This window comes from Pan troglodytes, chromosome 1 (genome assembly GCF_028858775.2).
Source record: "Pan troglodytes isolate AG18354 chromosome 1, NHGRI_mPanTro3-v2.0_pri, whole genome shotgun sequence".
Classification (NCBI taxonomy): domain Eukaryota; kingdom Metazoa; phylum Chordata; class Mammalia; order Primates; family Hominidae; genus Pan; species Pan troglodytes.
In genome coordinates, this window is record NC_072398.2 from 218,185,872 (window position 1) to 218,240,390 (window position 54,519).

The following is a 54,519-nucleotide window of genomic DNA, read 5'->3' on the forward strand; positions in this document are numbered from 1 at the left end:
ATCAGAAATAACCTCAATGAAAACTTTCTGGTGTCCTCTGTATTTGATTGACTTGTTTTAGCGATTTATACATCAGAAATCTCTAGTAATTGAGTTACTGATGGAAAAGTATCAAAGTACTCTGTTGTCTGTGATTGAGATTCAGCTGCAAAACATCTAATTCCCACCCATTCTTTTTCTTTGCTTTTTTAAAAAAAAAAAAATAAATAAAAGACAACATCTTGCTTTGTCACCCAGGCTGCAGTGCAGTGGTCCCATCTGGGCTCACTGCAATCCTATCCTTCGGGGCTCCAGTGATTCTCATGCCTCAGCCACTCTAGTAGCTGGAATTGCATGCAAGTGCCACCAAGCATGCTACTTTTTGTATTTTTAGTAGAGACGTGGTTTTTCCATGTTGACCAGGCTGGTCTTGAGCTCCTGGCTTCAGTGATCTGCTGACCTTGGCCTCCCAATGTGCTGGGATTACGGGTGTGCCAATGATCTCCACCCATTCTTTACTTCTCTTCAGTCATCTGTATTTTCCTTACATTTTCACCTGCAAGGAGCAGCTCAGTCAGGCACAAAGGGACGGGCAGAGAGGGGCCCCGAGGAGAAGATGGGCTTGAGGTGGTAGGCAGAGCTGGGATCAAGCTACAGGGGCCTTTGTTGGGAAGCAGAAATGGCACCTAGTTCAATGACCTGGCCAGCTATGGGCCACTGTGCCCACCCTGCTAACAGTGCCAAGTTCCTGGGTGTCGAAGGGAGGTTCTGTGCTAATCCTCCTGGGGCTGCATTTCCAAGATCTGCCCCCCACAGGGGTGACCACAGAGACTGACGTTCCTAATTGCTGGGTCTGGGGACCACGGTCCACTCCTGGAGGCACCCCACCTTAGCAGGGTTGTGAGCCAGGCCTGTGCCCCGTGTTCCTGAGGCAGACAGCTGTGCCACCCACACCCTCTCATGGCTTAATAAGACCCGCTCCCAGGTCTGGAGCCTCTACAAAGCCTCAAACTCACTCCTCACTGCCTGCTGTTAGCCTGCAATATTCTTAACTAGAGTGCAGTTGGGGCTCATTAAACCAGACCCAGAAGCATTGGGTTTGTTTTTGCAGGGTTGGCCAGAGCTGCTGTGAACCTGCATCTCACCTGTCACCTCTTTGGAGAAACACAGAGAGAGGGCATAACTGAGGCTACATATACTTTGAACCTGATGGGATCCTGGGACAAGAGGGAGTCCTGGCTCTCCCGAGTTGGCAGGACAGTAGCTCCAAAGGCACAACTGAAGCTGCCCAGGTCGCAGTTCCAACCAAGGTCCCCCAGTGCTCTTGAGGACTCAGGAGGTCTCCCCTTCTCCTGCAGCATGGGGGTGTCTGCTCCCACTGTGTGGTCCCTCCTGGCACCTGCTGTAATTTTGGAGTGGGGTTGGGGTCAAGCATGTATGCTGTGGCAGCCCAGATGAGTGTGTGCATGCTCAGGTTAGTGCTGATGCACCGTCCGCCTGCTGTCTTGAACACTCTGGGCTTTGGGCCCTGATGAGCATGGGAGGGAGGCTGAGAGGGGGCTGAGGACAGATCAGTGCTGGCCTTTGGATGCTCCTTGATGCAAGTGACCTGGGCGCCATGGGTGGTGGTGGGAGGCAGACAGACACCTGGATGGGAAGACGAGGGTACCTGGTGAGGCTCTACCTTGTGACCAAGGAGGGCCTGAAGCCCGTGGGCTGGTCCACCAGTGCTATGGACCAGAGTGGGAATATGTGGTGCATTTTCTGTGCCTGCCAATGGCTACCTATGACCCAAGCAGCACATACTTCCCTCCCCATGGTGCCCCAAAAGCCCCAGACTCAGGGAGAACATCAGGATGAACAGTGGCAGAGTGAAACTACCCATTCTTGGGATGATTTTCCTGCAGAGACAAGCAATCCACTCTGGGGCCTTTTCTCTACTGAGAGCTGTGGAGATGATGAGATGACTTTCCTGGAAAGAGCAGCAGACACCACTGTGTACTCCAGGGACAAACATGGAAGCTGCTTTTGCTGTGCCTGGTTCATTTGCAGCCTTGCAAAAATCTGGCACCTGTGCTGGCACCTGGAGCTGCCTTCCCCACTGCTGCGGGAGCCAGTGACTGTCCAAAGTGGCCAGACCCCCTGCTCACTCACACAACCCTCACTGCTCCAGTCCTGACCCTCCCTTAATAGGCATGTGATCCAGGCCTGAAGCATGAGCCAAGCGTAGTCTACCAGTCTGAGTGGGCGGAACAAACCCAGTGAACCCCATCAAAACTCCGGCAAAGGTGCCCCCAGCATAGAGGCTTCTGGCCAGAAAAGTCACATCCCAAGGATTTCATAAGAGAAAATTACTTAAACACAAAGAAAGACAATAAGAAAGGAAGGATGGAAGAGAGAAGTCTCTAACCAACCAGAAAACAAGAAATTAAATGGGAGTACTAAGCCTTTATCAATAACAACAATGAAGACAATATATCTCAGTTCTGCAAGTGAAAGGCTTAGGGTCCTTGAATGAGTAAAAGAATAAGACCATACTATATGCTGTTTTCCAGAAACTCACTTCACCTATAAGGACACATGTAGTCTGAAAGTGAAGGGGTAGAAAAAGATATTCCATGCAACACACCTGTATTTCCAGCTAACTGGAAGACTGACATGGGAGGATCATTTCAGCCTGAGAGGCCGAGGCTGCACTGAGCCGAGATTGCACCACTGCACGCCAGCCTTAGAAACAAGAGTAAGGCTCTGTCTTTCAAAAGAAGAAGAAAGAAAAGAAAAACAAAGAAGATGTCTCTTCACATTTTATGCTGCACAGGCATTTTTTTTCTGATCTGCACTGCACTGCCAAGCCAGGTGTATTCTGTTGAGCTCACTTTGCAGCTGTCTTGCTTCTTGTTTATCCTAAGTAGCACCCAGAATAGTAGGTGGCACATTGCAGGCACTCAGTCAAAGGTTTTTTTGTGTGTTTCACATTTTTTTGTCTGTTTGTTTTGTTTGTTTGTTTGTTTTTGAGACAGAGTTTCACTCTTGTTGCCCACCCAGGCTGGAGTGCAATGGCGTGATCTCAGCTCACTGCAACCTCTGCTTCCCAGGTTCAAGCAATTCTCCTGCCACCACACCCGACCAATAGGAAGGGGAGGCACTGGATGTTAATAGTGTCAAATGTGCCAAAATCTTCTCTGTGGTTTTTCCCCAGAGTCTCCCCCTCCAGGGCCACCTGAAAATCCTCAGCCCTGGACAATGCAAGATTTTTTTTGACTGAGGATCACTGTGCTCCTTCTAGATCCACCAGAAAGTGCCAGGCAGTCTGATAGGTCCTGGTTTGACTTACATCTAGCAAGACCTTCACCTGGTTGTCAGGAGTAGATATGGGGTCACTTGGATGACAGGGACTCCAGTCCAGACCCCATTCTACCCCATTCCCTCCTGCAAAGATCAATCCTCACAGTCCTATGAGGCTGTGGCAAGTGCAGAGACACAACTGCACCATATCCAACGTGCCTCCCTTCCCCTGGCCTCACACCAAGTCTCCCTCCCTCTGACATGTCCCTTGTCTTTGCATCCAGGGTGGATGTTTGCCATTGACTCTCTCTCCCCATGTCTCCCTGCTAGACTGACTCTTTGCCCCTGGGGTGAGATGGGGCAGCCACTGGAACCTCATGTAGACCAGGGTGAAATCAAAGGGCCTTAGAAACTCACAGCTCCACATCCAGGCACAGGTCCTTTGAGGATCTCAGACACAAGTCCACAGCTTATCAGGGACGCGGCTCTGTGAAAGCCAAATAACCCGGCCCCCTACCCTGCTGCCATCTCTCTCCTCTGTACTTACTCTGGCCCACATCAGCTCCTCTGGGCCACTCCCTTTCTGGGCCCTGTTCTTTTCCTTAGTCCCCCTGGCTCCATCCAGCCTGCAGCGAGTTCCCAGACCTCCCCCACCCCAGGCTGCCACAAGCACCTTCTTAGGCATCCACTCTGCTCTCAGAGTGAGCTTCTCCTCAGATCTTTATTGGGGAAAAAAGGAGGGCAGCCCCTGATCTTGGAAAAGACGGTCACAAATGAGACCTGGAATGAGATCCTGTTAAGGACTAAAGAAGTCCAGCAGGGCCTGAACAGTGATTTCTACTGTTAGAAACATGGAGAGGGCAAACACCACAGGCAAAGAAAGCCCTGACTCAGAAACAGACTTACTGCATTCCAGGTGCAGCCTCGTCAGCTCTAAGGCTGGGCAAGGGGATCCTAGAAGGGATGGGCCCCTGCACTGGGACCTGTCCCAGGCTCTGCCAACAGCCTGGCACTTCTAGGAAAACCAGAGGAGTCAGCTCTTCCTGTGGAAGGCAGACAGACTTCCCCTCCATTGGTCCTGGGTGCCTCTTTAGGTCCAGAAGAGCAGCTGAGGAGCTCCCTGTTTTGTGCCTTGCTATGTGCACCCAAAAAGCTCAGTAGAATTTGGGGAGAATGTATGAGTCACTGCTGATTCCAGGGAGAGTGTCTCTCAGCACTGTTTGTGGCCATAGTCCTCGGTGCAGGAGAGATCGGCTGACATTTCCAGGAAGCAGAGGATTCAGCTTCTCTCACAGCTCAGGCTGGGGGAGGAAAACAGAAGTTCAGAAATATTTCAGAGACCCCCATCAAAAGCCTGGAGAAGCTTTGGAATCCCAGTAGAAATTCTGTGAGTGGAATTGAAGTCAGGCCGTCCCTTCAGATGGGCTCTGAAAGCTACTCTGACCTGGACAGCAGAGGAGCACCTTCAGAAGCACATGCAACCAGAACATGGTAGAAAGACCCCCCAAACTGCAGGATTCTCACTGGGGTCCTGAGGATGGTGCAGGATTCCCCCAAGGGGTTCATTTTTCTCCCAAATTCTTCAGATACACAGCTTGCACCATTCATGCTTCCAGATTGAAAAGTCTCCCTCCTTATGTCTGACCACACTGCTCCTCTTTGGGCTCTGCCCCAGCTGGCACACTCAGATTCACTCTTCCCAAGCTGGTATTCTGAGGGAAGCCCATCACGTTTGTGAGTAATGATGCTTTACCTTCCAGTAGGAACCAAGACTGTATCTGCCCTCTCTGCCCTCAAAGACACTGTGATGTTTTACGAGTCTGCATTATGTCTTTTGTAATTAGGTTTTTTAAATTTTTAAACTCAATCTAGAAGGAAGTCTTTCAATCCTTTTGTCTAGATGCCCACAAAATACCTGCCGTGTTTTATGTTGTCTTGGTTCCCTCCTAGGGTCCCATTAGAACAGTCAGTACTGTCCAGCCCAACCTCCACCTCACTTTGTAATTTAGGCCTGATTTCTTTCAGTGATGCCTTGACCTTAACCTTGAGATAAATTACACCCTCAGTAGTTCCTGTCTTCCACCTGAATGGGCATATGATCTACCATGTTAGGTAGCACAAAACCCAGGTGACCAGTGGATACACTGAGATTTTATTGTGTTTTTAGGGATGACATCACTGTCTTCTTAAAGCTGTTTTAACTCTGAAAAGTTTTGATACTTTTGATGTGACCAAAGGTTCTCCAATAAAGATACTATATATATATATATATATATATATATATATATATGTATTTCTAATGTCTGAAACAGATTAAACCCTTCCCTGTATCACTATGAAGGTCACATATTAGTAAAACTTTACCAATATTTATGGAATAAGTGAATAAATGAGTTTTAGTCCTTCACCCTATTATTAATTCTTTCACTTTCATAAATCCATATCTAATTTAATCACTTAATAAGAAGAAAGTTGAAAACTCAATCACCGTTAACTGGGTGGAAGTTCAGGATCCAGTTGGATGTCATTTTTGGATTGGAAGTTGGTAATTGAGAAGGGGGTCGTGGTGAGAAAAGTCAATAAAACTCCTGAAGATGCACAGAAGAGACCCAAAACCCTGGCTCCTGGAGCTACTGCTTGATTCTCAGAGAGGTCCCAGCACCCTGCAAAGTGAGTCCAGATCTGGCAAGTCACCACTTATTAGGGATGTGCCCGTTTGATCTGATGTTCTGTATAGCATGTCACACAAAAGTCTGGAAGACACTAGCACATACACTGTGAAGAGAAGTCTCAAAAAAAGGGAAGGTTATAGAAGACACTTGCTCTGTGTTTTTGGAATGTTTTGCATTGAGAATTCTGTCCAGAGAAGGCAAAAAGAATGAAAAACAAAGGAAGCTCACCCACATGTACCTCTATGTACCTTTTACCATGCTGGACTTTCTTTTGTTTTGTTTTCTTTTCTCTCTCTCTCTTTTTTTTTTTTTTTTTTTGATATGGCATCTCACTCTGTTGCCCAGGCTGGAGTGCAGTGGCACGATCTTTGATCACTATAACCTCCACCTCCTGGGTTCAAGCAATTCTCCTCCCTCGGCCTCCCCAGTAGTTGGGATGATACGTGCCACCACGCCCAGTTAATTTTTGTATTTGTTTTTATTATACTTTAAGTTTTAGGGTACATGTGCACAACGTGCAGGTTAGTTACACATGTATACATGTGCCATGTTGGTGTGCTGCACCCAGTAACTTGTCATTTAACATTAGGTATCTCTCCAAATGCTATCCCTCCCCACTCCCCACACAACAGGCCCCAGGTGTGTCCATGTGTTCTCATTGTTCAATTCCCACCCTATCACAAGGACAAAAAACAAACACCGCATGTTCTCACTCATAGGTGGGAATTTTTGTGTGTTTAATAGATACAGAGTTTCACCATGTTGCCCAGACTGGTCTCGAACTCCTGACCTGAAGTGATCCATGCACCTCAGTCTCTCCCAAGGTGCTGGGATTACAGACGTGAGCCACCACACCGGGCCAATTGCTGGACTCTCATGACACACATGGATATGGTATCACAAAGGCAATTTTTTCCATAATCCAATTTATTTATATTATTGGTAGTGAGCTAATGTTGACGTCCCCAAGTTAGCAATTCAGTGGCTATACCCATGACAAACGTTTCCATGCATCACGTGGTCAACAGCATTTGCTCCTGGGTTCAAGAGATTCTCTTGCCTCAGCCTCCTGACTATCTGGGATTACAGGGGCCCGTCACCACCCCAGGCTAATTTTTTGTATTTTTAGTAGAGACGGGTTTTTACCACATTGGCCAGGCTGGTCTCAAATTCCTGACCCTGTGATCTGCCTGCCTCGGCCTGCCAAAGTGCTGGGATTACAGGCATGAGCCACCACGCCTGGCCATTAACCATTCTTAAAATATCACATTGCATTCTTTAAAAGTTTTATATCTTTCATATACGTAAATTACAACACAAATATTTATACTCAACTAGTATTTACATTATAGTAAATTTTCTTTTCTTGCTCTGTCCCCCAGGCTGGAGTGCACTGGTGCGATCACAGCTCACTGCAATCTTCGCCTCCCGGGTTCAAGCGATTGTCCTGCCTCAGTCTCCTGAATACCTGGGATTACAGGCGAATGCCACCACGCCCAGCAATTTTTTTGTATTTTGAGTAGAGACGGGGTTTCACCAAGTTGGCCAGCCTGGTCTCAAAATCCTGACCTGAAGCGATCTGCCCACCTCAGCCTCCCAAAATGCTGGGATTACAGGTGTGAGACACCAAGCCTGGCCATGACAATAGCCTCAGCCTCCCAAAGTGCTGGGATTACAGACATGAGCCACCGCTCCTGGCTCATAATAGTAAATTTTTAAAAATACCATATAATATAATCCTTGCAACATTAAATTACACCATCTGGTCTGATCTACCAGCAGATGGCACCCGAGACCTATGGATTGGACATTTTACTCTTCTTAGGAATGAATCCAGTCCAGAAATGCCCACCCTGCCCCCTGCTGGCTCCTGGGGCTCTGCTGTTTGGGGGAGTCATGATGAAGTTGTGGCAGAGAGTAGAAGATGAGCCCCATTGCATGCCCTGGGTTCTTGTTGCCTCCCTGTTATCAGGAAAAGGAGGTGAGATTGAAAGATGAAAATTGCTGGGACTTCTGCTGAGAAGAGAAAAAAGAACAAGATGTATTCATCTAACTGTGTGCCAGTCCCCATGCCAAGCCCTAAACATGAACCATCTCATTGGATCCTTCCAGGGTCCTATAAGCTGTTGGACATCATCATCCTCATTTTACAGGGACCTGAGGCTCTTGGCTAAGATCCCTGACAGCAATACCAGCCCCTGAATCCTCAGCAGGATCCTTCACTTGGGTGCCCATTATGCAGGCTTCCTCAGCACAGGGAAGGTCACTCATCACCCACAGGCCCTTGATCGTTATCCACCCTTTGATGATGTGAGATTCCAGAACACCCTGCACTAGTCTCTTCCTTGATAGGGAGAGAGGGGAGTTGTTATGAGAAAATCTCTCATCGATCTGACATAGCTCCCTAATAAGAAGTAACTTTTTTAAATGACAGATGGAAATATTTAAAAAGTGTTACATACCTGTATAGTTTTAGTATTTTACTTAAAGGGAATGTGGCTGTCTTTACTGGCTACAACCAGTTTAATTCAAGAAGGGCTGCTAGTCATCAGGGGAAAAAGCAAGGGTTGGTGCTGCCCAGAGGCTCCAGCTAATACACAATATGGACATCCCCTTCCAGGGCAGCGGGAAGAGAGTGGCTCCTTGTGCAGTGAAGCTGACGTCCACCAACTAAGGCTTCTGGAAGCATGTGGAGACTCACAGGGAGTGGGCAGGGTCTCAGCATCTGGCTAGCGGTGAAAGACCCTGAGAAGAAGGTGCTTTCCGTGTGGATTGGCTCACTGTTCTTGCCCAGTAACGTTCCAGGCCCTTGGTGTCCACCTAGTGTGTATTAACCCACTGAACAGCCACAGAAACTAACAAGGAATTAACAGACATCTAAAGAAGTGAAGAACTGGAGGAGGCCAAGCCAAGTGTGGTGGTCCACGCCTATACTCCCTGCATTTTGGGAGGCCAAGGCAGGAGAATCACAAGCTCAGGAGTTCCAGATCAGCCTGGGCAAGACAGCGAGACCTTGTCACCACATAAAAAAACAAGCATACAGGCGAGGTGGCTCACACGCCTGTAGTCCTAGCTCCTCAGGAGGCTGAGGTGGGAGGATCACTTGAACCCAGGAAATTGAGGCTGCAGTGAGCTATGATTGTGCCACCGCACTCTAGCCTGAGTGACAGGAGACCTCTAAAAAACAAAACAAAACAAAAAAGCCTGACACAGTGGCTCACACCTGTAATCCCAGCACTTTGGTAGGCCTACTTGCGTGAATCACCCAAAGTCAGGAGTTTGAGACCAGCCTGACCAACATAGTGAGGAAACCCTGTCGCTACTAAACATACACAAATTAGCTGGGCATGGTGGTGCATGCCTGTAATCCCAGCTACTTGGGAGGCTGAGGCAGGAGAATCATTTAAACCCCAGGTGGAGGTTGCAGTCAGCTGAGATGGCACCATTGCACTCTAAACTCCATGCTGGGCAACAAGAGTGAAACTCTGTCTCAAATAAAAGAATGGGAGGAAACTGATTACAATAACCAAATTTCATTTCAATGCCTTGATTTTCTTGGGCTGCATCTTATTGATTGGACAACTCAGTCAGTGCCTTTTGTTTTTTCCATCAATAACTGAAGATTCCTGAGGCTTAAACTGGAAAACAGGTTACTTAATAATACAGGGCACCAGACAGATTCTGCTCAGTTTTCCTTTATTTCTGATTGTTTCTTTACAACCATGCATGCAAGAGTAACTCCCTCAAGTATTCTCAAGCCTCCACTCTACACATTCAGATTCCCATTTTCGACTCTACAGGACACAGGTCCCCAAAGTCCCATCGAATCCATGGCAACATTTCCCGCAAGTCCGGCCTCTGCTTGATCAGCTTTCCTTTCCCACTTTCAGAGCCCATGTGTGAAACGATGGGTTCTGTGCTCCCTATAGGATGTACCTAAGACCTAGGTTTTAGTTTCCAAGTGTCCAGAAGAAAGCGTTTGACATATCCACCAAAATAGGCAGGCGTTCAACAGCAGCATTGATCTGCCTCCAGGTCATAAAATGACCTGTTGCCACAGTCAGGGCAGTAGTCAGTACAGAACAAGATCCTCTTGGGGTGCCTTAAGTCCCTCACTCTCTTCATCAGCTCAGCCCTAAGTTGGGCAAATCTGCTCCAGCAGAGAGTACCATCAGCACCATAACTCTCCCGCGGGGCAGGATACAGCTCCAGGCATAACTTTCTGAGTATGATTGTGTGGCTCAGCAGGTTCTCCAGGGTTGCCATGCAGATGGGATTTCCACAGAAGCTGAAGGTGTTGAGCTCAAAGCAGTGGCTCAAGGCAGGCAGGATGGTGTTGACTTGGGAGTCTACGATGCCACAGTCATCTAAATCCAGGTACTCAAGGGTGGCTGCAACTTTTTCTAGGAGAATTTGGAGAGGCACAAGACTGTAATTGGTCAGTCTGATGCCATTCAGGTCCAGGGTCTTTAGTTGACTGATGCTCGGGCACTGGGATAGATGCTTCAAGTCTGATTCCAAAAGCGCACAGTTAGTTATTGCGAGGATCTTTAACGAGGTCTTCAGACAGCTGCGGAGAGAGAGCAAGAAGTTAATTCTGGGGAATCATAGGGGTGAGTGGAGGGTGGTGGGGAATGACTTCAAGGTAATGGACGGAGACCATTTTACCCAAGCCCAGGGTCATTCTGATTGTCTGATGGTCAACACTTAGGATGCAGCGTGATGAAGACCTTTGCCACTGAGGTCAATTCCACTTTAGGCCTGGCGCAGTAACTCACACCTGTAATCCCAGAACTTTGGGAGGCTGAGACAGGTGGATTCCTTGAGATCAGGAGTTTGAGACCAGCCTGCTGATCATGGCAAAACCTCCTCTCCGCCAAAAATCCAAAAATTAGCCAGGTGTTGTGGCAGGCGCCTGCAATTCCAGCTACTTGTGAAGCTGAGGCAGGATAATTGCTTGAACCCAGGAGGTAGAGGTTGCAGTGAGCAGAGATCATGTCACTACACTCCAGCCTGGGTGACAGAGCGAGACTCTGTATTTAAAAAAAAAAAAAGAGAAAAATAATTCCATTTGAGGCTGAGTCATTTCACCATCATTTATAGGAATGGATCAAGTTCTCAGAATCCCTGAAGCTCCCTTTCCTCATCTGTCAGGCAGAAAACCACATCCCTGGGCTACAGGAGCCCAGTGGAGATTCAGGCATAAAGGACAAACCCAGACAGGATCCTGCAACATCAGCTGGGGTGGGCAGGCTGCAGGCGTCCCTGACACGCCTGTATCATCAGCAAACCATCTATCACTTTCACCATTCTTTGTGCCTGCTCCCTGACCCTCTGTTTCAGAATCATGCATTTCCTAGGTAATTAATTTACCTGGAGCTCAAAAGAAACTTTTACAACAGGGAATTAGAGATGGGATCATTCATGTTCACCAAACTGTGGGGCACAAAGCTGATTTTCTGACATGTGCAGGTTTGCTGAGCATTCCCCTCTTCAGTGCCCACTTCACTTCCCTACTTCACATCATCTTCTTAAAAATTATCTTGTTGGCTGGGCGTGGTACCTCTCGCCTATAATCCCAGCACTTTGGGAGTCCAAGGTGGGTGAATCACCTGAAGTCAGGAGTTGGAGAATAACCTGGCCAACATGGTGAAACCCTGTCTCTACTTAAAATATAAAAATTAGCCAGGTGTGGTGGCCCACGCCTGTAATCCCAGGTACTCAGGAAGCTGAGGCAGGAGAATCGCCTGAACCTGGGAGGCAGAAGTTGCTGCGAGCTGAGATGTCACAACTGCACTCTAGCCTGGACAATCAAAGTGAAAATCCATCTCAGAAAAAAAAAGTTATCTTGTTTGTTTTTACTTTTATTTATTCATTTCTGACAGGGGTCTTGGTATGTTACCCAGACTGGTCTTAAACTCCTAGGCTCAAGCTATCCTCTTGCCTCAGACTCCCAAAGTGATAGGATTACAGGCATGAGCCACCGCCCCTGGCCTATTTTTCATCATCTTCACTTAGACACACGTCCTCAGGAAGAATTCAGAAAGGCACCCTCACTAGATCTGAACCCCCCAGTAGCTAGCTTCCTAGCATGGCAGCCTCTCTATAGCATCTCCCCTAGCTGATCCCTCTGCCTCTATTGGGAGGGTTGCGTGATACCCATTTCAGGACAGGGCCGCCAACAGGACAATGCATGGACATTCTAGTGTCCCCTTCACTGTTACATCCTCATAGGCTGGCTCACAGTAGAGGCCCACTAGTGTTTAGTGTAACAGGCTCTGCTGTGGTCTGCAGACAAAGCTCATCACCCTCCCTCACCTGAGCAGCTGGTCCAGGTGGCCTTCGAGGAAAGAAACAGAGTTCATATAAAGCTTTTGGAGGCAGCGCAGCTTGAGGAACTGAGTGGTGAACTGGGTAACAATCTCCTTCTTCTGCTCTGGGGAAACATAGCGAGAGACATCCATGTGGGAGAGAACGAGCTTCTGAAGATTCCTCATGTGGCCCAGGTATGGGGTAAACTGTGTCAGGATGGGCAGTATCCACTTGCAATTCACTTCCACCTCCTGGATACAGTCTAGTTTCACCATTTTCAGGATGCTTCTGATATTGTGGAAGGGCATTCCCAAAATTTTCAGCTTCTTACAGCACAGGTGTAGTAAATCTTTCCTCTGCTTGACCCATAGAAGGAGGTAGGTGAGGTATTCATCCAGAGTCCTGTTCTTGAGCCAAAGTTCTATGAATACAGTCAAGGGCTGCTGTCCTCTCATCCATGGACAGTCCTGCACTGTTTTTTTGTTCCTCTTGGCATTGAGGAAGCACCCGTGGGCCATAGCTTCAGACCAAACCATCCAGAAGTTCTCACAGACATCCTGTAAATCCAGCACTTGAAGTTTCCATCTCCTGTGGGAAAATAGAGGTGAGACTGAGAATTTCAGAACTCATTTCTGAACTTTAACTCCACATCCTGGATAGCAGCTCCTCCCCTCCCTGCTTCTTGTCCCTCTCTCTGACTTTTCTTCACCCTGTTTTCCCCTTGGATCCTGCCCACTTCCACATTTTTTTTTTTTTTTTTGAGACCAAGTCTCCCTCTGTCACCCAGGCTGGAGTGCAGTGGTGTGAGGTCACCTCACTGCAACCTCTGCTTCCCGGGTTCAAATGATTCTCCTGCCTCAACCTCACAAGTAGCTGGGATTACAGGAACCCACCACCATGCCCAGCTAATTTTAGTATTTTTAGTAGAGTTGGGGTTTGCCATGTTGGACAGGCTGGCCTCCAACTCTTGACCTCAGCCTCCCAATGTGCTGGGATTACATTGTGAGCCACCGTGCCTGGCCCAGTTCTCAATTTTCATGGTGCCTTTCAGTGCCATTAGAGGAGAGGTTCCTGTTACCTCCATGGACCTTGCATGGTGAGCAGTGCTTTCCCTGAGGAGTTGGTGAATGACCAAGTCCTCTCAGCTTCCTCACCACCACCATCCCCTCTTGGGCCTCCTCACTTCTCATGACCCAGCTGTTCCTTCTGTTGGACACCTGGGCCCTCCCCACCAGCCCACCTGGGCCACCTCACCTGGGATGAACCCCTTGGTTAAGCAGTGCATCAAGCCCATCCAGCACAGCTTGGAATGCCTCCAGACAAGGCATCTTTATCAGAGGCCTCAGAGGGAGGCGGCGGAAGGGCCAGGCCTGCACCATCAGCTTCAGGGCCTCACAGCGTCTCCTGCTGAAGGCCTCCATGAACAGTGGGGGGAAAAGTTCCATGGGCAGCTCCTGCAGGGTGGAGATGGCCAAGGCTTGGTCCTTCAGCAGGCTCCGCCCCGCAAGCTCCAGGAGTCTGGGTGGAGTCCGGATGCTCATCTTCATGAATCTGCAGGGAAAACTTCCAGAGGACAAACCCAGAGAAAAGGCATCACTCTCAGGACAAGCCCATGCAATCTCATCTTCTCCTATGGCAAAAGTCACTGCTCTGGCAATGGTGAAAGAGCCCTCAGTTTACTCCAATTCTACTCTGTACTCAGTGGCCATTAAGCCAGCATTCTGCCTCTGCTGCATCAGCATGAGCGTCTCCCAAGCAGTGAGGAAGCAGGGCCACCACTAGCCCTTCCTTTCTATACAGTGTTCCATCCAGTGACTAGTGAGTGTGGAGGAACCTGAAAGCGAACCCCTCCTACCATTGGGGGAAATTACTAATTACTCAAGGTTCTAAAACAATGGGAATGGGAGTGTCACAAGCCTACATGCCCACATTTTCAGTTCCTACAAATAAGCTTGTTGGGAACATTCATGGAGCATCCCTAGAATAGGTTCTATTTGTTTTCTTTTCATTATTTAAGCTTGCTTTCTCTTTCTCTCTCTTTCTTCTTTCCTTCTTTCCCTCTCTCCCTCCCTTCTTTCTTTCTTGTCTTCTTTCCCTGCCTCCCTTCTCTCATTCTCTCTCTCTTTCTCTCTCTCCCTCTCTCACTCTCTTTCTGACAGGGTCTTGCTCTGTCACCCAGCCTGGAGTGTAGTGGTGGGATCTCAGCTCAGTGCAGCCTTGACTTCCCAGCTCAAAGGATTCTTCCTCCTCAGCCTCTCAAGTAGCTGGGACCACAGTTATGCATCACCACACCCAGCTCATCTTTTATTTTTTGACTTTTTGTAAAGACAGTGGATTTCGCTATGTTGTCCAAGCTGGTCTTGAACTCCTAGTCTCAAGCAATCCACCCCCCTTGGCCTCCCAACATACTGGGATTATAGGTGTGAGCCTCCGCCCCAGCCTTATTATTGAAAATTTCAGTGAGAAGCTTTGAAAGCTATGTGACACTGTTATGCATCACTCCCAAGATAGACGTTTCCAATGCACACCTCTTACACATATTCAAACTGAACCACTTTGGCAGGGTGCAGTGACTCACACCTGTAATCTGAGCATTTTGTGAGGCCAAGGCAGGTGGATCATCTGAGATCAGGAGTTCAAGATGAGCCTGGCCAACATGGTAAAACCCTGCCTCTACTAAGACAGCAAAAATTAGCCAGGTGCAGTGGTTTGCACCTGTAGTCCAAGCTACTAGGGAGGCTGAGGTTGGAGGATCGCTTGAACCCAAGAGGCAGAAGTTGCAGTGAGCTGACATTATACCACTCCACTCCAGCCTGGGAAATAGGCTAGATTGAACAGAGAGACAGAGAGAGCTACATTTGACTAGACTTCTTAATCTCTACCCAGTTAATCCTGATTGGATTTTTGGCTTTCTTAAAGATCACTGATTGAATTAATATTCATCCATCAAAATGAAACATTTAGGGATAGGGTGAAAGTCCAAGAATCATTCACTGATTCCCTTCACAAACGTGGAGTTTTACTAATATGTGTCCTTCAAAGTCCTGAGTGTGAGATAGGGAAGGGTTGAATCTCTTCCTGATATTGGACACAAAGAAAGCAAACTTGAAAGTATCTTTGTTGAGGGATCCTTGGCCACATCAAATTTATCAAAATATTTCAGAGTTAAAACAGTTTTCAAAGACAGAGATGACAGTCCCTAAGAAAACACAATAGAAATCTTCATATATCCAATAATCACCTGGGTGGCATAAATTTTTTGGTGTTGAAGGAGCTGAATCTCACTTCAACGGCCAGGCTAGAGTGGAGTGGTGTCATCTCGGCTCACGGTTACCTCGGCCTCCAAGATTCAAGCAATTCTCATGCTTCAGCCTTCCACGTAGCTGGGACTACAGGCATGCACCCCCCACAGCCACGTCTCCATTCAGGGGGAAGAATTACAGTGAGGACGTGATTGGTTTAAAATTAAGGTCATAGATCCTTTTTGGTTAAGATATTGTTTCTGTTTTATGGACAGGGTGTCTCTCTTTTGCCCAGGCTGGAGTACAGCAGTGGTGTGAGCATGGCTCACTGCAGCCTCAATCTTCTGGGCTCCAGTGATTCTCCCACACCAGCCACCCAAATAGCTGGGACTACAGATGCATGTCACCATGCTCGGCTAATTAAAAAAAAAAAAAAGTAGAGGCCAAGCTCCAGTGACTCACAGCTGTAATCCCAGCACTTTGGGAGGCCAAGGCAGGTGGATAACTTCAGGTCAGGTGTTCGAGACCAACCTGGCCAGCGTGGTGAAACCCCACCTCTACTAAAAATACAAAACTTAGCCAGGCATGATTTCAGATGTCTGTGACACCAGCTTCTGTGGATGGAGACTGAGGCATGAGAATTGCTTGAACCCGGGAGGTAAAGGTTGCAGTGAGTTGAGATCGTGCCACTGCGCTCCAGTCTGGGCAACACAGTGAGACTCCATCCCCACCCTCAAAAAAAAAAAAAACACTGTGTAGAGGAGGGTTTTTGTCATGTTGCCCAGGTTGGTCTCAAACCCCTGGGCTGAAATGATCCTCCCACTTTGGCCTCCAAAATTGTTGGGGTTAAAGGCGTGAGTCACTACTCCCTTCAAGAATTTTGAAATGACCTAAACCAAAGCACAATCAACTTTTTTGAAATAAAGACAGAACTGCATTTAGAGGAAAACATTCAAAGCCTCAAATTGTTCATATGAAAAAAAAAAAAGGACAGGATATAGCTCTGTGCCATCGTTGGCTGCACTGTCACCATGCCAGACCGACTGACTCTAGGTCAGATGGGAGTGTCCTTACAGAAATTAGTGACTTACCAGATCTGGATGTAGTCTAGAAGGTGCTCAGACCTCAGGAAGAACCAGGCAGGAACTCCAGGCTTGAAGACTTTGGGTCTCTCCTGTGGGTCGTTAGAAGCTTTTATTGACCTTTCTAATCACAACTCCCACCCACGCCCCTCCACGTATCCGCTGCTAGCTTCCAATCAGAAAATGATATCTGATTGCATTTGTCAAGCTCCACCCAGTTAATCCTGATTGGGTTTTTGGCTCTCCCCAGATTACCGGATTGAATCAGATGTCCATTCATATGACATATCTATATTCGCTTCATGAAGCAAGAAATTGACAGTGTTAGGGATAGGGTAGAAGTCAAGAATACATTCATTCAAGGCCAGACGAAGTGGCTCACACCTGTAATCCCAGCACTCTGGGAGGCAGAGGCAGGTGGATTATCTGAGGTCAGGAGTTTGAGACCAGCCTGGCCAACATGGTAAAACCTTACCTCTACTAAAATTACAAAAATTAGCCAGGTGTGGTGGTCTGCGCCTATAGTCCAAGCTACTAGGGAGGCTGAGGCAGGAGGATCGCTTGAACCCAGGAGGCAGAGGTTGCAGTGAGCTGACAATACACCACTGAACTCCAGCCGGGAAAATACGCTAGATTCAAAAAAAAAAAAAAAAAAAAAGAAAAGAAAAAAAGAAAAAGAAAAAGAAAAAAGAGAGAAAGAGAACTACATTTGATTCGTCTTCTTCCCAGTTAATCCTGATTGGATTTTTGGGTTTCTTCCAGATTTACTGATGGAATTAGATATTCATCCATCAAAGTGAAAGATTTAGGGTTAGGGTGAAAGTCCAGGACTCCTTCACTGATTCCCTCCACAAACATGGAGTTTTACTAATATGTGTCCTTCACAGTCCTGAGTGTGAGATAGGGAAGGGTTGAATCTCTTCCTGATATTAGACAGAAAGAAAAAACTTGAAAGTATCTTTGTTGTGGGATCCTTGGCCACGTCAAATTTATCAAAATATTTCAGAGTTAAAACAGTTTTCAAAGACAGAGATGACAGTCCCTAAGAAAACACAGTAGAAATCTTCCTGTATCTAATGATCACCTGGGTGGTATCATCTAATATTTTTTGGTGTGGGTGAAGCTAAGTCTCACTTTGTCGCCCAGGCTGGAGTACTGCGGTGCCATCTCAGCTCACTGTAACCTCCACCTCTGAGATTCAAGCAGTTCTCATGCTTCAGCCTTCCACGTAGCTGGGATTACAGGCATGCACCCCCACACCCATGTCTCCATTTGGGTGAAAGAGGATGTGATTGGTTTAAAATTAAGGTCAAAGATCTTTTTGATTGATTTTGTTTTTGTTTTTTGGACAGGGTCTCTCTCTTTTGCCCAGGATGGAGTACAGCAGTGGTGTGAGCATGGCTCACTGCAGCCTCAATCTTCTGGGCTCAAGTGATTCTCCCACACCAGCCACCCAAATAGCTGGGACTACAGATGCATGTCACCATGCTCGGCTAATTAAAAAAAAAAGTAGAGGCCAAGCACCTGTGACTCACAGCTGTAATCCCAGCACTTTGGGAGGCCAAGGCAGGTGGATCACTTGAGGTCAGGTGTTTGAGACCAACCTGGTCAGCGTGGTGAAACCCCACCTCTACTAAAAATACAAAACTTAGCCAGGCATGGTTTCAGATGTCTGTGACACCAGCTTCTGAGAATGGAGACTGAGGCATGAGAATTGCTTGAACCCGGGAAGTAAAGGTTGCAGTGAGTTGAGATCGTGCCACTGCACTCCAGTCTGGGCAACACAGTGAGACTCCATCCCCACCCTCAAAAAAAAAAAAAAAAAGTTGTGTAGAGGAGGGTTTTTGTCATGTTGCCCAGGTTGGTCTCAAACCCCTGGGCTGAAATGATCCTCCCATTTTGGCCTCCAAAAGTGTTGGGCTTAAAGGCGTGAGTCACTGCTTCCTTCAAGAATTTTGAAATGACCTAAACCAAAGCACAATCAACTTTTTTGAAATAAAGACAGAACTGCATTTAGAGGAAAGAATTCAAAGCTTCAAATTGTTCATATATATATAAAAAAAGGACAGGATATAGCTCTGTGCCATCGTTGGCTGCACTGTCACCATCCCAGACCGACTGACTGTAGGTCAGATGGGAGTGTCCTTACAGAAATTAGTGACTTTCCAGATCTGGATGTAGTTTAGAAGGTGCTCAGACCTCAGGAAGAACCAGGCAGGAACTCCAGGCTTGAAGACTTTGGGTCTCTCCTGTGGGTCTTTAGAAGCTTTTATTGACCTTTCTAATCACAACTCCCACCCACGCCCCTCCACGTATCCGCTGCTAGCTTCCAATCAAAAAGTGATATCTGATTGCATTTGTGAAGCTCCACCCAGTTAATCCTGATTGGGTTTTTGGCTCTCCCCAGATTAATGGATTGAGTCAGATATCCATTCACATCACATATCTATATTCAGTTCGTGAAGCAAGAAATTGACAGTGTTAGGGATAGGGTAGAAGTCAAGAATACATTCATTCAAGGGTGGGCGAGGTGGCTCATACCGGTAATTCCAGCACTTTGGAAGGACAAGGTGAGTAAATCACCTGATGTCAGGGGTTCAAGAGGAGCCAGGTCAAAAAGGTGAAACCCCGTCTCTACAAAAATACAAAAATACAAAAATTAGCTGGGCATGATGGCAGGCGCCTGAAACCCAGCTACTTGGGAGGCTGAGGCAGGAGAATTGCTTGAACAAAGGAGGCAATGGTTGCAGTGAGCCAGAATTGTGCCACTGCACTCAAGTCTGGGTGACAGAGGGACATTCTGTCAAAAAATAAAAAAATCTTTCATTCATGAACTCCACAAACACTGATGGTATTTTACTAATATGTGAACTTCATAGTCTTGAGTGTGAGGCAGGGAAGGATTTGATCTGTTTACGACATTAGACAGAAAAATAAAATCTGAAAGTAGTGTTGTTAGGAGATCCTTGGCCACATCAAAATATAAAAATGCTTTATACTTTAAAAAGCTTTATAAAAACAGAGGAGTCATCCCTACGAAATCAGAATGAAAATCTCAATGTATTGAATGGTCTTCGGGATTTTGTATAACCTAAGGTAGCAGATTACATGCTTGTTCTGGTGGAGGAGAGGTGCCACTGAGGGCGTGAGTGGTCTCAGGGCTTAGGTTAAGGCTTCTTTGGAAGAAATTGAAACCACATCGGTAAACTTTATAAATTTAATCAGTGAAGAAGGGAGGGAGAGAAACAAAAATAACCAAGCTTGCAACACATTCAGCATTCATCAGGACGTCTTCTTGCTCTCTGACCTGGTTCCTCATGGTTGCTGGCAGCCTACTGTTCCAAAATCATATAGACCTTAGATTACGGTTCCCCTTAACTTCCCTGCAGACAATGATTCAAGCATTGCAAAACATTAACTTTTTCATTTGAGATATTCTTTCAGGTTCTGCATGTCAGTGAAACTACTGATGCCAGCTGATCTGAAGGGCCCTGCGATGCACCAACTCACCAAAGAATGCAGTTTCTACATCCTGTTGACTTCTTCCCTCTTACCGCTACCCCAACTTTCCGGCCCCTTGCTATCCAGCATCCACTGGAAACCCTCAGTACTCCTTGGGGAGATGAATTTGAGGATCTCCTCCTAGCTTCTCATTCAGCCACCTTGTGATCATTAAACTCTCTGCTGCAAACCCTGCAGTCTCAGAATATTGCTAAGCTACTGTGCAGCAGGCATAGGAACCTGATGGTTCTGTAATAAAGTCATGTGAAAATTACAAATGGGAAGTGAGGGTGGAGCTGGTCAGGGTTGAGCTGTTTTTTTAATGGGAACCTGGGAGTGAACCAAGACTTGCTGAACATGTTGGGGGTTATTGAGTGGGTGTAAGAGGAATCTATCTAACATTGCACTGATGCCCTTTTGGTTTTAATCCTTATGACCAAGTATGAGTCTTTCAAAACAATTTGTATAATCCTCCTTATTTTTCCTTTCAAAACCTTCAACTTCCTTTATCTCCCGAAATAATCTCACATCTATTCCCATTTCTTTGCTTACTTAATAATAAACATTTTTTTTTTACAGAGTCTTCTTCTCTGTTAAGTAGACCATATATGTTGTTGCCACACAAGATTCGCAACCTGGTTCTATGGACAGAAAGGGTCAAAAGGATCCCATTCCTCAACAGCTGGGGGTGATGTAAAGGTCATGGTTATTCTTTGTCATATCTGCACCTGCATATTGCCAGTGAAAACTTGCAGGTCACATTGGGCAGGTTTCCCAGTTCACCACCTGTGGAAGGTCTTTTGCTTGGCTTACATCCTGTCCCTGAGTAAAGAGTCTGATCGTGACTTCATGAGTGCTTCAAACTCTACAAGTATTGATGAAGGCTTCCACCCACTGACAGTGAGAAGGCACTGATTTGATGCTGATCATGAAGTTTTGCTGGTTGTCTTGCAAGGAATATGTTTTATTCTTTTATCTTGTCATCTAAAGCCAATGATTGTAACCTCTGTATTGTCCCTTCCAATGGAAAAAACAAAAACAAAAACTCAACTCTATTTGAGCCTTGTCAGGTCAATAAAACAAAAGAAAATTTAAAAAAATAATTGATAGGAGGAGTCCCATTCCCAGCCCGGGCAATAGAGTGAGACTCCATCTCAAAAGGAAAAAACAAAGGCCGGGCACGGTGGTGGCTCACACCTGTAATCCCAGCACTTCAGGAGGCCAAGGCAGGTAGATCACGATGCCAAAAAATTGAGACCATCCTAGCCAACATGGTGAAACCCTGTCTCTGCTAAAAATACAAAAATTAGCTGAGCATGTTGGCACCCACCCATAATCCTAGCTACTCAAGAGACTGAGGCAGGAGAGTCGCTTGAACTCAGGAGGAGGAGGTTGCAGTCAGCCCAGATTTCACCACTGCTCTCCAACTTGGTGACAGAGTGAGACTCCGTCTGAAAACGAACAAACACAAACGAACAAACAAACAAAGAAAAAAGCTGGAAAAATAAATTCTGAAAGAATTTCTATCTCTATGGATTCATCTTCAGAACTGATAGCATTTCCTGCTTGGCATTTTTTGCCTACATTTTTGGCATAAGATCTATCAACAAGAAGTATGAACCCAGGTTTGTGTAATGGAATATCTTAAACATCAATAGGAGGAGTCAATAGTTCTGATGCCACACACACAGGTATGGTCTTCTCCATCATCAGGAAATGGTAACCAAGTGGTAGAGTTTTCCAGAGTGTAGCATTTGAAATGGAGATTTGAAGGTGACAAGGAAAGGATTTTGTAGGACATTAGTGTACAAGTTGAGCAATGTTGGTTCCTGTCACAATATTTTTATTGATTTATTTATTTTATTCATTTATTTTTTGAGATGGAGTCTCGCTCCGTCACCAGGCTGGAATGCAGTGGCACGATCTCAGCTCACTTTGACCTCTGCCTCCCCGGTTCAAGCAATTTTCCTGCCTCAGCCTCCTAAATAGCCGGGACTACAGGTGCATGCCACTACACCTGGCTAATTTTTTGTATTTTTAGTAAAGATGGGGTTTCACCATGTTAACTAGGATGGACTCAATCTCCTGACTTCGTGGTCTGCCCGCCTCGGCCTCCCAAAGTGCTGGGATTACCGGCCTCAGCCACCATGCCTGGTCTTTTCACATCAAAATTTAAGAGGTATTCAATTGCATATGAAACTTGTAGGCAAAGTTTATTTCTTTTTTCTTTAAAGCATTAATTAATTTATTTATTTATAATGTATTTATTTATTAATTTTTTTTTGAGATGGAGTTTCACTCTTGTTTTCCAGGCTGGAGTGCAATGGTGCGATCTCGGCTCACTGCAACCTCTGCCTCCCGGTTCAAGTGATTCTCCTGCCTCAGTCTCCCAGTTAGCTGGAATTACAGGCACAGGCCACCACACACAGCTAGTTTTTGTATTTTTAGTAGAGACAGAGTTTCACCATGTTGCCCAGGCTGGTCTGGAACTCCTGACTACAGGTGATGCACCCACCTCGGCCTCTGAAAGTGCTGAGATTACAGGCATGAACCACCGTGCCCGGCCTAGACTCATCACTTTTAATACTTTCTACATCACATGAAGAAGAAGAGCAGAAACACTTGAGTACTTCATGAAGATCAAGGTTGGTATGAGTTTGGATTCCAATATGATCAATTTCTGCTTTTAGGGAAACAAGCAGTTCAGGTTAAGGAAGGTCAGGAAACTCTAGGGTTTTCTCTCCCTCCAAAGAAAGCTTTACGCATCACCTTAACAGAGAAAGCAAATCTCATCCCCATGTTGTCACTTAATAAAAAGCCACACTTTCCTAAAAATGGTCCAAATGTCATTTGGACTGCTTCAAACACAGGAATTTTCTGAACTTCATGTGAAACCCCTCCTCAGAAATATTTTCCTTTCTCCAAGGGATTTGCTGATATATTGGCTGTAAACTGGATATGGCAGCCCTGGTTTCCACCAATACTGTACCTAAGTCTGCAATGATCTTAATCTCAGCTTCTCCATTTTTATTTAAAGCTATTATAGAAAACAATTTACCAGAGAGTTATTTTAAATTCCATCAATATGGAGGCATCAGAAATGTCCTCTAGCCAGATGTGGTGGCTCATGCCTGTAATCCCAGCACTTTGGGAGGCTGAGGTGGGGGAATAACCTGAGGTTGGGAGTTGGAGACCAGCCTAACCAACGTGGAGAAACCCTGTCTCTACTAAAAATACAAAATTAGCCAGCTGTGGTGGTGCATGAATGTAATCCCAGCTACTTGGGAGGCTGAGGTAGGAGAATCACTTGAACTCGGGAGGTGGAGGCTGCAGTGAGCTGAGATCCCACCATTGCACTCCAGCCTGGGCAACAATAGTGAAACTCTACCTCAAAAAAAAAAAAAAAAAGGCAGAAAAGTAAAGAAAAACAAAAAAGAAATGTCCTCTAATGTGAACAACCTCTGGGACAAAAGCCTTCTGTCCAATAGACACCTGGTGCATAGGTGGACAATTTTCATTCCAATGGCCTGTTTCAAAGGTGGCAGGCAACTCTAGCAGGGTTTCTGTGTTTACACCAAACTGGATTTGAGTTTTAATAGTAAGGGGAGCTCCCCCATAAAAAACCAACAGAAAATAATGGATGCTATGAAGAATATGGAGAAATGAGAACCCTGGTACAACATTGGTAGTTATGTAAATTAGTACAGCTACTATGGAAAGCAGTATGGAGTTTCCTCCAAAAAATAAAAATAGGATTACCATATAAACCATAAATCCCACTGCTGGATATATATCCAGAAAAAAAAAAGAAATATATCCAGGAGATATCTACACTACCATGTTGGTCAGGCTGGTCTCGAACTCCTGACCTCAAGTAATCCACCTGCCTCAGCCTCCCAAAATTCTGGGATTACAGGCATGAGCCACTGCACTCAGCCTGCACTCTCCTATTTATTGCAGCACTATCTACGATAGCCAAAATTTGGAATCAACATAAGCGTCCCTCAACAGATGAATGGATCAAGAAAATGTGGTAAACATACATAACAGAATATCATTGAGCCGTAAACATGAAGGAAATCCTGTCCTCTGCGACAACATGGATGGAACTGGAGGGCGTTATGTTGGGTGAAGTAAGCCAGATACAGAAAGACAAACATGGCATCTTCGCACTCACATTTGGGAATTAAAAACCACGAAACTTAAAAATAGTAAAATGACGGTTATCAGAAGCTAGGAAGGGTACTGGGAAATAGAGAATAAGAAGGGGATGGTTAATGGGAACAAAAACAGAGACAGGAATAAGATCTGGGGTTCAGTAGCACAATAGGGCAACTCATGTTGACAATAGTTCGTAGTAAATTTCTACATAATTAAAACAATGGAATTGGAATGTTGCTAGCAGAAAGAAATGATAAATTCTTGAGATGGTGGATATCCCAGTTACCATGATTTGAATATTACGCATTTTATGCTTGTATCAGAATATCAGGCCAGGTGCAGTGGCTCATGTCTACAATCCAAGCACTTTGGGAGGCTGAGGCAAGTGCTTTTCCTGAGGTCAGGGGTTGGAGACCAGACTGGCCAACATGGTGAAACCACCTTTCTACTGAAAATACAAAAATTAGCCAGGTGTGGTGGTGGTTCCTTGTAGTCCCAGCTACTCGGGAGGCTGAGGCAGGAGAGTTGCTTGAACCCAGGAGGCTGATTTCTAGAGACTTCTGATACATAAATGTCTAAAACAGGTTGATCAATCGTGGAAGACACCAGAAAGTTTCCATTCAGGTTCCATTTATTTTTGACATTTTTAAATAACCATCCTTGCGGTGGTAACTCCTGCATCAGTCTACAACTTCAGGCTCCATTTCTGAGTCTAGAACACAGGTCCCTGAAGGCCTCATTGATTCCAAGTCAGCATTTTTAACCCAGTCCTGCCCCCGGCTGAGTCACCTTTGTTTTTCCACTCACGGTGAGCAGGTGCCTGAAACACACAGCTGTGTGCTTCCTTTAAGAAACAGCTGACCGGCCCCGGCTGCACACACTTGTAAACCTGGAACTGTGGAAGGCCAAGGCGGTCAGATCACTTGAGGTCAGGAGTTAGAGGCCAGCCTCCGCCAACATTGTGAAACCCTGTCTCTACTAAAAATAGAAAAATTAGCCGAGCTTGGGGCCCACACCCATGACACCAGTTACTTGGGAGGCTGAAGCAGGAGAATGACTTGAACCCAGGAGGTAAAGCTTGCCATGAGCTGAGATTGTGCCACTACACTTCATCCTGAGGGACAGAGTGAGACTCTGTCTCAAAAATAAAATAAAATAAAATAAAAATATAAACAATTAAATTAAATTCAAATAAAAAATGCACCCATGTACAAGATTTTAGTTCCCAAGTGTCTGGAAGAAAGCTTATCCATCCCACTAACCAGGCCTTCCCTAGGAGCAAAGATGGAACTCCAGTTTCTCAGATGGCCATGAGCCACAGGAAGGGCAGGGGGTGGGACCAAAGAAGATCCTCCTGTTCGGCCTGACTTCCCTGAGTGTACGCATCAGCTCAGCCCGAATTGGGGTGAGGATCTCCCAATTGGCATGACCCCTGTTGTCAAGATACTCCAGAGGCGCAGGATACATGTCCAGGCCTAACTTGCTCAGCCTGCCTGTGTGACGCAGCAGATCTTTCAGAGCATTCGTGGATGTCTGATTTCCATGAAAGTAGAAGGTGGTGAGCTGGGAACAGTGGCTCAGGGCAGGCAGGGGGACCCTGAGTTGGGGGGCCTGGATCCGACAGTTCTCTGAGACGAGGGTCTTCAGAGTAGCAGCAACTTTCTCCAGCAGAACTCCAAGGGGCTCAAGATTGGTGGTCCCCGTCAGGATATGAATCAGACACAGCTCCTTTAGCTGACTGAGGCTTGGGCACTGAGACAGACACTCCATGTCCCGATCAATTAGGTAAGCATCACTGAATATAAAGGCCCCCAAGGGGTTCTTGAGGTACCTGGGGAGAGCAAGAAGTTAGTTATGGGCGATGGTGCCAGTTAGAGGAGGGGGGTGGGAAATAATCTCAATGGTAAACTTGAAGTGGGCATTGATTAATTCTGCACCTTACTACCACACAGGTGTTATAGTAACTGCAACGGGGAAGCCTGTTTCACCCAAACACAAGTTTGTTCCCATCACCAGATGATGGTCTGCATGCAAGGTGCTGCCTGATGAAGACTCAGATCATTCAGGGGCAGCTCTATTTTAGGCTCCGTCCTTTCAGCCTCGCTTGTGTGATTGGTACCACTCTCACACCTACTCCCTCACCCTCCATCCCAGAAGCATGCACTTCCCATATCAATTACCTTTCCTGGAGTTCAAAACAACCTTTCACAGACAGGGAATTACAGACAGGATCATTGGTGTTTATTAAGCTGCTGAGGACGGAGCTTCCACTGTGAAATGCACAGGTTTCATGCACTTTCCCTTCTTCTTTTTCTTTTCTTTTCTTTTCTTTTTTTTTTTGACACAGAGTCTCACACTGTAACTTAGGCTGGAGTGCAGTGGCACAATCTCAGCTCACTGCAGCCTTCACTTCCCTTGCCTCAGCCTCCCAAGTAGCTGGGATTACAGGTGCCTGTCACCATGCTCAGCTAAGTTTTGTATTTTTAATAGAGATAGGGATTCACTGTGTTGGCCAGGGTGGTCTGAAACTCCTGACCTCGTGATCTGCCTGCCTCAGCCTTCCAAAGTCCTGAGATTACAGGCGTGAGTCATCGCACCAGACTGCACTTTCCCTTCTTTCATACCCTCCTCTTTATGAAGAATACGTTTTCATCATATTAACTTTATACACACTTCCTAAGGAGGAATTGACAAATGCACCTTCACTAGATCTGAACCCCCAACTAACTAGCTCCCTATACATCTCTCTCTGTAGCATCTACCCCAGGCCATCCCTCTGCCCTTATTTGAGTGGTCTTGTGATACCAACTTCAGGATATAGAACACTGAACAGCTTAATGAGTTGACATTCTAGCATCCCATTCCCTGTGACATCCCCAGTGGATGGCACACAGTAGATGCCCACTAACGTTTACTGTGAAAAAGAACAAAACTTTGTGTTATGGTCTGCAGAGAAAGCCCACCATCGTTTCCTACCTGAGCAGGTGCTCCAGGTGCTCTTTGATATTACTGACCTTTCTTATATAATGCATCTGGGGCTAGGACAGGCAGAGGAATGGACAATCCAAGTCAGGAATGAACTGCCATTGGCCGCTCACGTATAACTCAGGCTCATAACCGAAGGCTAAAAAGTTTGCGAAGATTGCTCATCTGGCTTAGGTAAGGGGCAAACTTTCCTGTTTTATTGAGAGAGCACTTTTTCCAGACTTCCAACTCCTGGATACTGTCTGGGTATGTCTTTTCCAATAGATTTCTGAAACTTGAAGTTGGCATTGAGTAATTCTGCACCTTACTACAACACAGGTGCACTAGGCCTCTTCTGTAGTGGATCCACCTTCAGAGGTAGCTCAGGCATTCATCCTGTGTACTTTCCTCTAGGCAGAGGTCTATGAACACCTTCAAGGGCTGGCACTCTCCCATCCTTGGACAGTCCTCCACTGTCTTCCTCTTACTCATGGCTTCTGGGGAGCAGGGGAGGACCCTGACTCCAGACCATATGGTCCAGAAATTCTCATCAACATCCCTCAAATCCAGCACTTGAAGTTTCCACCTCCTGTGCGTAACATAAGGGAAAAGCTCAGAATGTAGGCAAGGACCGACCCTTGACCTGAACTTTCACTCCACATCCAGGACATGAGTCAGCTGCTCCTGTCCCAGTGCTCCTCCTTCTGTCTTTTCTCCATCCCGTTCCCCCTTGGATTCTGCGTGGTACCCACTTCTAGTACCTTTACCTTCCACTGGGAGGAAGCAGGTTCCTGTTTCCTCAGTGGACTCTGTATGGTGAGCATTCCTTTTCCGGAGGATCTGGGCAATGGCCAAGGCCTCTCATGGGCACCATCAGAAGCCTCTGAGCCACCCTAGCTCCCACACACTGCCACTCCTCCTGAGCCAGCTGTCCCTTCCCTGGATGCCTGGACCCTTCCCACCAGGCCACCTGAGTCACCTCAACTGGGGCAAACCTTCTGGGACACTAGTGTATCAAGTCCCTTCAGCACAGCTTGCAAGGTCTCCAGATGAGGTGTCTTCATCAGGGATCCCAGAGGGAGGTGAAGGGAGGGCCAGGCCTGCACCATCAGCTTCAGGGCCTCACAACATCTCATGCTGATGGCCTCCATGAACATCAGAGGGGAGACCTCCCTGGGCAGCTAGTCCAGGGTGAAGATGGTCAAGAACTGGTTCCTCAGCAGGCTCTGCCCTGCCAGCTCCAGGAGTCTGGATGGGGCCTGGAGGCTCATTCTGACAAATCTGAAAGGAAAAACTCTACAGCACAATCCAGCAAAAAGGCAAGTTCCTCAGGCCGATCCCCTGCAACCCCCAATTCTCCCAGGGCCCAAGTCATTTCTCTAGCATGTGTGAAAGAGCCCTCAGTTTACTCCAGTTCCTTTCTGCAATAAGTGGCCACAGAGACATAGTTCTACCCTTCTGGTACCATGAAGAATGTGTCCCAACTTCTAAAGAGCAGGCAAGATCCCTCCTAGTCCATGAATTATTAGCCACTGATCCACTAAACTCATAGCACTGGCAAATGTTACCGAGGATCTCTGAAGCTCAGATCTCATACCCAGCTACTCTTTTATTTTTTGACTTTTTGTAAAGACAGTGGGTTTCACTATGTTGTCCAGGCTGGTCTTGAACTCCTAGACTCAAACAATCCACCCACTTTGGCCTCCCACAGTGCTGGGATTGCAGGCATGAGCCTCTGCCTGGTCTCATTATTGAAAATTTCAGTGAGAAGCTTTGAAAGCTATGTGACAGTGTTATGCATCATTGGCAAGACACAGATGTTTCCAATACACACCTCTCACACATATTCAAAATGAACCACTTTGGCTGTGTGCAGTGACTCACACCTGTAATCCCAGCACTCTGGGAGGCAGAGGCAGGTGGATTATCTGAGGTCAGGAGTTTGAGACCAGCCTGGCCAACATGGTAAAACCCTACCTCTACCAAAATTAGAAAAATTAGCCAGGTGCGGTGGTCTGTGCCTATAGTCGAAGCTACTAGGGAGGCTGAGGTGGGAGGATCGCTTGAACTCAGGAGGCAGAGGTTACAGTGAGCTGACAATACACCGCTGCACTCCAGCCTGTGAAATAGGCTAGATTCAAAAAAAAAAAAAAAAAAAAAAAAGAAAAGAGAGAGGGAGAACTACATTTGATTTGACTTCTTAAACTCTACACAGTTAATCCTGATTGGATTTTTGGCTTTCTTCCAGATTAACTGATTGAATTAGATATTCATCCATGAAAGTGAAAGATTTAGGGATAGGGTGAAAGTCCAGGAGTCATTCGCTGATTCCCTCCACAAACATGGAGGTTTACTAATATGTGTCCTTCATAGTCCTGAGTGTGAGATAGGGAAGAGTTGAATCTCTTCCTGATATTAGACAGAAAGAAAGCAAACTTGAAAGTATCTTTGTTGAGGGATCCTTGGCCACATCAAATTTATCAAAATATTTCAGAGTTAAAACAGTTTTCAAAGATGGAGTTGACAGTCCCCAAGAAAACACAATAGAAATCTTCATGTATCCAATGATCACCTGGGTGGTATAATCTAATTTTTTTTGGTGTGGGTGAAGCTGAGTCTCACTTTGTCGCCCAGGCTGGAGTGCAGCAGCTCCATCTCAGCTCACTGTAACTTCCGCCTCTGAGATTCAAGCAATTCTCATGCTTCAGCCTTCCACGTAGCTGGGATTACAGGCATGCACCCCAACACCCATGTCTCCATTCGGGAGGAAGAATTACAGTGAGGATGTGATTGGTTTAAAATTAAGGTCAAAGATTCTCTTTGGTTAAGGTTTTTTTTTGTTTGTTTTGTTTTTGTTTTTGTTTTTAGCAGGGTCTTACTCTGTTGCCCAGGCTGGAGTACAGCAGTGGTGTGAGCATGGCTCACTGCAGTCTCAATCTTCTGGACTCAAGTGATTCTCCCATGTCAGCAAACCAAATAGCTGGGAATACAGATGCATGCTACCATGCCTGGCAAATTAAAAGATATATATATTTTGTAGAGGCTGACCACCATTGGCTCACGGCTGTCGTTCCAGCACTTTGAGGGGCTGAGGCAGGAGGATCACTTGATGTCAGGAGTTTGAGACCAACCTGGCCAGCATGGTGAAACCCCACCGCTACTAAAAATACAAAACTTAAGCAGGCATGGTGGCAGAGGGATGTAATACCAGCTACTCAGGAAGCTGAGGCTTGAAAAGCCTGGGAGGAAGAGGTTGCAGTGAGTTGAGCTCTTGCCACTGCACTCCAACCTTGGCAACAGAGTGAGACTCCATCCCCGCTTCAAAAAAAGAATGTTTTGTAGAGATGCATTTTTGCCATGTTGCCCAGGTTGGTCTCAAACCCCTGGGCTCAAATGATCCTCTCGCTTTGGCCTCCCAAGGTGTTGAGGTTATGGGCATGAGTCATTGCTCCCATCAAGAATTTTGAAATGACATAAACCAAAGCACAATCCAATTTTTTGAAATAAAGACAAAACTGCATATAGAGGAAAAAATTCAAATCTTCAAATTGTTCATATATATATATAAAAGACAGATATAGCTCGGTGCCATCAAAGGCTGCATTGTCCCAGTCCCAGACCAGCTGACTATAGATCAGATGGGAGTGTCCTTCCAGAAATGAGTGACTTACTAGATCTGGACTGAGTTTGCAGAGTGCTTAGACCTCAGGAAGAACCAAGCAGGAACTCCAGACTTGAAGACTTTGGGTCTCTCCTGTGGGTCTTCAGAAACTTTTATTGATCTTTCTAATCACAATTCCCACCCACACCCCTCCATGTATTCAGTGCTTGCTTCCAATCAACAAGTGCTATCTGATTGCATTTCTGAAGCTCCACCCAGTTAATCTTGATTGGGTTTTTGGCTGTCCCCAGATTACTGGATTGAATCAGATATCCATTCATATCAGCTATCCATATTAAGTTCATGAATCAAGAAATTGACAGTGTTAGGAATAGGGTGGAAATCAAGAATTCACTCATTAAAGGCCGGGTGAGGTGGCTCACACCTGTAATCCCTGCACTTTGAGAGTCCAAGTTGGCTGGATCACCTGAGGTCAGGCGATCAAGACCTGCAACGCCAACATGGTGAAACCCCATCTCTACAAGAATACAAAAATTATCCTGGCATGATGGCAGGTGCCTGTAATCCAGCTACTCAGGAGGCTGAGGTGGGAGAATCGCTTGAATCCAGGAGGCAATGGTTGCAGTGAGCCAAGATTGCACCATTGCACACCGTTCTGGGTGACAGACTTTGTCAAAAAAAAAAAAAAAAAAAAAAGAATTCATTCATTCATGAACTCCGCAAACACTGATGGAATTTTACTGATATATGACCTACATAGTCCCGAGGTTGAGGCAGGGAAGGGTTTGATCGGTTCCGGATAGTAGACAGAAAAATAAAACCTGAAAGTAGTGTTGGGAGATCTTTGGCCACATCAAAATTATAAAATTGTTTTATAGTTAAAACAGCTTTATAAAACAGAGGAGTCATCCCTACAAAATCAGAAAAAAAATCTCCATGTATCGAATGGTCTTGTGGGTTTTATATCACCAAAGGTAGCAATTTATTTGCTCATGCTGGTGGAAGAGAGGTGCCACTGAGGGCTTGAGTGGTCTCAGGGCTTAGGTTAAGGCTTGTCTGGAAGAAATTGAAACCGTATCTCTAAACTTTATAAATTTAATCAGTGAAAAGGAGAAGGGGAGAAACAAAAACAAACCAAGCTTGCAGCACATTCAGCATTCACCAGGAGGTCAGCTTGCCCTCTGACCTGCTTCATCATGGTTGCTGGCAGCCTACTGTCCCCAAATCGTGTAGAACTTAGACTACAATTCCCCTTAACTACGCTGCAGACAACAATTTAAGCATTGTGAAACATTCACTTTTTCATTTGAGATATTCTTTCAGGTTCTGCATGTCAGTGAAACTACTGATGCGAGCTGATCTGAAGGGCCCTGCAAGGCATCCACTCACCAAAGAATGCCGTTCTGACATCGTGATAACTTCATATCTCTTATTGCCATCAAACTACACCAACTTTCCAGCCCCTTGCTATCCAGGATCCACTGGAAACCCTCAGTACTCCTTGGGGAGATGAATTTGAGGATCTCCTCCAAGCTTCTCATTCAGCCACCTTGTGATCATTAAACTTTGTGCTGCAAACCCTGCTGTCTCAGAATATTGGTAAGCTACTGTGCAGCAGGCATAGGAACCTGATGGTCCTGTAACAAATTTATGTCAAAATTATAAAGGGAAGTGAAGGTGGAGGCTGCTCAGAGTGGAGCTGGGTATTTTAATGGAATCCTGGGAGTGAACGAAGACTTGGTAAATGTGTTGGGGGTTATTGAGAGGGTGGAGGAGGAATCTTTCCAACATTGCACTGAGGCTCCCTTGGTTTTCATACTTGTGACCAAGAATGAGTCTTTCAAAAAAATTTATGCAATTCTCCTCATTTTTCCTTTCAAAACCTTTGTCTTCCTTTACCTCCCCGAATAATCTCACATCCATTCCCATGGCTTTGCTCATTTCATAATAAAAATCCTTTTTTTTTTTTCTTTTGTGGAGTCTCTTTCTCTGTTAAGTAGACCATATATTTTGTTGCCACACAAGATGAGTAACCTGGTTTTATGGAGAGAAAGGGACAAAAGAATCCCAATCCTCAACAGCTAGGGGTGATATGAAGGTCAGGATTATTCTTTGTCATATCTGCACCTGCATATTGCCAGTGAAAACCTGCAGGTCACATTAGGTAGACTTCCAAATTAATCATCTGTGGAAGGTCTTATGATTGGCTTACATCCTGTCCCTGAGTAAAGAATCTGATCTTGACTTCATGAGTGCCTGAGACTCTTCAAGTAGACTGATGAAGGCTTCACCCAGTGACAGTGAGAAGGACACTGATTTGATTCTGATCGTGAAGTTTTGCTGGTTGTCTTGCAAGGAAAATATTTTTGCCTGTCATGTTGTCATCTAAAGTCAATGATTGTAACCTCTGTATTGTCCCTTCCAATGGAAAAAAACAAAAACAAAAAAGCTCAACTCTGTTAGAGCCTTGCCAGGATAAAACAAAAGAAAATTAAATAAAAACAACTGATAGGAGGAGTCCCATTCCCTTCTTTCAACCTTTCTTATAAAAGCATTCCAACTTGTAACAGACTTTGGAAAACACTCATTTTGTCAGTGTGTGTCTTCCAGGTCGATCCTGACATTTAGCTTCCAATGAAGCTTTATTTAATTATTTCTGCCTCAACAGCCTGGGCAACAAGAGTCTGGGACACCACCTAGATTAGACCCAGTTACACTAATGTTTTCTATGCATAGAGATAAATTACCAGTAATGAAATCAATAATAGTCATAGGCCACCCATTTGCACCTATAGCTTCTTCCAGTACCAAGTCATTTAATTATCAATATTAGCCAACCTTCCAAAGGAAGGATAACAAACCTTATCATGAAGTTAGCATCCTCAATTGCTACCCAACTGTGTATGAGAGCAGGTTCTACTATTATTTGGGATCCTTCCCTTTCATCTAAATGACTCCATAGCCAGTAATTGCTTTGGTTAGTGAGAGTGGCTACATTTTGAACAGGAGACCTTAGAAAGTGTTTGGTTTGAGTGGTGAAAGTACCTAACAATATAAAATACAGGTTTGAGAATTTTGTGTTAATACAAAACAAAACCAAGTCTCAGTCAATGGAAGAAGATCAAATGGAGTCTTGTTCCATTGTCTTGGAAAAGCTGTCTGCCAGGTGATGATGTCTGCTTCTAGGGAAGACTTTTCCTAGGATATCTTTAAGTTTCAGTCATCTGGTACGGTCCCGTCCATTGCTGCTCATGCGCAGATTTCCCTTGGTGTCATTTCTAAAGGATGCAATCTCCAAATGCTAGGGCAGGAAGATCTAAGCATCACTGAAAGCCTCCTTCACCTACTGGAAATAGTCTTTGAAATTCTGCATCAAGGTCTTGCAGTATTAATTCTTATTGTTACTGAATGATGGGCTCACTCTCCTAAGTGCATAGAACCCAATACTATGACACCATCTTTGAGAAAAGAAAAAAAGATTCGGCCAGGTGTGGTGGCTCATGCCTATAATCCCAGCACTTTAGGAGGCTGAGGCAGGCAGATCCCGATGTCAGGGGTTCAAGACCAACCTGGCCAACATGGTGAAACCCCACTTCTGCCAAAAATAATAAAATTAGCTGGGTGTGGTGGTGTGTGCCTGTAATCCCAGCTACTTAGGTGGCTGAGGCAGGAGAACCCCTTGAACCCGGGAGGCAGAGGTTGCAGTGAGCCAATGTAGCACCACTGTACTCCAGCCTGGGCAACAGAGACTCTGTCTCAAAAATAAATAATAATAATCCAGATTTCTTTGTCAGTTTAGCTAATTTTAGTTTAAAGATACCATTTGTTCACTCAACCTTTATAGAATACCAAGGATAATGAAGTTAATGCTAGTGTCATTGGATCTGTAAAATTTTATCTGTGTGATAACCTGCCCAGTAAACTGAATTCTCATACCATTAGAGATTTCTCCAGAATTGCCCCAGAAAGGAAACACATTTTATAATCACTTATTTGCTATGACTGCATCATCAGCCTTTCTAAAAAGGTAAGCTACAACTCATCCTGAAAATGGAAACACAATCACAAGAATTTTAGCCTTTTTACACGGCTCACTGTCATCATTTGTCCATGACAACCCCCTTTCTTGCTGCTATATATGTGTATGTCTACCTATTCATATCTATATCTATATCTATCTGTTTCCTTTTATTACCATTATTCACTTCCACTCCCCTTTCCATATATTGCCACTCTACTCTTTGACCTAGCCTTGAATTTGCATGTGACCTTATATAATATAAGTATATGGAAAGTATATAGAATATATACTTGCATTTTTGTGTGTATTTATTTTAATCCACATATATGCTATAGTGTAGGGTGCTAGAGAAGAGGGCCTCACAATTAATTGTCCAGTCCCGGACACTTTGGAGAGTGAATGGATATGCTGTTATAATTACTATTAGTAGTATTTTTTGGAGATGGAATCTTGCTGTGTGGCCAGGCTGGAGTGCAAAGGTGCTATCTTGGCTCAATGCAACCTCCACCTCTCGGGTTCAACTGTTTTTCCTGCCTCAGCCTCCCAAGTACTTGAGATTACAGGTGCCTACCACCATGCCCGGCTATTTTTTGTATTTTTAGTAGAAATGGAGTTTCTCCATGTTGGCCAGGCTGGTCTCAAACTCCTGATCTCAGGTGATCCACCTGCCTCGGCTTCCCAAATTGCTGGGATTACAGGTATGAGCCACCATGCCCGGCCTCTCGCGTGCCTTTTTAAGTTGATGGGAAAATGACAGCCAGGATAATTTATGACCATAGTGAGAATTATTGGAAATCTTTAAGACTGTTTTTCTTACAAAACCACAATGGTAGGATTAAACAGTCTGAATGGGACGCTAGCATGTAGAGCCTTCTAAACTCTCTTTCTCTCCTTTTTTGGGGAATTTGGGATCTGCCTACTGATTACAATTAATTGCACTTTTTAAACTGTTTGATTAAGATCTTTTTTTTTTTCGACAGTCTGACTCTGCTGCCCAGGCTGGAGTACAGCACTGGTGTGAGCATGGCTCACTGCAGCATCAATCTTCTGGGTTCAAGGGATTCTCCCACCTCAGCCACCCAAGTAGCTGGGACTACAGATGCATGCCACCATGTGTAGGGAAAAGAAAGAGAGATCAGACTGTTACTGTGTCTATGTAGAAAAGGAAGACATAAGAAACTCCATTTTGACCTGTACCCTGAAGAATTGCTTTGCCCTGAGATGCTATTAATCTGTAACTTTGCCCCAACCTTGAGCTCACAAAAACACGTGTTGCATGGAATCAAGGTTTAAGGGATCTAGGGCAGTGCAGGATGTGCCTTGTTAACAATATGTATACAGGCAATATGCTTGGTAAAATCATCGCCATTCTCCATTCTTGATAAACCAGGGGCACAATGCACTGTGGAAAGCCACAGGGACCTCTGCCCTGGAAAGCCGGGTATTGTCTAAGGTTTCTCCCCATGTGATAGCCTGAGATATGGCCTCTTGGGATGGGAGAGACCTGACCATCCCCCAGCCCAACTCCCGTGAAGGGTCTGTGCTGAGGAGTATTAGTAAAAGAGGAAGGCCTCTTGCAGTTGAGATAAGAGGAAGGCCACTGTCTCCTGCCTGTCCCTGGGAATGGAATGTCTTGGTATAAAACCCAATTGTAGATTTGTTCTATTCTGAGATAGGAGACAAACTGTCCTGTGTTGGGAGGTGAGACATGTTGGCAGCAATGCTGCTCTTTTATTCTTTACTCCACTGAGATGCTTGGGTGGAGAGAAGCATACATCTGGCCTACATGCACATCCAGGCAGAGTACCTTCCCTTGAACTTATTTGTGACACAGATTCCTTTGCTCACGTTTTATGCTGAGCGCCGGTCCCCTGGGCCCCCTGTTCTTTCTCCATACTTTGTCTCTGTGTCTTATTTCTTTTCACAGTCTGTCCTCCCACCTGATGCGATATACCCACAGGTATGGAGAGGCTGCTCCCCTTCAACCATGCCCATCTCATTTTTTAAAAAAGAGGCAGGGCATTGGTGGCTCACTGGTGTAATCCCAGCCTTTTGGGAGGCCAAAGCAGGTGGATCACTTGAGGTTAGGAGTTTGAGACCAGCCTGGCCAACATGGTGAACGGCCATCTCTATCAAAAATATGAAAATGAGCTGCTCATGGTGGTGGGTGGCTATAATCCCAGCTACTCAGGAGGCTGAGGCATGAGAATCGCTTGAGCCTGGGAGGCAGAGGTTGGAGTGAGCTGAGATTGTGCCACTCCATTCCAGCCTGGGTAACAGAGTAAGCCTCCATCCCGCCCCTCAAAACAAATGTTTTGTAGAGACAGGGTTTTGCCATGTTGCCCAGGTTGGTCTCGAACCCCTGGGCTCAAATGATCCTCCCGCCTTGGCCTCCCAAAGTGTTGTAGTTACAGGCATGGGTCACTGCTCCCACCAAGAATTTTTTTTCTTTAAATTGCTGGTTTAATAAGGACTTGTTTATTTTGAGGAAAAAGGTCCCAAACATCAAGCTGTTCACAAAAATAACCCACAGTATCAACTTTAGAAAACACATTTGAAGACTAAAACACCAATTATGTTTCTGAGGATGCATTTGACATGCCAACTCTCATTCACAAAAATACATTGTTAGATTTTTGTTGAACTGCCCCACACAGCACACTAATATGGGGTGTAACACACATACTTGTAACTCCAAGCTGCTATCAGGAGCTACTCAACTCAATGAGATTGCCTTTGCAGTTAGGGAAGCAACTACTGAACTTATGTATGAAAGAAAAGAACCGTATTCCCTGCAAAACAAGAGATTATTTTGGAGACAGTTGATAAAAACCATACGTCCTTTTTACTGTTAAGTCATAAAGAGGTGTCAAAATTAAAAGCAAAAATTACAGGGTAAGACTTAGGAAAACTACTAGGGGTGTCAAGGGAAGTGAAAATGGGACTAGGCGCAGGGCAATATGAATTAATGAATGTGGGAAGGACAAGGATGGGGAGAACAGTAAGCATGTGCTGAAGATACTAAGGGAGAGGATCTGGTGAAAAATTTGTTGTTAGACAAGCTCCTAGGTAAAGAAACAATGGGAAAAGATTTCTCAACCCCACTATGTGCTTAAGAGTCATCCTGGCCATTGGTGCTGTCTCTGTTATACTCTCCTTCCTCAGTCTCTTTTACATTATTCTTGATCAACTCCAGCTGGTTGTCCCCCTGATCTTCATTATCATCATCATCCAGTGGGTCCCCCTCCTCAGCAGAGTCTTCTGCACCCCCCTCAGACTCCATCTTCACATGAGTCTCATCGTTCTTCATGGAGCTACTGCTCTGCTCCTCTTCTGACTTAGCATTTTTCACCTCTACCTCTTGTTTGCTCTGTTCCTTTTCAATTTTTTCCAGGTTTTCCAGGAGAGAATCCACTTTCTGTTTTATCTGGGTCAACTCCTGCTTAATGGCCTGAAGGTCATCTCCTTTCAGCTTTCCAGACTTGGAAGATCCCCGCTTTCCACTCTTAGAATTGAAGCCACTTTTGCCCCTTCGTGAGGTGTTTCCTGATACGCGCTGACGTTTCGAGGGCACTACAGCCAGAGCAATGGGAGGAGGAGGAGGTACACGTGCTGGGAAACTGTACATCCCATCATAATAATGCCGTTGAAAGCCATAGTCCAAGTCAAAAGAGGAGCCGTACATCTCTGCTGCTGATCGTTTCACACCTGCGTTTCCTCGGTTCACTTTTGGCTCTGCAGCCAGGTTAATATCTACAACCTGGTCAGCAATCATTCTGCCATCCTCTCCTGCTACAGCAGCCCGGGCATTTTTCTCCTTATCATATTGAACGAAGGCAAAGCCCTTATGAACAGAGCAGCCTGCAATTTTGCCATACTTGGAAAAGATCGCCTCCACATCCGATTTCTTGACAACAAGAGTGTTGAGATTCCCAATGAACACACGGGAGTTCATGGAGTGAGGATCCATCTTGTTGGTAATGCTGCTGGCCATTGTGTTGGATGATAAGGTTTCTCCAAAAGCCAAAAACAGGAGGCGGGAGGGAGAAGAGATTCGATTCTAAGTCTCCTACTGCCGGGTTCTACGTGGAGAAGCTGACTGCAGCTCGAGGCCAGAAATGCAGCCAAAACAGCTCAGTCTTCCTCTCTTCACAAAATGGCTCCCAACAAGAATTCTGAAATGACGTAAAGAAAAGCACAATCAACATTTTTGAAATAAAGACAAAACTGCATTTAGAAAAAAAAAGATCAAAGCTTGAAACCGTTCTTATGAAAAAAAGAAAAAAAGACAGGATATAGTTCTGTGCCGTCGTAGGCTGCACTGTCATCATTCTACATCGGCTGACTGTAGGTCAGAGGGGAGTGTCCTTACAGAAATTAGTGACTTACCAGATCTGGATGTAGTTTAGAAGGTGCTCAGACCTCAGGAAGAGCCAAGCAGGAACTCCAGGCTTGAAGAGTTTGAGTCTGTCCTGTGGGTCTTTAGAAGCTTTTATTGACCTTTCTAATCACAACTCCTACCCACGCCCCTCCCCATATCCGCTGCTAGCTTCCAATCAAAAAGCGATATCTGGTTGCATTTCTGAAGCTCCACTCAGTTAATCCTGATTGGGTTTTTGGCTGTCCGAAGACTAATGGACTGAACCAGATATCCATTCATATCACATATGCATATTCATTTCATGAATTAAGAAATTGACAGCGTTAGGGATACAGTGGAAGTCAAGAATTCATTCACTCAAGGCCAGGTGAGGTGGCTCACACCTGTAATCCCAGCACTTTGGGAGGCCAAGGTAGGTGGATCACGGGAGGTCAGGAGTTCAAGACCAGCCTGGCCCACATGGTGAAACCCTGTCTCTACAAAAATAGAAAAGTTAGCCAGGCACGATGGTGGCTGCCTGTAGTCCAGCTACTCATGCGGCTGAGGTGGGAGAATCCCTTGAACCCTGGAGGCTGAGTTTGCAGTGAGCCGAGATTACACCATTGCCCTCCTGACTGGGTGACAGAGGGAGATTTTGTCAAAAAAAAAAAAATGCATTCATTCATGAAATCCACAAACACTGATGGAATTTTACTGATATGTTGCCTTCATGTCCTGAGTGTGAGGCAGGGAAGGGGTTGATCTGTTCCGGATATTAGACAGAAAAATAAAACCTGAAAGTAGTGTTGTGGGGAGATCTTTGGCCACATCAAAATTATAAAAATGCTTTCTAGTTAAAACAGCTTTATAAAAACAGAGGAGTCATCCCTACAAAATAAGAATAAAAATCTCCATGTATGGAATGGTCTTGTGGGTTTTATATCACCTAAGGTAGCAGTTTATTCCCTCGTGCTGGTGGAAGAGAGGTGCCGCTCAGGGCGTGAGTGGTCTCAGTGCTTAGGTTAAGGCTTCTTTGGAAGAAATTGAAACGATACCTATAAAATTTATAAATTTAATCAGTGAAGAAGGGAGGGGGAGAAACAAAAATAAACCAAGCTTGCAGCGCATTCAGCATTCACCATGAGGTCCGCTTGCTCTCTGACCTGGTTCCTCATGGTTGCTGGCAGCCTACTGTCCCCAAATCATTTAGACCTTAGATTACAGTTCCCCTTAACTGCCCTGCAGACAACAATTTAAGCCTTGTAAAACATTAACTTTTTCATTTGAGATATTCTTACGTTCTGCATGTCAGTGAAAGTACTGATGCCAGCTGATCTGAAGGGCTCTGCAAGGCACCAACTCACCAAAGAATGCAGTTTTGACGTCCTGATGACTTCATCCCTCTTAACTCTATATCAACTTTCCAGCCCCTTGCTATCCAGGATCCACTGGAAACCCTCAGTGGATCTCCTCCTTGGGGAGATGAATTTGAGGATCTCCTCCTAGCTTCTCATTTAGCCACCCTGTGATCATTAAACTCTCTGCTGCAAACACTGCTGTCTCAAAATATTGGTAAGCTACTGTGCAGCAGGCATAGGAATCTGATGGTCCTGTAACAAAATCATGTCAAAATTGCAAAGGGAAATGAGGGTAGAGGATGGGCTTGGTTGAGCTTGGTGTTTTAATGGCATCCTGGGAGTGAACCAAGACTTGGTAAACATGTTGGGGGTTACTGAGGTGGTGGAGGAGGAATCTATCCAACATTTCACTGATGCCCCTTTGGTTTTGATTATTAGGACCAAGGACGAGTCTTTCAAAACAATTTATATAATCCTCCTTATTTTTCCTTTCAAAACCTTCATCTTCTATTTTTCTCCCAAAATAATCTCACATCCATTCCCAATGCTTTGCTCATTTCAGGATAAACATCTTTTTTTTTTTTTCTTACACAGTCTCCTTCTCTGTTAAGTAGACCATATATTTTGTTGCCACAAAATGTCATTTGGACTGCTTCAAACACAGGAATTTTCTGAACTTCATGTGAAACCCCTCCTCAGAAATATTTTCCTTACTCCAAGAGATTTGCTGATATATCAGGTTGGGGTGTAAACTGGATATGGCAGCCCTGTTACCACCAACTCTGTACCAAAGTCTACATTGATCTGGATCTCAGCTTCTCCATTTTTTATTTAAGGGTATTATAGAAAATAATTTACCAGAGAGTTATTTGAAGTTCCATCAATATGGAGCCATCAGAAATGTTCTCTATCCAGCTTCGGTGGCTCGTGCCTGTAATCCTATCACTTTGGGAGGCCAAGGCCGGAGGATAACCTGAGGTTGGGTGTTGGAGACCAGCCTGACCAACACAGAGAAACCATGTCTCTACTAAAAATACAAAATTAGCTGGCTGTAGTGGCACATGCCTGTAATCCCTGCTACTTGGGAGGCTGAGACAGTAGAATCACTTGAACCCGGGAGGTGGAGGTTGCAGTGGGCTGAGATTGTGCCATTGCGCTCCAGCCTGGGAAACAGGAGTCTGGGACACCACCTAGATTAGACCCAGTTACACTAATGTTTCCTATGCATAGAGATAAGTTACCAGTAATGAAATCAATAATAGTCATAGGCCACCCATTTGCATCTATAGCTTCTTCTCAGTGCCGAGTCATTTAATTATAAATATTACCCAACCGTGTGTGAGAGCAGGTTCTACTATTAGTTGTGATCCTTCCCATTCATCTAAATGACTCCATAGCCAGCAATTGCTTTGGTTAGTGACAGTGGCTAAATTTTGAACAAGAGACCTTAGAAAGTGTTTGCTTTGAGTGGTGAAAGTACGTAACAAAATAAAATGTAGGCTTGATCATTTTGTGTTAATACAAAACAAAACCAAGTCTCAGTCAATGGAAGGAGATCGAATGGAGTTTTGTTCCATTTTCTTAAAAAAGCTGTCTACCATGTGATGATGTCTGCTTCTAAGAAAGGCTTTTTTCCTTGGTTATCCTTAATTTTAAGTCACCTGGTATGGTCTCATCCAATGCTGTTCATGGGCAGATTTCCCTTAGGGCCATTTTAAAAGACACAATCTCCAAATGATAGGGCATGAAGGTCCAATCATCATCGAAAGCCTCCTTCATCTACTGGAAATAGTCTTTGAAAGGTCTCGTGGTACTGAGTCATATTGTTACTGAATGATGAGCTCACTCTCCTAAGTGCATAGAACCCAATACTACACCACCATGGTTTGAGAAAAGCAAAAAACGCTGGGCACGGTGGTTCGTGCCTATAATACCAGCACTTTAGGAGGCTGAGGGAGTCAGATCACAAGGTCAGGGGTTTGAGACCACCTGGACAACATGGGAAAACCCTGTCTCTACTAAAAATACACAAATTAGCTGGTGTGGTGATCCATTCCTGTAATCCCAGCTACTGGGGAGGCTGAGTCAGAAGAATGGCATGATCCTGGGAGGCAGAGGTTGCAGTGAGCTGAGATTGCACCTCTGCAGTCCAGCCTGGGTGACAGGGCAAGACTCCATTTTGGGAAAAAATTAAAAATTATTAGGAGTTAACTGGGCTGGGCACAATGGCTCATGCCTGTAATCCCAGCACTTTAGGAGGCCGAGGTGGGCAGATCACAAGGTCAGGAGTTCCAGACCAGGCTGACCAATATGGTGAAACTCCCTCTCTACTAAAAATACAAAAATTAGTCAGGCATGGTGATGCACGCCTGTAATCCCATCTACTGGGGAGGCTGAGGCAGGAATCACTTGAACCCGGAAGGCCAAGTTTGCACTGAGCTGAGATCATGCAACTGCACTCCAGCCTGGGCAACAGAGCAAGACTCTGTCTCAAAGAAAAAAATAAAAATAAAAATAAAAAATAGTTAACTGACAGGGAGACAGGAGACAAGTTCCAAGCCTGTCTCCCCAATCTGGAGATAGTGGAGCAAGCTCACATGGCCTTTCCAACTGGTTTCAGGTGATGCCAATTCAAACAGTCAGCCAGGCTGTGTTAACAGTTAAGAGGTTAAACCTTTTTCCCATCGGACATGCCTGAGCAATTTAGGCTTTGCAACTTAAGCAATGGTTAATCCGTTGGAGTTGAACCCCTGATTACACGGTCAGAGCTAAAATGTGCAGGGGATACATGAGGTTCTATTATCAAAGGCATAGGTTCTCCAGTAAATACTTTATGATCAGTGCTTCTGATTGTAGTTGGTGAAAAAAAATACCTTATGAGGGGTCTGGCTGTATTTTCCCATGGGGTGGTAAAAATTATATTAAAGTAATCCAGTCTTCCTAGGCATGGTGGCTCACACCTGTAATCTCAGCACTTTGGGAGGCTGAGGCTGGCGGAACACTTGAAGCCAGGAGTTGACCAGCCTGGGCAACATGGTGAAACCCCATTATCTACTAAAAATACAAAAATTAGCTGGGTGTGGTGGCATGCCTGTAATCCCAGCTACTTGGGAGGCTGAGGCATGAGAATTACTTGAACCCAGGAGGCAGAGGTTGCAGTGAGCTGAGATAGCACCACTGTACTCCAGCTTGGGCATCAGAGACTCTGTGTCAAGTTTCTCCAGAGGTGCACCAGAAATGAAACACATTTTATAATCATTTATTCACTATGACTATGCCATCAGCCTTTCTAAAAAGGTAAGCTACAACCCATCCTGAAAATGGACACACAATCACAAAAATTGTAGCCTTTTTACATGGCTCACTGTCATCATTGGTCCATGACATTCCCTTTTCTTGCCGCTATGTGTGTGTATGTCTACATATTCATATCTATATCTACACCTATTTTTTATTACCATGATTCACTTCCACTCCCCTTTCCATAGATAGCCACTCTACTCTTTGACGTAGCCTTGAATTTGCATGTGACCTCTTAGAATATAAGTATATAGAAAGTATATGGAATATATACTTGAACTTTGTATGTGTATTTATATTAATCCACATATATGCTATAGTGTAGGGTGCTACAGAAGAGGGCCTGACAATTAATTGTCCAGTCCTAGACACTTTGGAGAGTGAATGGACATGCTGTTATAATTAATTATTTTTTTTTGGAGATGGAGTCTCACTCTGTCGCCAGGCTGGAGAGCAATAGTTCCATCTTGGTTCACTGCAAACTCTGCCTCCTGGATTCAAGTGATTCTCCTGCCTCAGCCTACCGAGTACCTGGGATTACAGGTGTCCACCACCATGCCCAGCTATTTTTTGTATTTTAATAGAGAGATAGTTTTGCCACTTTGGTGAGGCTGGTCTCGAACTCCTGACCTCAGGTGATCCACCCACCTCACCTCAGGTGATCCACCCACCTCAGCCTCCCAAAGTGCTGGGATTACAGACGTGAGCCACTCCACCGGGCCTTGTTATAATTAAGATTTTCAGAATGACAGGGGTGTATGAAGGCTTATAATCAACTTTACCATAGACCTTGGTCTCTCACCTAAGTTTGTAACTAATATATTTTTCAAATATAATAACAATAAAAATATCCTTGCTTGCCCTATGTCAAATCCAGCTCGAAGTACTTAAATAGATTAACTTATAACACTCTGTGAAGTCAATATTGATATTATCCCATTTTATATGTGAATGAGCTAAGGCACAGAGAGGTTAAGTAAGTTGGGTAAGACCACAGAGCCATTGGCCACTGAGCCAGTTTTTTTTTTTGGGACGGAGTCTCGTGCTGTCGCCCAGGCTGGAGTGCAGTGGCGCGATCTCAGCTCACTGCAAGCTCTGCCTCCCAGGTTCACTCCATTCTCCTGCCTCAGCCTCCCGAGTAGCTGGGACTACAGGTGCCTGCCACCATGTCTGGCTAATTTTTGTATTTTTAGTAGAGATGGGGATTCACCATGTTAGCCAGGATGGTACTGAGCCAGTTTTGAACTTAAATTAAACAGTCTGGATCTGCTGGATCTGGAGTCTTTCCTACTAACCAAAATACCTATGTGCCTTCAAATCCTAAGTTGCTGAGGGTCTTACCTTGTTTCATATCTCAGTAGGAAGGGAGCTAATGTTTATCCATTACATCTGATGTTTAATGCAAGTTTTCAACACAACATTTCATTTTCCAAAATATGCTATGATAAATTTAATTTGATTTTTCTTCAATTCCTTTCTGCATTTTGTAGGAACCTTGCTTTTCCCCCTTTAGTTTGTCAGTATGCTGAATTACACTTCGATTTTTCTGTGATTGGCTGGCATTCCTGGAATGGCCATTATATATTACTATATTGTTTTCTTTCTTTCTTTTTTTTTTTTTTGAGATGGAGTTTCACTCTTGTTGCCCAAGCCGAAGTGCAATGTCACGATCTTGACTCACTGCAACCTCCACCTTCTTGGTTCAAGCGAATCTCCAGCCTCAGCCTCCTGAGTTGCTGGGATTACAGGCATGCGCCACCATGCCTGGCTAATTTTGTATTTTTAGTAGGGATGGGGTTTCTCCATGTTGGTCAGGCTGGTCTCGAACTCCAGATCTGAGGTGATCCACCTGCCTCAGCCTCTCAAAGTGCTGGGATTGCAGGCATGAGCCACGGAGCCTGGCCTGTCTATCACTTTCTAATGCAGTGTTGCATTTAGTTAGCTGGTAATTTATTAAGTACTTTTTTCTGGCTGACCGTGGTGGCTCATGCCTGTTTGCCAATCATTTGCTGCCAGAACATGGGCAGGTTTTTCTCTGGCCAAGTCTCAGGTTTATCAGGTTAGAAATGGGGAAAATAGCAACATGCCTTAGATTCTCCATGAGGAAGAGCTGAGGTCCGGGATGATCGGTACCAGCCGTCTGTTGTGCCTCGTGGATGCTCAGTGAACACAGATTCTCACAACCATTATTGGTGCTGAGCTCACCCTCAGCCTCAGGTTGACAAAGTGGGGCGTGGGAAGTAGAAGCCTCACTGGGCTCAGGTGATCCTCCCACCTCAACTTCTCAGGCAGCTTGGCCTACAGGTGCACACTGCCTCCCCCCGGCTAATATCTTGTATTTGTATTAGAGACAGGGTCTCATCACATTGCCCATATTCCTCACAAATTCCTGAGCTCTAGCACTCTGCCTTTCTTGGCTTCCCAAAGGGCTGGGATTGGAGGCCTGAGCTTGCTTGCTTTCCCTTCCCAAGTGTGGCCCCGATCTTCTCTCTGGCCTCTGCTCCAGCTCACATTCTCAGATTCCATCTTTGCAAGCTGCTTTTCTGAGAGGAGCCCATCATTTTTGTGGGTAAACACCCTTTACCTTCTAGTAGGGCCAAGACTATACCTGCCCCCTGTGTTCTCAAAGCCAATGTTATGGTTTAAGAGTCTGACCTATCTCTTTTGATGATTCTCCTTTGAATTTCTGAACTCAATCTAGGGTGTGTGAGATGGCTGATGCCTGTAATCCCAGCACTTTGGGAGGCTGAGGTGGGGAGATCACTTGAGGTCAAGAGTTCGAGACCAGCTGGGCCAACATGGTGAAACCCCATCTCAACTAAAAATACAAAAATTAGTGGGGCATGTTGGAGCACACCCATAATTCCCAGCTACTCGGGAGGCAAGGTGAGAAAATCGCTTGAACCCAGAAGGTTGAGGTTGCAGTGAGCTGAAATCATGCCACTGCACTCCAGCCTGGGTGACAGATGTTGGCCCAGTCTGAAAATCAAACAATCAATAAATAAACTCAATCTTGACAAAGGACTTTCAGTCCTGACATCTAGATGCCCACAAGATAACCACCATGTTTTACATTGTCTTGTTTCCTTTGCAGGTTCCCATTAGAAAACCTAGTCTCATTCCGCTCAGTTCGCACCTCACTTGGTCACTTTGTCCTGATTTCCTTCAGTGAAGCCTTGACTTGGTCTTGAGATAGATCACACCCTCAGTGGTTCCTTTCTTCTACCTGAATGTGCATATGATCTGCTATGTTAGATAGCATAAAACCGAGGTGACCATTCGATATACACAGCTTTTTATTCTGTTTTCTTGGGAATGACATCACTATCTTCTTCAGGCTGTTGTAGCTCTGAAATATTTTGACAATTTTGATGTGGCCAAACATCCTCCAATAAGGACACCTTAAGGTTTTTTTTTTTTTTTTGGTCTAATATCAGGAACAGATTAATCCCTTCCCTGTATCACTATGAAAGTCATCTATTAACCAAACTTCACCAGTATTTGGGGAATAAATGAATGAATAAGTTTTGGACTTTCACTCTATTATTTATTCTTTTACTTCCATAAATCTGTGTCTAATTCAATCAGTTGGTCAGAAGAAAGCTGAAAACTCAATCAGGATTAACTGGGTGTGACTGCAAGATCTAATCAGGTATCACATTCTGATTGGAAGCTGGTGATTGAGAAGGGAAGGGTGGGGTTAGAAAGGTCTATAAAAGCTCCTGAGGGTACCCAGAAGAGACCCACAGCACTCATTCCTGGAGCTACTGCTTGGTTCTCTGAGAGGTCCCAGAACTCTGCAAAGTGAGTCCAGCGTTGGTAAGTCACCACCTGCTTAGGGTCATGCCCATCTGATCAGCAGCCAGCCAGTCAGGGACAGTGACACACATCCCAAAGTGGCACACAATATTTTTCTGTCTGTTTCATGAGATGAACAGATTTAGGCTTTCATTTTTTCTCTAAATGTAGTTTTGTCTTCATCCATCAGATTGTGATTTGTGCTTGGTTTTTGTCATTTTAAAATTCTTATCGAAGCAGGTTTTTAAAAAATATATTAAAAATTTACAGTGAGATGAATTTTTATTTCTTGACGTTTGAAGTTATTTGTTTTTGTGCCCTTCAATTACAGTTCATAGACTTGGTGTTATTGAGATTCTACAAGTGTGCTTTCATTTTCATAAAATCCTTAAAGGTATCCCACACACCAATCTCAAGAGTGCAGTTTTGCTCAGATCGTGGGATTTATTTTTGCCTCTAGGATCCATCAAAAAGTGGTTAATTGTGAGTATGTGGAAGTGATGTCTATAGGAACCTTCATCTTAGAGTTACAGTGCTCTAGAATAGCATGGTAGCACTTTTACAGTTTCTGGTTAATTTTTTTTTTTGAGATGGAGTTTCCCTATTGTTGCCCAGGCTGGAGTGCCATGGTGTGGTTTGGCTCACTGAAATTTCTGCCTCCTAGTTGCATGTGATTCTCCTGCTTCAGCCTCCTGAGTAGCTTGGATTACAGGCACTCACCACCATGCCCAGCTAATTTTTGTATTTTTAGTAGACACAGGGTTTTGCCATGTTGGCCATGCTGGCCTCAAACTCCTGACCTCAGGAGATCTGCCCACCTCAGACTCCCAAAGTGCTGGGATTACAGGAGTGAGCCAGCATGCCCAGCTACAGTTAGCATTTCTATACATACCTTCCAAATGCTGTGGAATACCATCACACCACTTTTACAGTTCCAGTGAATTAGTTCGTTTTTTTCTGCGATGTACTCTGAGTGTGTCACCGAGACCGGAGTGCAGGGCCCTGAGCTGGGCTCCCTGGAAACTCTGCCTCTGGGCTTCAAGTGATTCTCCTTCCTCTGCCTCCAGAGTAGCTAGGATTACAGTCATGCATGACCACACCTGGGTAATATTTAAATTAATTAATTTATCAATTTGTTTATTTTTGAGTCAGAGTCCAACTCTGTCACCCAGGCTGGAGTGCAGTGGTACGATGTCGGCTCACTGAAACCTCTGCCTTCTGGAGTCAAATGATTCTTAATTTTTGTATATTTAGTAGAGACATGGTTTCATTATGTAGGCCCAGGCTGTTCTCGAACTCCTGACCTCAAGTGATCTGCCTGCCTTGGTGTCCAGCAGTGTTGGGATTACAGACATGAGCCACAGCACCTGGTCCATTTCTGGTAGAAAATTTTCAAAATAAAAAATAATGGCATCGATTTTAGGGAATCCCTTTAGCGTTCCCCCAGCATGTTCATGGTGTGAACTGAGAATGGAGGCTGTCTGGGCCCACGGGACACTCTCATTCTCACTGCTTTAGGGTGGTAAGTGACAAGAAATTTTTCCTCAAAGAGGTAGAGCTTGGCTTTCAGGATCCTCAGTGGCACTGTCCAGTGGTTCTGGGATTCAGTGGAGCGAAGGATGAAAATTAATGGGTCAATGGTCTCTTTGACCCCTCCCTCCTTGGTGTTTGGAAGATACTCTTCCTGGTACCAGCAGAAGCAGAAGTATAGATTTGAGGCCACCAAGCACAGTGGAATTGGGGTAAAGTAGTAATTTTTCTACCTCTACCAGAGCAATGATATTGGTCCTAGGAGAAGATGAGGTGATTGTGTTTGCCCTGAGAGTGATACATTTTCCCTGGATTTGTCTTCTAGAGATTTTTCTTGCAGATACATCAGTATGAGGATCCAGGCCCCACCGAGACTCCTGCAGCTGGCAGGGCAGAGCCTGCTGAGAGACCAGGCCTTGTCCATCTCTGCCATGGAGGAGCTGCCCAGGGTGCTCTATCTCCCACTCTTCATGGAGGCCTTCAGCAGGAGACACTTCCAGACTCTGACGGTGATGGTGCAGGCCTGACCTTTCACCTGCCTCCCTCTGGGATCGCTGATGAAGATGCTTCATCTGGAGCCGTTGAAAGCATTGCTGGAAGGGCTTCATAGGCTGCTTATACAGAAGGATCGCCCCAGGTGAGGTGACCCAGGAGGGCTGGTAGATAGGGCTTAGGTGTCCAGGGAAAGAACAGCAGGGTCAGGCAGAGAAGTAACCCAAGTGTGGCCCAGAGTCTTCTGATGGTGTTGGCGAGGAAGCTCAGGGAGGCTTTGGCCATTGTCCAGATCCTCAGAGAAAGGACTGCTCACCATACAGGGTCCACTGTGGGAACAGAAACCGGCCTTTACTCAGTGGAAGGTAAAGGGAACAGAAAAGTGGGGACCAGTCAGAATCCAAAGGGAAAAGGGACCAAGAAAAGACAGAGAGAACAGGGAGCACCGAGGACAGGAGCAGCTGATTTATGGGATGAGAATGAAAGCAAAGGTCAGGGATGGGTCCTTCTAAATTCTGAGCCTCTCCTTTACTTTACCCACAGGAGGTGGAAACTTCAAGTGCTGGATTTGCGGGATGTTGATGAGAATTTCTGGGCCAGATGGCCTGGAGCCTGGGCCCTGTCCTGCTTCCCAGAGGCCATGAGTAAGAGGCAGACAGCAGAGGACTGTCCAAGGACGGGAGAGCACCAGCCCTTAAAGGTGTTCATAGACATCTGCCTCAAGGAAATACCCCAGGATGAATGCCTGAGATACCTCTTCCAGTGGGTTTACCAAAGGAGAGGTTTAGTACATCTGTGCTGTAGTAAGCTGGTCAATCATCTAACGCCAATTAAATATCTCAGAAAGTCATGGAAAATAATGTGCACATGTACCCTAAAACTTAAAGTATGATAATAAAAAAAGGAAAATAATATACCTGAATAGTATTGAGGAGCTGGAAATTCACAACACGTGCTGGCCACATCTGATAAGAAAGCTTCGTTGTTACCTGAAGGAGATGAAGACTCTTGGCAAACTCGTTTTCTCCAGGTGCCATCATTACACGTCAGATAATGAACTCGAAGGACGGTTAGTCGCCAAATTCAGCTCTGTGTTCCTCAGGCTGGAACACCTCCAGTTGCTTAAAATAAAATTGATCGCCTTCTTCAGTGGGCACCTGGAACAGTTGATCAGGTGAGAAAGGATTGTGCACTTTGTATGCAGACCACAGCACAGACTTGTTCTGTTACAGCAAACACTAGAAGGCATGTACTGTGTGCCAGCCAGTGGCAACGTCACAGTGAAGGGGACACCAGAATGTCAACACATTGTCCCATTCAGTGTTCCATGTCCTGGAGTGGCTATCACACGATCACTGAAATAAGGGCAGAGGGGTCACCTGGGGTAGAAGCTAGAGAGGGACATCATGTACAAGCTAGTTAGTGGGGGTTTCAGCTCTATTGGGGGTGCACGTGTGAATTTCCTGTTACAAAGTGTGTTTCAAGTTGATATGATGTCAAAGAGATAATAGAGGAGGGTATGAAAGGAGGGAAAGCGCATCAAACCTGTCCATTTCACAATAGAAGGTCTGTCCTCACCAGCTTAGTGATCACGAATGATCCTGTCTCTAATTCCCTGTCTGTAAAAGGTTGTTTTGAACTCCAGGAAAGGTAATTGACATGGGAAATGCGTGCTTCGGGGACGGAGGTGAGGGAGTAGGCATGAGAGTGGTAAAAAGTGACAGCTGGTTTGCAGATGCAGGCATGTCAGGGAGCCCCTGCCGACATGTAGCCCTAGCTGATGTCCCTAGACCTTGCTCAGTTGAGTTCTTTGTGCACATCTCCCACCGGGTACCTGTGGCCCAGAGATGAAGTTTTCTGCTAAAAGATGAAAAAAAAAAGGCTTTAGAGATTTTATGGCCTTGAACCAATCACACAAGCAATGGTGAAAGGGCTGAGGCTAAAATGGGACAGCCCCTGAACGATCAGGGTCCTCATCATGCAGCAACTTGCATGAGGACCATCATCAGATGGTGGCAACAAACTTGTGTTTGGTTGAAGCAGGTATTTTCCTTGAGGTTATTCCCCACTACCTTCATCTAACTGGTACCATTGCCCAGAACTAACTTCTTGATCTCCACAGGTGCCTCCAGAACCCCTTAGAGAACTTGGAATTAACTTATGGCAACCTATTGGAAGAGGATGTGAAGTGTCTCTCCCAGTTCCCAAGCCTCGGTTACCTAAAGCATCTGAATCTCAGCTACGTGCTGCTGTTCCGCATCAGTCTTGAACCCCTCGGAGCTCTGCTAGAGAAAATTGCTGCCTCTCTCGAGACCCTCGTGTTGGAGGGCTGTCAGATCCACTACTCCCAAGTCAGTGCCGTCCTGCCTGGCCTGAGCCACTGCTCCCAGCTCACCACCTTCTACTTTGGCAGAAATTGCATGTCTATTGACGCCCTGAAGGACCTGTTGCGCCACACCCGTGGGCTGAGCAAGTTAAGCCTGGAGACATATCCTGCCCCTGAGGAGAGTTTGAATTCCTTGGTTCGTGTCATTTGGGAGATCTTCACCCCACTTCGGGCTGAGCTGATGTGTACACTGAGGGAAGTCAGGCAGCCCAAGAGGATCTTCATTGGCCCCACCCCCTGCCCTTCCTGTGGCTCATCACCGTCTGAGGAACTGGAGCTCCATCTTTGCTGCTAGGGAAGGCGTGCCCAGTGGGGTAGAGAAATCCAAAATTCTCTTCCAGGCACTTGGACACTAAAATCTACTATGTAGGTGCAAACTATTTTTCTCTTTTCTTATTTATTTCATTTTTAAATAATTCCAAAATTTTTATTAAAGACAATTTGAGACAGGGTTTCTCTGTGTTGCTCTGGGATCCTCCTGCCTCCGCTGGGCTTATGGGATCCTCCTGCCTCAGCTTCCTAAAGTGCTGGGATTACTGGCGTGAGTGACTGTGTCCAGGCCACATGCAACTTAAAGGAAGCACAGGGAAGTGCTCAGTGTGAGGGAAAAAAACATAACAGCAGGGGGCAAGGCTGGAGGAAAATGTTGAGGTGACATGAATGAGAACTTCAGGGACCCGTGTCCTACAGAGTCGGAAAGAGAAGCTAAAGTTCTACAGTGATGAGAATGTTATCCCTGCAAGGATGGTTACCAAGGAATATCAGAAATAAAGAGCCCCTGAATGACAACTTTTAACCTGTTGTAGCAATTTATCCACCAGAAATATCTAGTTATTGAGTTACTGATGGAAAAAGAATGAAATACTACTTTGTCTGTGATTGAGTTTCAGCTGTAGAACATCAAAGCAACCAAATAAAATTTGATCATTTTAAGTATTTCCCACCCATTCTTGTTCTTTGTTTTGTTTTGGAGACAAAATCTCAGTTCGTCATTTAGGCTGGAGTGCAGTGGTGCAATCTGGGCTCATTGCAATCCTTTCCTTCAGGGCTCAAGTGATTCTTGTGCCTCAACCACTCAAATAGCTGGGACTGCAGGCATGTTCCACCAAGACTGGCTGATTTTTGTATTTTTAATAGAGATGGGGTTTTTCCATGTTGATCAGCCTGGTCTCAAGATCCTGGCTTCGAGTGATCCACTGACCTTGGCCTCCCAAAGCGCTGGGAAAACAGGCATACAGATGATCTCCACCCACTCTTTACTTCTCTTCAGTCATCAGTTTTTTTCTTACTTTTTTGCCCAAGGGGAGCAGCTCGGTCAGGCGCGAAGGGATGGGCAGAGAGGGGCCCCAAGGAGAAGATAGGAATGGGGTGGTGCCACGCTCGCACAAGATGTGTGGATGCCAGGCCCAGAAGGCATAGCTGGGGCCATCCATCAGGGGGCCAGGGTGAGAAGCAGAAATGGCACCTGCCTCAAGGACCTGGCCAGCTATCTGGCCACTGTGCCCATCCTGCTAACAGTGTCAAGCTCCCGGGTCTTGAAGGGAGGTTCTATGCGGATCCACCCCATGCTGTGTTTCCGAGATCCGCCCCCCATAGGGGTGACCAGCCCGATTGCTGGGCCTGGGAACCATGAACCACTCCTGGAGGCACCCCCCTTGACTGGGTCATGAGGCAGGCCTGTGCTCCATTTCCCTGAGGCAGCCAGCTGTGCCACCCACACCCTCTCATGGCAAAATGGAACCTTGTCCCAGGTCTGGAGTCTCCACCACAGCCTCTACTTCACTGCTCACTGCCTGCTGTTAGCCTGCAAGCTCCTGGATGATAGTGCAGTTGGGGCTGGTTAAACCACACCCAGGAGCATTGGGTTTGTTTGTGCGGGGTTGGCCAGAGCTGCTGTGTACCTGCTTCTCAACTGTCACTTCTGCAGGGAAACACAGAGAAAGGGCACAGCCAAGGCTGCGTACACTTCAGAGCTGATGGGAGCCTGGGACAAGAGGGAGTCCTGGTCCTCCTGAGTTGGCAGGGCAGTAGCTCCAAAGACGCAACTGAAGCTGTCCAGGTCACAGTTACCAAATGAGGTCCCCCAGTACTCTCGAGGGTCCAGGAGATCCCCCCTTCTCCTGCAGCTTGGGGGTGTCTGCTCTCACTGCCTCATCTCTCATGGCACCTGCTCTAATTTTGGAGTGTGGTTGTGGTCAAGCCCAGATGCTGTCACAGCCCAGGTGGGTCTGTGCACACTCGGGTCAGTGCTGATGCACCATCCCACTGCTGTCTTGAACCCTCTGGACTTTGGGCCTTGATGAGTGTAGGAGGGAGGCTGAGGGGTGTTGCGGACTGATCAGCACTGGTCTTTGGATGCTCCTTGGTACAAGTGACCTGGACTCCATGGTTGGTGGTGGGAGGCAGACAGAATCCTGGACAGGAAGGTGAGGGTCACTGGTGAAGCTCCACCTT

The 54,519-nt window shown here is 45.6% G+C and overlaps 2 protein-coding genes and 2 pseudogenes across 2 annotated transcripts; 1 reads left to right on the top strand and 3 right to left on the bottom strand.

The window, feature by feature from the left end:
* Positions 1 to 9,931: 9,931 nt before the first annotated feature.
* On the bottom strand, positions 9,932 to 13,810 carry LOC129141459 (PRAME family member 15-like). The gene is made up of 3 exons (XM_054677564.1): positions 13,503 to 13,810; positions 12,255 to 12,836; positions 9,932 to 10,506 (listed from the first exon to the last, which is right to left on the bottom strand). The coding sequence occupies exons 1-3, from the start codon at positions 13,793 to 13,795 to the stop codon at positions 9,945 to 9,947; spliced, it is 1,437 nt and encodes a 478-aa protein (XP_054533539.1). The 5' UTR covers positions 13,796 to 13,810; the 3' UTR covers positions 9,932 to 9,944.
* Positions 13,811 to 25,506: 11,696 nt separating this feature from the next.
* LOC129141436 (PRAME family member 10-like) lies at positions 25,507 to 28,469 on the bottom strand (annotated as a pseudogene).
* A 9,484-nt stretch (positions 28,470 to 37,953) lies between these two features.
* Positions 37,954 to 38,850, bottom strand: LOC112207983 (heterogeneous nuclear ribonucleoprotein C-like 2). The gene has a single exon (XM_024353963.3). The coding sequence runs from the start codon at positions 38,833 to 38,835 to the stop codon at positions 37,954 to 37,956; it is 882 nt and encodes a 293-aa protein (XP_024209731.3). The 5' UTR covers positions 38,836 to 38,850.
* Positions 38,851 to 49,537: 10,687 nt separating this feature from the next.
* Positions 49,538 to 52,394, top strand: LOC738580 (PRAME family member 1-like; annotated as a pseudogene).
* Positions 52,395 to 54,519: the final 2,125 nt, after the last annotated feature.

What these genes read in the sequence shown, in the direction of transcription:
- LOC129141459 (XM_054677564.1), bottom strand. Translation starts at nt 13,795, where the DNA reads ATGAAGATGAGCATCCGGACTCCACCCAGACTCCTGGAGCTTGCGGGG. An exon ending in AACCAAGGGGTTCATCCCAG is followed by an intron (nt 12,837 to 13,502) that starts GTGAGGTGGCCC and finishes ATTTTCCCACAG; the next exon opens with GAGATGGAAACTTCAAGTGC. An exon ending in CACCTGGACCAGCTGCTCAG is followed by an intron (nt 10,507 to 12,254) that starts GTGAGGGAGGGT and finishes CTCTCTCCGCAG; the next exon opens with CTGTCTGAAGACCTCGTTAA.
- LOC112207983 (XM_024353963.3), bottom strand. Translation starts at nt 38,835, where the DNA reads ATGGCCAGCAGCATTACCAACAAGATGGATCCTCACTCCATGAACTCC.